General features: G+C 40.0%; 1 long non-coding RNA gene across 1 annotated transcript; it reads right to left on the minus strand.

Annotated features, from left to right (window-relative positions):
- Nucleotides 1–18,001: 18,001 nt before the first annotated feature.
- LOC115303505 lies at nucleotides 18,002–31,202 on the minus strand. The gene is made up of 3 exons (XR_003914088.1): nucleotides 31,081–31,202; nucleotides 18,293–18,468; nucleotides 18,002–18,205 (listed from the first exon to the last, which is right to left on the minus strand). It is a non-coding gene; the product is annotated as an uncharacterized LOC115303505 (long non-coding RNA).
- Between the last annotated feature and the right edge of the window lie 40,887 nt (nucleotides 31,203–72,089).

Consider the following 72,089-nt stretch of genomic DNA (forward strand, 5'->3'; position numbering starts at 1 on the left):
TTATAACAGCTTTGAGATGCTATAAGGAGAGGCTAGATATTGATGGAAATAACTTGATCTTCATCTCTGGAAGAAACCTCCTTGAATGTTGCTTCTCAGAGAGCCTGGTAAATATTTTAAGTTGGCGGGGTTTGTGGTTGGGAAAGTCAAGAAGCCAAGATTCCCTGTTCTGGCCCATTGAAGAATAAGTAAAGTATGAAATAGATGGGCAGTCTTATCACATTTATTTTCCATAATAGAGATTTTGGAGTTGAAATCTGGAGACAATATATCTTGGTGACAACATTATAAAAGTTACTTCAATGAAATGTAAATACACTTCCTTAGTCCATACACATGCGTGGATGCACACAATCACAGAGCTGGAATGAGTCAAAGGCTTTACTGTCAAAACGAAAAGAGTGTGTGGTGCTCAGTGGACCCAAGCAAACCCAATGTAGAGCAAACACCATTCCAAAGAACACTCTGGAAACTGAAGGTGGGAGGAGCAGGGTCTAGGGATGTGGAGTGTGTCCCTCAGAAACAGAAGACAAGCTTCTGAGCTTGCTGTTTGGGGTTTATTGAGCTATTTGCCTGGAGGAAGACTTGCATTCTTGTGGCATGTGTTTTCTTGCAGCTTTCGTCACTTAAGCAGACTCTTCTGCCTAGAGAGATGGATAAGACTTCACAGGAGGAGACTCCTGACAATTCCAAGGGGTCCCACAAGCCGATTTTTTCCATGGGTTTTAAATATACAAACATTGAAATGAGCCAGCATTCCTCATCAAAAGGAGGGGGTTTGTCTGACCCTTTGTCTTCCTTTAGGTAGATATTTAGACCATTTATTACAGATGGCAAGTATTTATGTAGATTTTTCTTTCTTGATATGATATACAGTGATCCTTGTTAGTTCTTCTAGGATTTTATACAATGTTCTTCCCATTGAAGAAATCAATGCCACATATGTAAATGAAAATCTCATATTCTCCCCCCCCCTCTCTCTCTCACACACACACACACACACACACACACACACACACACATACAATGGCACTAGGCTCTGGTTCATTTGGGCCAACTAAAGAAGCTACTGTCTGTTTCTTCTTCGGACATCCTCAAATGAGCTGGAATTGAGTGGATTGTCTGCTAGGCAATATTTTATACAGGTTGATTCAGCCATAAATTGCTCTGTGGTTTCTGACTAATTCCTTTCTTCCCTTTGGTGCAGTGCATCCTTTCAAGGAGAAAGAGGTTTGAGGGTTACTTGGCAGATTCACGACTTCCATTTGCTTAAAAATGTGGAGACACCACTTATTTTGGAAAAAAAAAAAACGAAAGAGAGTTACAAATTCTGTCGCTACAGGGAAGTACAGTCATCCAAGCCCATACATTCCATCCAAGAATGTTCCTGGCTGAGCCAATTCTCCAAGTCAGATACAGGAACAAAGCATTTTACTTAGGCATCCTGATGCTTGACTTAAAAGACCCAAAAGAGAACATATAAGAGAACAAAGGAGATCCACAGAAATGATGATGACCAGTACCTGATGCTGAGTTCTACATTTTCATGTGTTGGGGTCCCTCATGAAAGTGTAAGTTCTTGGGGTGCCTGGGTGGCTCAGTTGGTTAAGTGTTTAACTTTGGATCAGGTCATGATCTCACAGCTTGTGGGTTCAAGCCTCACGTCAGACTCTTTCCTGACAGTTCATAGCTCAAAGCCTACTTCAGATTCTGTGTCTCCCTCTCTCTGACCCTCCCCTGCTCTCTTCCTCTCTTTTGAAAATAAATAAACATTTAAAAAATTTAAAAAAAAGAAAGTGTAACTTCTGAATAAATTCTGAACCAACCCTAGGTTAGTTGAGATTGACAGCAGCCATATATAGCAGTTATTTTCCACCATAGGATGGGATGATTACATCTATGTTTGGTCAGTTAATACCAACCTTAGCTACTGATATCAATGATACCTGACTATGGATTTGCAAATCATTTGGATTAACATGAAAATGATTAAGTACTAATAATATTTTATATATGCAGTGTTACATGACCACATATTTTGCTTGCATTACCTCATTTAGTTCTTCCAACATCTCTGTAAGGTAAGCACTAATATTATTTCCATTTCCCGGTTGAGACTTCAAGAGGTTAAGTAATTTTCCAGGGTCACTCACACAGTTGATTTCAATCTCCACCATAGAACCTGATTTCTAGACTTTAAGGTGTACTAACATTTGTCATTTAGAAACTATTATAGCAACTCTAAGGGTACTTATGCCTACCTCTCCTATAACTTTAATTAGAATTCTAGTTTTAAAAAAAAGAATGCTAGTTTTCCTAAGGGTAGAAGTCAGCTTCTCATTTTCTTTCATTTCCTTCAAAATACTCAACACAAAACTGTGCACAGAATGGGCTAAATAATGTTGACTCACTCATTCACTCAGGGAATTTGGCCAACAATTAACTTATCTCCTGCCATCTTGCTAAGTGTTGGCAATTCTGCTTCATCCTCAATTGCTGCTTAAGTCTGTTAAAATATTAAAGAGAGGTTTGGAACCAGGATCATGTGTTGATACTTATTTTTCCTGGATTCATGATATTACTGAAAGGAAGAAAGGTACAGGTGAGTTTTTCAATGAAAAAAGTAGCAAATAGAAGCTCCCTAGAAATAGAGAAGGAACAGAGAAAGTGGAAAGTAGAAGGTAGGAGAATTGAGGCAAACCATTAATAGAGAAGGATAATTCAGGAAGAATCATCTAACTGTGGTATGTTTATATTGATGACTGAGCATTTGATACACACAGCCGTATGAATTTTTATTTGGATAACTTGAGCTTACAACAACTTGGCTCAGAATCTAGGCAAAGGAATAAAAATGTACCAAACAAATTAAAAAATCTGCAGAGAGAACTCTGAAGTCAGTGAGTGGTTCATATAAGCTTATAGTAGAGGGTAATGAGATGGGTTTTCCATCCAGCCCCTTCTTTCTTTTTCAGAAGGAACTCCTTTTCTCCATGGAGACAGGATAGTTTGGCAAAGGACTTTGCTGCCACTCTGGCCATATTTTCTTGAAGATATTAAATGACAGGGGTCACAGGGGTACCTGGATGGCTCAGTTGGTTAAGTGTCTGACTTCTGCTTAGGTTATGATCTCATAGCTCATGAGTTAGAGGCCCTGTCTTGGGCCTTGTGCTAACAGCCAGAGCCTGGGGTCTGCTTCAGATTCTGTGTCTCCCTCTTTCTCTGCATCTCCTCTCAAATATAAATAAATGTTTAAAATTTTGAAAAAAAATGACAGTGATCATTACATAACATTATGTACATGTTTGTAGGAAGAAGGCTGTGCTTGATATTTGCATAAGTAAAGGAGGGCAGAGGGCATACCCATGACAGGAACATGGATATAGGCACTGTAGTGACAAAGCAGGCACAGTGTTCATAAAAGATAAACAGCAATTGAGAAAAACTCACTCATTCACAACCCTCTGATGGAAGACTTAAGGGTCCAGCCTTGGTGGGTGCTGAAAGGGGAGAGGAGTGACCATCTAGCAAGTATTGCTAAGCACTGTAAACTAAAGAGGAGCAGGAGGAAAAGCTAGTGTCCAGAAAATGTAGTTAGATAGCAAAGCAGAGCTGAGGGCCACCAGCCCAGAGGACTGTTAGAAGTGCCCAAAAGAGATTCTGAACCTCCAAAAATAATATATGGCAAATTACTTCACAGTGCTGAATTTTCAGTACAGAGAAGGGTAAGAGATCATAAGAGAATTAAAATGCCTTGTGATTTTCCATCATGGAGAAGATAAAATAGCTGAGGATAAGGTGAGAGGGATTTACAATTACCTCTTCTAAAGAAGGTGGTCTATAACAGCTGTTTTAATTTCCTGTAAGGGCAGAATAGAAAGAGCTGTCTTGTAGCAAGAGAGATTTAAGAAAGACACAAGAAATACTTTATATAGAGTTGTTGGGGACTGGTTTGGATCAAGAATGATATGATGTCTCTTTTGCTGAATGTCTTCAAGAATGAGAGAAGTACTGATAAATTTGAGCTATATTACATACAGTTCTACCTGGAGGCAGAGAATAAACTAAATAGCCCCTGAAAGCCCATTCCAGGCAGGATGCCAAAGCTGTAAACAATATACAACCCCAAACCAGGTAAGCAAGGCAGAATCTTGGAGAAGCTCATTCCATGCACTATATGATGTCTTGCATTCTGTCCCTCCTGCCTCCCTCTCCTATAACCACACTACTGCACATGTAAGTCAACAAATACAGAATGTAAGCAATTCACAGACATTGGATATTGCCCAAATATCTCTTCCTTGGCTCACTTTGCTAACAACCACTTGTAGGCATTGCCATTCTCTTGTATGAGTCAGGCTGCTTTGCTGGAAATGAAATGAACTAAATGGCAGTGGAATCAATTTGTCCCATTTCAAAAGAGATAGGCGTTGCCATGGAGATCTACATGTTCATAGAATCCACTACATAAATGGTATAGGAGATATAGGTTGAAAGCCTTCAATAACGTTGGGATACTGTCATATCTAACCATTTTAACTAAGATTTTGAACCCTGGTGTTCCCAGCAGAAGATACTATGGAGGACTGTAGTAGCCAGAACTCAAATCCTTAAAATTTAATTTTTATTAAGTGAAATCTAGCAAAAAGTTTAACTTGCTTGTGCCTTTATTATCATTCTTTAAAGTGGAGGTAAGGGCACACATCTATGATGCAAAGTATGGTAGCCTTAATGATCTAAGAGCCAACCAGAGAATTCTCCTACTTCACCTGTAATGGACACAAAAAAAAAAAAAAGCAAAGAATATTAGTAGTTGGGCCACTTAGTATTTGCACACACTGTCAAAGTGTGGAGGGCAGGATAACTTAGCAAATTCAAGGAAGCCACAAAATCCAGGAGCAGGAGAGCCACCAAAAATATAATCATAAGATATTTTAGCATGAAATAATTGTATTCAAAAGGAAGCCAATTCTAAAATTATAGGGAGACTCTCCCATTCTCTAGGAGGACATAGAAAGATACAGGTTTCTATATTTCTCCACAAATTCTGATTGCTTTCTTTTGTTAACAAGGGACATGGAAAGCTATAGACCAAGCTGTACACACACACACACACACACACACACACACACACATATGCATGGATTGTGCAATCAAGTTGATCTGGAAAAATTCCTATACATTCTTTAAAGAAAGGTAAAGAAAAGTCTTGCAATTAGCAGAGGGATACTTTTGATCCTTGAGAAGTAGAAAAGGAAATTTGTTCAAAAGGAATGTAATGAGGAAAGAGGGGATACAAAAATGAAGGAATAAAAAATGTTGATCTTGAAGGTTCAAAAAATCCATAGACAGATAACCAGTGTGTTGTGTTCAAAACTGTATACTGACTTCACTGTGCTCTTCAGTGAATGGGCTAATATGTCATCCCCCAAAGTAAATCTTTATTTTCCATGTTGGGCTGGTAGTTAGGTCAGTATCTTGCCCTCCTAGACTTATTTCTCTTGAGCTGAGAAATGGGATTCTTTCCTCAGTATCCACCACCTGCCCCACCTCCCCACCCTACCTCTGCCCAACCTCCATTATAGAAGCAGCCAAAAGTCCCAAATAGTGTCATCTGTGATTCCCCTTTAACTCATTAGTGTTCAACTTCAAGAGATTCCAGCCATTCTTCTGATAGCTGTACAAAATTTACGGCGGATGTTTCTCTTAGCCTTTTCTTCTGTGGAGGGACTGGGTATGTTCAACTAACACCATTCATCTTGTTGTTGGTATTTGGTCCCAAGAACAAATTTTCTGAGGCCCAGATAGGAATATGCATGGCATCTGGAGCTGCCCTTATCTTCAAGCCCCGTGCAGTGTACATTCTTCTCTTCTGGCCTCCTCTCCTTAAAGGCATGAAGACCTGTGCTGAACATCCACTGTCAATCACTGTGTTTGAAAGTTAGTCTCTGGGACAGTTGCAGCCCTACATTCAAGGGAAAGAGACAGAGCGCCAAGATAGCAGTGAGATAAGAGGACTTCAAGGGTGTTTAACTACCACTCCTGTTTTGTAAGTATATTAGTTTCCTGTAACAAAGTGCCACAAACTCAGTGCTGAAAGCAATAGAACTTTATTCTCTCACAGTTACAGAAGCTAGAAGTCCAAAATCTGGCAGGGATGGGCTCCTTCCAGGTGTCTAGGGAGAATCCTTCCATCTCTTCCAGATTTGGTGGCTGCCCTGGCCTTTCTGGCTTTTGATGGCATCACTTCAATCTCTGCTTTCACCTTTACATCCCCTTCTCCTCTGTGTGCCTGTCTTTTCTGTGTGTCTGTCTGTTAAGTAGACATGTGAATATATTTAGGGCCCACCTGGATGATCCAGGATAAGTTCCTTTTTTTCAAGATCCTTAGCTCAATCACATCTGGAAAAACCTTTTTTCCAAATAAGGTAACATTCACAGGTTCTGGGAATTTGACATGGATATCTTCTGGAGGCCATTTTTCAGCCTACCACAGTAGGGAAGAAAACTAAAATTAATTTTGCAAGGTATACAATATCTCATTTAAATTCTATATCACTATGTCAGCCAGGTATTTTTATTCACATTCTGTAGATGCGGAAATTTAAACTCAGAGAAACCTCCCCAAGATCACCGAGCTAGTAGGCAGAGGACTTGGACTCTGTCTGGCTCCTCATTCACCATTCTATAAGCTGGGATAAGCTGGAGATATAATGCTATCATTAGCTGTGTGCCCAGGGGTGAACTACTTGACCTGACTAGGGCTCAGTTTACTCACTGGATGGTAATATGGCTATCTGAATGTCCCTTATACCTTTATGATTCTAGTATTAAGAAACATCTAATGCCCAAATGAAATTACAATATGGTTTGGATAGAGTTAGTGTTGGGCAGAGGAACTGTTTTGACCTTGTTGTCACCAAGAAATTCTAAGCTTCTTGAGAGTAGGGACTAACTTATCCAGTCCCTACTTTTCTCCTCCTGCAAATACTAGAGTGAGAGTTCACTCATTTGGCCATTCACTGTTTCAGCACATATTTATTAAGCACCTTCAATTTTTTTCCCAGGAACTTTAGGCACAAAGAATGCAGTAAATTTTTGAAAACCCAATATAGTTCCTGATGGAAATTAAAGTGATCAGATTGAAGAAGTCAGTTAACTTTCTCTGTAGAAGAATGGATTAGTTAGTTCTAGGAACCTTTAGAGCAGTGGTTGCCAAGTTTTAGCTTGCATAAAAATTCCTCTGAGAACTTATTAGAACAGTTTCTTTAAAACTTTTTAATGTTTATTCATTTTTTGAGATTCAGAGAGAGACAGAGCATGAGTGGGGGAGGGGTAGAGAGAGAAGGAGACACAGAATCCCAAGCAGGCTCCAGGCTCTGAACTGACAACACAGAGCCCCACGTGGGGCCAAACTCACAGGCCATGAGATCATGACCTAACTGGAAACCAGACACTTAACCAAATGAGTCATCCAGTTTCTTATTCAATAGGTGTTGACTGGTGCCTTAGAATTTCCCTTTCTGACAAGTTCCCAGGTGATGCTGAGGCTGCTAGTCTGAGAACTACACTATGAGAATCGCCGCTATAGAGAAGTAATTCCCAACCAGTGGAGCTAGGACCCCTAGGACTATAGGCTACTATGGCATTTTATGAACAATAAGTAGTCTTTTGGCTAAATAAATAAAAGCAAAACCACATTATGTGGGCTTGTTTAAATATTTTGAAGTTAAAGAGAAATTTTCACTCTTAAAAACTTTAGTAACCATTGAACAAAAGCCAGAAAATCAATCAGGTTTTATCTCTTTTGCAAGCACCAATCTTTTGGCAGAGGTTTCTATAATGTTGTGTTGAGAACAAATTGAATTCTGCATTTTGACTCAGTAGGAAAGAAAGTCATAATTAATTATAAATATTTGTCTAGATGAGGGAGAGGGAATAAAAGAACGTGTACCACATATTCACCTTTTTGATTTAAATACTGGAGTTCTTGCAATTTAGACTTGGATCCTCTTCTCTTCTTACTTTATATTCTGATACTTGGGTCATCCTATGGCTTTAAAGAGCATTTGCATATGCATGCTGACAGTGGCCTTCAGATGTCCTGCCCAGCTCACTTCTCTGACTTCCAGAGCTATATATCCAAATGCCTCCTTGACATCTTTACTTTGATATTGCACATGCATCTGACAGTTAACAACAAATTCCTGATTTTCCTCCCCAAATCATTCTAATCCCATCTTGATAAACTCTATCTTGAGAAAGTTCTTGATTTCTCTCTCTTGCCAATTTGTGATATCTGATCCATCCCTGAGTTCTGTTGATTATACATCCAAAGCATAACTTAAATTTATTCACTTCTTTCTGTATTCAGGCTCACTCACAATTTGCTAACATCTTTCATCTGTACTGTGTCAATGGCTTCATGACTGGTCTCCCCACTGCCATCCTTTCTTCCCTTTAAAGTCTAAGTGCTATTCTTCCCACCTTAGAACCATCAGAGTAAAATTCCAATATTCATTGTTTGCTCCCAAAGGCCCTGCATAATCTGGTCCTTGGCCACCCCTCCAATCTTAGTTCTACCACTTATTTTATTGTCATGCTTTGGTCACATTGGTCTTTCTTCCATTTCTCAAGCACTTCTTCTAAGGGCTTCATTATTCCCTTGTCTGCCTGGAATGTGCTCTTCCCACTCTGCCTAACACACACACACTCTTCTGGTAACAAACTGAAAATATCACTTCCTCAAAGAGGTCTCCCTGGATCCCCTCAATATAACTAAGTCCCCCAATACTCTTTTGTAGTATCCTATGTTTTCATTCCATGTAACCAAATTTGTAAATCTCTTGTTTGATGTCTGTGCTCCCACTACACCATAAGCTTCAAGAGGGCAAGGGATGTGTCTATATGATCTCACCACTGTATGTCAGCATCTAGTTCAGCACCTACAAGGTGCTCAATTACTACTTTTAAGTAAAGGAATTAATTAAACCAGAAAGAGTTAAAACACTTTGCATTTCATTTAGGACTACCTTCTCTTTTGTTTTTCTGTACAGTTTCTCTAGTTTCTTGCTTCCTTCCTTATGGAATCTTCACTTTACCCAGAATAGAAAGTCTGATTCTGAGGCAAAGAGGGCTAATGACAGACAAGGTGGCAAATGTTCTCATTTATGACAATTTTTGGTCTGAGTTCCCAGTCTGGGAAGTCTAAACCATTCCAGCCACTCTCTAGCTCCTGGAGACAGTTCTTATGGCTGAGTTGGTGATCTCTGTGGTATGTCAGGGTGAAATTGCTTTGCCTTTTACTCCCGACCACAGTAGACTACAATACACACTTTGGGAGCAGGAAGCTTGCTTGAGGCAGAAGATTTGGGACTTCTCCACTACATAGATTTGTTTTGGTTTTGCACTTACAAAGTTTTATAACTCTCTAGGCATTACTAACATCATCCATAGTTTTTTCCAGACTCCATAGCCCGGCTTCGAGAGAGTATAAAGTATATTTTATTTTGAAGACTGGCACTAAAGAAAATTCAGGTGAGATATAGTCATTACTAGGATTCATTGGTGGGAGAGAGTGGAGGAAAAGTAACTTATTGACCAAAAGCAACCTCTCCAGAGCTTTACATGTACAAGAACAGAGGGACTGAACAATGGCCAGGTGGTTCCCTGCTGAAGTAAAATTTGGCTCTTCCCTGTGCTGGTCTCTCAGGAGCAAGACCTCTGGACTTCTGTACTTCCAGCAACAGGATTGAGAGTGGTTGCTTCAATCCTGGGAATTCTGTGCATTCAAGGGTATGTGGAAGAGTTAAGGCACTCAGGGAAGAAAATCAGTCATTACACCTAAAATCTTAAATATAACCTATTCCTTTTTTCTAATTCTTTTTTTAAATTTTACTTGAATGTAGTAGACACATTGTTACATTAGTTTCAGGTATACAACCTGGTTATTTCTAATTCTTTACCAGATTTCCAAAGGCATTGGTGGCTGAAGAAGCTAAAGTTCCTAGAACAAAATTACAAACTGAAAAATGTTTACACTCCTACTGCTTCTTCCTTTTCTGTAAACACTTCATCCTCATCATCAAATGCCTACATGTCAGGGGTGTTACGGACTGAATGTTTGTGTCCCCTCCCTAACCCCCATTCCTATGTTGAAGCCCTAACACCCACTATGGCTGTGTTTGGAAAGGAGGACTCTATGGAAGTAATTAAGGTTAAATGAGGTCATGAGGGTGGATCCCTGATACAAAAGAGTTAGTGTCCTCCTGAGACACTAGAGAGCTCGCTCTCTCTCTCTCTCTCTCTCTCTCTCTCTCTCTCTCTCTGTCTTTGTCTCTCTCTCTGCACGTATACACCAAAAGAAGGCCACATGAAGACATACCGTACATATACAAGTCAGAAGAGCCCTTGCCAGGAACTAATGAACAACGCCTTGATCTGGGACTTCTTGTCTCCAGAGTTGGGAGAAATGACACTTATGCCACTCTGTCGAGGGCATTTTGCTGTGGAAGCCTAAGCAGGTAAGTATGAAAGGCCCACAGATCGTCCTTCCAACTTTATTACCACAGAAATGTACATGCCTTGGGTTCTTTCCATTAGCCTGAGTGTGATAAGTCAATCATGCTGATATGATAACAGGAAAAAAAGTTTTAGCCCCCTTTGTCTCCCAGGAAGCCTAGCAGTAAGTGGGACTTTTGACACCCATCAAATAACAATCTAGTGGCCATTTACCTGTCTTTTTCCCTTCCTTCCTTCCTTCCTTCCTTCCTTCCTTCCTTCCTTCCTTCCTTTATACCCTTGGCTCATTTTAGGTCTTTTGCTAACATTAAAAGAAGGAGGGAGAGAAAAGGAGAAGGAACAAAAGAGGAAATGATGGGGAATCTTTTTTAAAGTACTTATTTATGCATCCCTTATGAGCCTAGTACTTTGCTAGATACCAAGGAAGCAAAAATGAATTAAGTTGATTCCTTCACCCCTAAACCTAATGTTTAAAGAATTCAAGGTCTAATGAACAGTGAAAACACACTAATTCTTTATTGTATTTTAAATTTTTCTGGTAACAAATTAAAATTTGTGAAATTTGACTTACAGTGAGTCTGTTTTTTACATTTTCTTCTAAAAAAAACTTCATTAATGTTCAATTTTTTTAATCTTCAGAAGACAAAATGAGGTGAGTCTCTTTAAGAAATGTCACCTGGCAAGGAGCCAGAACTAGCTAATAAGAAATCTTCAGAATTCTGAATAAGGTAGGCTACATATTCTTATGTGTATCAGAGTAGGCTAAGCAAGCAATACAAGAGCTCAAGCACCAAGGAAATGAATTCTGATTGAAAGGATATCATTCCAGGGTTTGACCCTAAGAGTCAGTATATTGTATAGATTTTATCCTCGCTTCCTCCCTCCCTCCCTCCCTCCTTCCCTTCCTTCCTGCTTTCCTTCTTTCCTCCCTTCCTCCTTTCTCTCTCTCTCTCTTTTTCTTTTCCTTCCTTCCCTTTCCTCCGTTTACTTTCCCTTTCTTTTTTGGGGCACTTAAAGCAGGAGATCCTAAAATTGTTTTCTTTTGTTAATGAGGTGAGCCCAGTTCTGCAAAGATGGGAAGGTGAAAGAATTGTAGGTTTTAGGAACAGCTAAGAGAAATAAAATCATAGTGCTAGCCAGATAATCAGAGTAGGGATGCTTGGCACCTAAAGGAGAAAGGGGAAGAGAGGGAAAGCAGCCTTACTCTCTAGGACTAATTTTTACTCCAAGGCACTCCCAGGGCCAGATGTGGGAGCAACACCTGCTCCAGAGCTCCAGGACAGCTAGTTCTTCACTCTGACTCATTGTATCCTGAAGGCTACCTTCTTTCTGATTCCCAACAAGAAGCCAGGAAGTTTAGTCAGAAAGATACTCCACTATCACTAGGTGTTTGTGTTTCCTCACATAGTATTAAAATTTAGTGAAAGTTGATATAAATATATTATGCAACTGTGAATAACAAGAGATGAATTGTTATTTATGTTTTATGTTAACAAAAAGTTACTGTTTGTGGGAAAAGCATGGGGGGCTGGACTATATGGAAGCCTAGGGAAACCTAAAAAGTTAGGGCATTCAGTCATATCCCCAAGCATTACTTTAGAAGTGATACTGCACTTGGTAGAAAATAGCCAACCATAACACAGAAGGCAAGATCTGTCCCCCTGAGCATGGTAAGTGTCCCACCTACATTGTCTACCAGGTAAGGAAGTGCTGATTTCCTGATGCAGAACCTCAGGGCCTGAAAGAGTTAACTGTTTCTTCAAATGCTTCTACCATCCCTGTCACAGGGATATCTTACAAGATATGTCCTGAGTTGTCAGGGAGATCAAGAACTTATGGTTCGGGAACCTGGAGCCCTCACACAGTGTGGGGGAGAAGGGGTGCAGTGGGGGGTGGGGTGGGGAGACATGCAGGAAGCTGGAAACTAAAAAATTATCTGAGGGAGTAAAGAACAAAACAAAACACCAAGCAGGGTTCATACCAGTTCTTTAGACGCCTACGTACAAATTTGTTTGGAGATAAAAGGGATTAGAGGATATGGGGAAATGCAGAAACAGAGTGAAATAAAGCCAGCGGGCTGGGCATGTTGTCACATATGTTTCCATCAGACTTGAGGAGGAGAATGTCTGGGGCCAGGGAGGAGGAAGTGCCCTGAGAGGCAATCTGAGAGGCAATCTCCACCTGATAGTTTAAGATGTTCTGTGTTTGGTGAGATATTTCCTTTGGGGCCCTGAAGAGGTGTTTGCTCAAAACCTGAAGGACAATTTTGAGAAGGGAGGGTAAGGTCGTGAGGTGGCGTAACATGATTGGACTTCGTGTTCAGAAGTGTGTGGTGCCCCTGGGCACAGATGGATCTAGTTTAGCCTCCATGTGGCATGAAACAATGTTTCTCCAGATTGGATTAACTCATGCTATCAGAAGGATTAAGCACTCAGCATGCACTCATTGGTCATTCATTCAATACATGTGAGCCAAGGCTCCAAGCCTATGGCACCTGCTCCATTGTCCCATCAGACTTCACTTACAAAACACAAATTAAAAGATAATGTTAATAATTTCAAGATGGTGGCTACAGAGCATTAAACCTCAAGCCTCTGAACATGAAGCCTGGTGTGGCTGCATTGGTCACATACCTATGGAGCCATTCTTATCTGCAATGTTTTTCTAAAAATGTTATATTAAGTAAACTTCATTGGCTTTTGTTATTTGTAACCAAAATTCTAAATAATACAGAAATTGGTACCAAACAATGATATCCAGGAATCTGAAGTGAAATTGGAGAACTGGGTCCAGTTGAAACAAAGAGCAGTGAAAATCTATGTCATATTGAGTCATAATAACTTGGCAATTTATGGCTTGCAGCGTTGAAATAGCCAATTGAATTATTGTCTATGGTTGCTTAGAATATGGTGTTCATTGAAGTCAAGGCTTCGGGAGATGGAATGGCCACTGCTTTGGAAAAATACAGATGATATGAGAAAATCAAAGAGTATGCAGTAAAGAGGCCACTTCTAGAGAGCACAAAGAGCAAGAATAATAAGATCAAATTGTTAAGTTTTCTGCTCAAGTCTCCTAATGAAGCTCAAGGACTTTCTATGACCTTGTGAAAAGAATCTCTTATGTCTTGCAGGCACAGGGCTCAGATAAAAACAATTTCACAGTTTGATCCTATGGGCTGTCAATTTACAACAGTTGAATTCACAACCTTATGAGGTGCCATATGTGAAAGTTAGGGCACTGATTAGAGATGACTGGGAAGCTGAGAACTGGAATGGGGATATATATGGGAGCATTAAGAGCATTTAGAATAATTCCTGTATACTTGAGCAGAAGCTGACTTTCCTTTTTCCCTGATAAGGCTGTTAAGCTTTGCCTGAAAGCCATGTAACTCTTTTGAAGAGTTGATTCTCCTCATGTTTCATTCTAATAACTCATAATTATCTTCTGACCTATAACTACAAAACACATCCCAATGAGCCAATAACAAAGTCAAAGTATATTAGTGAGAAGAGCTCCAGCATCTTTAATCAAAGCTTTAAATGGTTTTGGAAAGATTGCAGGCCAAGTAGTAGCTCATTATCACCACAAATAAGGAAAATACAGTCATTATAATAGTTCAGCCTACATAGTTATTAGAGTTGTCTCAACTATAGGAATTTTTAGTAATGACTAATTCACCATAAGATCATCAGTCCCAAAAGAGATAGGTGGCCTAAAGTAGGTACAACTTGATTTTGGTAACTTACAAACTCCAGCTCTGGTGTACAAAGACTTTTTCTTAGCCAAAAAATGTCATGTCCATTAAGCAGAGACAAGTATCCTAAGGCAAAGGAAATACTCAGATGTGTGGGTAATTGGTCTCTGCACCAAAGCCAAACTACACTACTGTGACCAAATAATCATAAAGAGGACCTAAAAGGATCAGAATCAACCCCTTAGCATGGTTTATAAAAACAGAAAATAACAGGTGTTAGCAAAGATACGTAGACATTGGAATCCTTGTGCATTGCTGGTGGGCATGTAAAATGGTACAATCACTTTGGAAAATAATATGGTAGTTTCTATAAAAATTGAAAATAATATTACCATATGGTCTAGCAACTCCACTTCTGGACATGTACCCAACAGAACTGAAAGCAAGGACTTAAGCAGATATTTGCGAACCCCTATTCACAGCAACATTATTCATAAAAGCAAAAAGGTAGAAGCAAACCAAGTGTCCATTAACAGATGAATGGATAAATAAAATATAATCTATATATACAATGGCATATTATTCAACCTTATCAATGAAGGAAATTCTGACAATGCTACAAGTATGACTGTTAAGGATGTTATGCTAAGTGAAATAAGCCAATCTCGAACAAATGTTATATGACTCCACATGTATAACTAGAGCAGTCAAATTCACAGACAGAAAGTAGAATAGTTATTGCCAGGACCAGAGGGGAGTGGGAATGGAGATTTATTGTTAAGGAGTTTCAGTGTGGTAAGATGTAAAAAAAAGAGTTCAAGAAAGGGATGGTGGTGATAGTTGTACAATAATGTAAATGTATTTAATGCCCTTGAACTAACCATACAATTGAAAGTAATTAAAATGCTAAAATTTACGAATATTTCTAGGAAGTTCAGGAGATTGGGTTTTGTCAGAATTTTTATTCCAAAATGAAAGAGAAGCTGAAATTTCTATCACTACTATAAAGGAGACTTGAAAATTGTTTTGATTTTAGAGGCCACACTAACAAATTTGATTGTGCTATTTCAGTCCATTTACCAAGTGACCTGAAAGGCTGCCAGCCCAAACTAAGGAACTATCTTCAAATAACCCAGGCCACAGTTCAAGCTCCGCTGCCCTGTGTCCCAAAGTTGCTCAGAATTCTAGGGGAGATGACAAAATGTCTATGGCAAGTGGGGATGCTGGTAGTGTCTTGGGCAAACCCCAAAAGTGAATTACTGAGGACAATCCTAGGGTTTTGAGTAAAGCTAGTAATTGATAGTAATTGATAGCTTGACATTAGATCTTAGTAGAGATGAATAATATGCCATGAATTCCCAGGAAACTGTGGCATTTAGATATAGGTAGATAGATAGATAGATATAGATATCTTAATGTATAAGTGTGTATATATAGTTTAATGTATATGTATACATAGCTATACATATATAATTTATATATTGCTTAATGTGTGTGTGTGTGTGTGTGTGCATGTGTGTGTAAGCACAACCAGGGTCAAAGCAAGTACTGAATTAACATTTTAATAGTACAAGCAAGTTGTTCACACTCCTGAGCACTTACTGTTGTCTTGCCATCCCTCCCTTCTTGACTTTGTGGGAGATTCTCTGTGATCACATGGCCAAGGATGAAAAAAATCAGAGCCTGGTTTGGATATGGCTCTGAAAAATTGCTGAGTCAAGTCAGAAAGGGATAGCTGAAACACCATAACCCTAACCAAGGATGGTTTGATTTGGCAGAAAAGGAAAATTGTTCAAGGAAGAAAACTATCAAATTTTACTTTTTTAAAGTAAGCAAAGATAAAGTCAATCCCTGGGCCTGCTGCTGGAGCTTCTCAGGACTTAAGAGTGGTTGGTCCATGTAGTTTCTTAATGGCATCACCTCCAACTTCTATATGGCCTTAACAGACCTACACAGGTTTACTCTGATGCTTCATCAGTAATGACACCCTATGATACCACAATCCCCATCATAAGACAAGGAAACTAGATAGTCTCCAAAAAGATATAGGCAGAATCTTATCTTTTTTCTCTTTCTCTTTCTGTAATCCCCAATTCTCCAGCAAAGCCTTCAGGGACCTACAGAAAGCAAAGCAAGAGTAGATTTACAGCCCATCACATGTCTCCAAATCTTACTACTGTATCTCTACAGGGCCTTAGATATATCTTCCTTTATATGGCCAAGTTATATTTCATAGCATATTGGCATATGAGCTGATAATCCCAAAAGCCCTTGGAAAATTAGAAAATGTTTAAAGTATGAGATATGGTCATTGTTGATATTCTCAAAGTAGGTTACCTGTCAGTAGACGGGGGCAACTATTAATGGATTATTGATTGGGCCTAGGTTATGTTTCTGAAATAAATGATGACTAAAGAATGAAACAAATATTTAAGAGAAACTTCCTTTATATTAAAACATAGTGGCAGGCAGGGTTCTTGCTGAAGTTATGTAAGCTCATGTATGGATTCCTCATTCATAACTGTAAAACTCCAGCCAAGCAATAATAATCATAATAAACCAAGGAGACCCTGGGTTAAACAAATGATTATAGTTGACAATAGAGGTGTAAACATGACCCTAATTAATGAATCTATAATCTCTCTTCTGAGTGTCTGGCCATTAGCCATGCTTCTAATTAAACCAAGTGCAGGAGCAGCATTCCATCACCCAGGAATGCAGCAGTATTCTGAGTTTCTCAACAGAATGACCACTCCAGTCTTGATTTTTCAGCCTGTCTCTTTCTTTGTTGAAACTCAAACAAGGCTTTAATTATTAATAAGATTCTCCTCCAAAACATCTTTAGTTTTCAGTCACTCTTTATCTTTACTCTGCTAGAATAGAGAGAAACTTGGGTGAAAAGCTAGTGATGAACATTATATATTTACCAGATGGCCCTTCCATGGGTCACAAAGGCCAAGACATGGAACAGGTCCTTATTCTTGACGATCTAAAAAATGAAAGCTAAAAATAAAAATAAAACAATCATGGTACATTAATCTACCTCATATTTTCAAGGGATACAAAGAATTTAGCAGATTAACAAGTCTATCCCCCTGTCTCAAAGTATGAGTCTCTCCTAAGCACTATAGACTAGCACTTTTTGCTGAGATCCACCATGACCTAAGTCCATCTCTGGGCTATCAACCTACATTTAATGTGCTTTCAGGCTCCATGAACTATGTGTGATCAAAATACTCTAAGGAATTGGTGAGTTTCTCACATATACTCCATGACATCTGTTTTTTAGCCTGCCAGCCACATTTGATACTAAGGCAGAAAGAGAGAGCTGTCTCCCAAACAGCATCTTTTGCCATACATCTATCGTGTGGCGTTGACAGTCCTTCATGCAGTGTGGTGCGGGGGCAATGATATCTCAGTAAAAATTCTTGCTAGGATCCAATGATTTATTTAGCTAACAGCTTAGTTAATTATGTCAGTTTGACAATTTCAAGAGGGAAGGAAAAACACACATGGGCTGGATGAGGAGATTGTCTTAGTAGTATTTTATGCCAAGATATGGTTAGGAAACCCACTGATTTCTTGGTAAAATCTCTGAGCTATTATATATTCTACTACAATCAAGACCACCAGTAAATTTTGAAAGAAACATATTTTCTCCCCACACTTGAACAAGGCAAAGTAAGACAAAAATAGTAAAACCACACACATAAAACAAACAAAACAAACAAGCAAACAAGGATGCTTAAAACCAAATAAGCATTTATTTTTTCAAATAGTGGAACAGTTCCTCTGGAAGGAGAAGGGGACTTTTACTAAAAATTGGGAGACCTGGACTATAGTTTCTGATCTGCCTCTGGGTGACTCTCTCTTAGCTTTTGCTTTTTGCCGTATAAGAAAAAACAAGCCATGTAGATGCTCAAAGCCCTCACAGTTCTTGCATGCCAGAATGATGTTAGATCATGGATGCTCAGGTTGCACAGGAGAGTCCTGGAAGACAGAGGGGGGTTGAGTGAATATTGGCATTAAGCAGACATCACAGGTTCTCTGCTTTATAGCCAGAGCTATTTTACCTACCCAGGCTGGAGAGGCTTTCCTTCTATCCTATAGTACTAGTCTCAAAATCTCTACTTCATTCAAATGCTTGACTGCAGCATTTTCTTTACACAAAATTCTTCATGATCTCTTTCTCCCATAGGCCTTGAGGCAGTCATGATTTATTCATCCTTTCCATACATACTTTTGAGTGCCTGCTATAAGAAAAACACTGTTTCCAGTACTGGGGATACAAACAACAACAACAAAACAACAAAACAATCTCTGTTGTCATGGAGATACCTGCTTGAGGTTTAATACGTTCCTGCATAAGAAATAGAGCAGGTGTCATTCTCACATTAGGGATAGGAGAAGGAGGAACCACAGGCAATTTCAGCACTCTAGCTGTGGAAGATAAAAATAAAGTCTGCAAGCAGACTGTAATAAAATAGTCTAGAAGTTTGTAGCATAGTTTTATTCTCTTTCACAACTAGTGATAGTAAGTATAACAGCAGTCACTAACATTTACATGGCCTCCTATGGTTGAGAAATCCCTTTGACAAATATTCCATCATTTTCTCTAATAAAAATCCTTCAAGGGATTATTAGTTTTGCCTCTTAATAAATGAAAGTGATAAATGAAGAGTTTTAAATGACCAGCCTAAGATAACTAGTAAACAGCAGAGCTGAGCCTAACTCTGGTTTTCACTTCAAATCTCATACTCTTTCTATTATGAAGAAACTACTCTGAACATTTCTTATTCCACTTTCTTTTTTTAAAAGACTGTTTTAGTGGGCTGAAGCTTGCCAAAACCTCATTCTAACTACAAATCATAGAGCCTCCCCCATGAACTTACCAACTGCTCCCCGAGTTACTTCTTAAATCTAGTTTTAGCCATTAAATTTTTGGCCTGATAAGTAAAGCAGTCATTTTAACTATATACTGTCGAGGAACTAAAATAGGGGGTAAATGACTAACCCCTCACTATGTTTTGCTTGTCAACTGAAACAAAACAATTCAGGACTGGATTTAGAAGCCTGTCAGTGGTTCTAGAGATGAAGAGCTTTGGGGATTGTCTTCAAGGTTCATAAAAGATGCCTCATTTCACTTCTACCAAGAATGGAGGAAGAAGAGAAATATTGAGTTTGTAGAACTGAAAATTTAAATTAAAAACACAACAGAACTTCAATCAAATAAGAGCCATTATTCACTGGAATGGATAGGTGCCTCAGGAACATGTAGAATCCATTTCTCTTGACATATGGTTCCTTTAAGAGGCTTGGATGGAAGAAAGGAAGTGGTGGGTGATGACTTAAATGATTTCATGAAGCTCCGTTCAGTCTTCATTGTGAAGGTTCAAGGCAACCAGCACAGTAAAAGATGGACAGGTATTCAAGTGGCCTTGGCTCTCTGGGGCTCTGCCACTATCCAGCTGTGTACCCTTTGGAAGGACATTAAACTCCTGAGTCTGAATTTCTTCATCTTAATCATAAATGAGACTAATGTTTCTTAGTCTAACTTCCCTGACTGATCATCATGAGAAGCACTTGAAATAACCTCCTGTATGTGTAAATTCATAAAGACAAACATCTTTTGTTTCTTTTTATTTCTACTGTCGCCCAAGCATATGCCCTGGGATATGTACTGGACCTGGTACACAGTAGACATTCAATAAATGTTTGGTGAATAGATGTATAAATAGCACATGTAAAAATACTTTGAATGTGAGAGAAAATGGAAATGGGAAGTATTACAGCTATGTCAACTATCTGTGGAGATTATTCCCGTGTATATCCCACTACTTCTCCCACCTCTACACTATCCCATGCCCATGTCTGTCAGTATGGGATGACTTCAAGAGGGACAAACCTACAACACTGATCTCTACAAAGTAAAATCAAGTCAGTGGCTGTGGGAAGCACCATGCGGAAAAAGTTGATGTGAAGGATGCTGCTACAGCTGATCTCTTGGATTACTCTCATCCCTATTTTCCATCAGTCTTGTTGAAACAAGTGTGAAGGGGCCTACCTTGCCATTTTGATGAGAATTCAACAGGGACATGGGCATAGGAAGCAGGAGGAAAGAAAGCTTTTTGGTAGGCCACCCTCTAATTCCTAGAGGGCAGCTAGCTTTGGTCCCAGCTGACTGTAGGCCATTATGATCAGATAATTGAATAGGCATATGTCCTATTTAATCAAAATAAGCTGGTACCCATCTCTCAACGTGACATTAAGTTAGTATTTTTCCAGACAACCTCCCTGCCCCATCACAGAGTTGCTTCTCAAATGTAAATGTCAAGTGAGGCAGTAGAAATTAACTTAATATGCTTTATGGGCACTGGGTAATACCCAGAAGGCTAACAATGGCAGAACAGAATTATAAAAGAATTGAGAGTGAGTATGCTTTATAGACCCTGGCATATTGCCCAGGGCAGTAGAGTAAGTGGTAGAAGGAAACACTGGTAATTGGGGTCAGTGGTCAGCTTTCTTTTCAGAATGAGTGGTTTTTAGAACCACCAGAATTTTTTCTTTCAAAGACAGCACACAAGCTTTTTGTTCTAAGGTCTACCTCAAAGATAAGATGCTCAATTTTTCTGATGCACAGGTACCAGGTGGCTGGAGGTGGCAGTAAATTTGGTTCTAGCAATAGTGGAATTCTTTGTGTGAGAATGAGGACAGGAGCAGCACCTAATTGGCATTCTGTCTGCATTGAAATACTTTAGCATATGGTTAAGTGGCTGGCTCTGAAATTAGATCACATAGATTTAAATTCCACTTTTGCCATTTATTGACTATGCAACCTTAGGCAGCTTACTTAACCTCCCTGTGCCTCCATTTTCATATTTATAGACTTGCATTATAACGACACCTGTGTCCACAGGATTTTTTTTTTAAGAATTAAATTAGTTGATACAAGTCCAGCATGTAGAACTGTGACCAGGACATAGTAAGTACTCAGTTGATATTGGTTATAATAATTATCCTGTCAATAGTATGTACTTTGGACTTTTCAACTTTAGATTAGAAATGGCTATCTTTCCCAACTTTCTCATTTCTCCACTGGTGCACAGAGATCATAATGCTTTTGTGATTCCATGATCATTTTGCTACTTTTGGATTTTAATCTCCAGCAACAGGAGTTAGATATGAAAAAGCATTTCAGGCAGTCAAAGTGCTGAGTCTGATAGTCCACTCATCGACTAACTAGCTAGATGACGCTAAGGAAGACTCAATTTCCTAACTTTCTAAATAAGGGAGTTGGACTAGTTGATCTCTAGGGATGCTTCTAGTCCCCAAATTCAAGAAATCTACTGCTCCCATGGAATCTCAGAGACTCTTATATCTAAATTCTTACATAACTTAGCTTGGCTTTTACTTTGTTTTGAATACCAGGGATGCATCAGCAATCCTTTTCCAAGTTAGATTTTCACCATATTTTCTGCCTCACTCTCTTCTCACTTCTCCCGCACTTGGCAACTTGGAGTCCTCATGTCAGTAAGTGAAAGAAACTAAAATTTCCAGATTCCAGCTAGCCTGAAAACTTCCTTTTCTTCTTCCCCACTCCACCCTCACATTTCTTGCAGTTTCTCAAGATACTTAGCCTTTTTACTTCTAGAGAATTCTTTCCACTAAAAACAGACTGTAAGTGGAGAAGAAACATGTGTATGTGTCTGTCTTGTGTAGTCATGGAGCTTTCATTCTTCCCTTAGTTTGTCATCAAGTCTGTCAAAAGTTGAAAACCTAATATCATGTGTAGTCAGCATAAGTAAAACCCCCTGACCTATACATGGTCTTAAAAGTCAGGATTGATATGAATTGTAATATGACATGATTCTTAGCTTAGGACCCGGATGTAGAGAAATGATATATGACCATAAAATGGTCCACCAGCGCTCTCTCCTGTTAGCATTTATATGTCTATTGGATTAACATTTGGTTCCCCTACCAAACTATGTGTTCCATGAAGGTGGGAACTATATTTTTACTATCTAGAGCATCCTTAGTATTGAACAGAGCACTTGATATATAATAGACCCTCAATAAATATTTGTTGAATAAACACATGAATGAGTATAGTATATTAGGTTGGTCATTTAGAACTAAAAGTCACACAAAATCTCTGCCTTAGAAGTGAGATAAGGAACAGAAAATTCTATCAAGAATGAATGGGAATAGTACAGGAGCCATGAAATGGTCAAGATCCTCTGGTCCCTTATTTAGAAGATTCTTATTATGGTACAGGAACTCCTTGGTTTGGCCATGTGCACATCACACTATCCTCTTTCTCTAAAAAGTGATCTTAGGGAAATGTCAGTCCAGTCATCTCAGAAACTGATTTCCAGGAAGACAAGAGATACCTTTAAGAGATACTCTTCTGGGTAGGCCACAGAGCTATATCAGCCAAAATAAGGTCAAAAATGAGCATGAGTATAAAAACAATTTGCTATGAAAAAAACGGGCTGATTCCAAGAATGTAGTATTAAAAATCCATCAATATAATATATCATATTAATGTCTGAAGAAAAAAGTAGTATCAATTGATGCAGAAAGAGCATATGACAAATTCAATGTCTATGGGTAACACAAGATTTCAGCAAGCTCAGAATAGCAGGGAACTTCCCCACATGAGAAAGGCATCTATTAAAAAAAAAGTCTATAGCTAGCATTACCTATGGTTGAAAGACAGAATGCTTCCCATCTGAGATCAGGAATAAGGCAAGGATGTCCATTCTCATCACTCCTATTCAACATTGTGCTAGAATTCTTAACTCAATAAAGTAAGAAATATGAATAAAATCATGTAAATTGGAAACAAAGAAAGTTATCATTATTCACAGATGACACAATTGCCTATGTAGAACCTCCTAAGGAATCTACAAAAAATTCCTGGAACTAATAACACAAAAAGAGAAGTCATAGGATGAGAGGTCAAAGCACAGAAATCAATCATATTGTTGGATAGCAGCAATAATATTAGAAACTGAAATTACATATATATATATAAAATTTAGAATAGATCAAAACCCAAAATACTTAGGTGTAAATCTAATAAAACATGTATAGGATCTGTATGCTACAAAATGCTGATAGCAGAAGTCAAAGAAAACTTCAACAAATAGAAAGACATACTCAAATAGCAGAGATGAAAATCCCAGTCCCAATCTAAATCCCAACAGGGCATTTTTTGGGGGGGTAGAAATTGACAAGATAATTCCAAAATTCATATGGAAAGGTAAAGGGATTAGGATAGAAAAAACAAGTTGGAAAAAGAAGAACCAAGTTGGATGACTTACACCCCTTAGTTTCAAGACTTATTATAAAGCTACAGTAATCAAGAGAATAAGGTATTTATGGTAAGATAGACAAAAAATGAATGAAATAAAATGGAGAACTTGGAAGTAGACCCATCCGTATATGATAGATTTTTTTTTTACCAAGGTGCAAAGGTAATTAAGTGATTAAAGAGTCAACTTAAAGTGGATCATAGACCTAAAATTTTTAAAATTCTAGAAGAAAACTTAGTAGAAAATATTTATGATCTTGAGTTAGATGTGGATTTCTTAGATTTAACCCCAAAAGAAGACCTCTAAAGTAAAACACTGAGAAATTGAACGTGCTCAAAATTAAGTACTTCTGCTCTTTGTTAAAAAAAAGTTTGTTTAAAATGTTTTTAATGTTTTATTTATTTTTGAGAGAGACAGCATGAGCAAGGGAGGGTCGGAGAGAGAGGGAGACACAAAATCTGAAGACAGGCTCCAGGCTCTGAGCTAGCTGTCAGCACAGAGCCCAAGGCGGGGCTCGAACCCACGAACCATGGGATTATTACCTGAGCCAAAGCCGGCCACTCTACCGACTGAGCCACCCAGGCGTTCCAAAAAAAGTTTGTTTAAAAAATTTATTTAAAAAAAATGAAAAAGACAAGAATGCCTGGGTAGCTCAGTCGGTTGGGCATCCAACTTTGGCTCAGATCATGATCTCATGGTTCATGAGTTCAAGTCTCACATAGGGCTCTGTGCTGACTGCTCAGAGCCTGGAGCCTGCTTTGGATTCTGTGTTTCCCACTCTCTCCCATGCTCAAGCTCTCTCTCATTGTCTCAAAAATAAATAAACATAATTAAAAGAAGAAAAAACAGATTAGGAGGAAAACTTGCAAATCCTATGTCTGATAAAGGTTATGTATTCAGAATACAAAGAGAACTCTCAAAATTCAGTAATAAGAAAATAACCAATTTGAAAAATGGGCATAAGGTTTAAGTAAACACTTCACCAAAGGGATATACAAATAGAAAATAAACACATTAAAAGATGTCCAAGAATATCTCATTAAGGGAAATATGAATTAAAAACATAAAGCAATACCACTACTCACCTATTAGAATGGCTCAATAAAAAATACTGACAATATCAAGTGCTAATGAGAATGCAAACTAGAAAAACAGTTTGACAGTTTCCATAAAGTTGAACATATATTCATCATATGATTTGGCGATCTCACTCCTGGGTATTCAGCCAAGGGAAATGAAAAGTTACATTGATATAAAAACCTGTACGTAAATATTTATAGCAGCTCCATTCATAATCATCCAAAACTGAAAATAACCCCACTGCCCTTGAACAGGTGAATGGATAAACAAACAGTGGTAAGTTCGTACAATAGGATGCTACTCAGTAATAAAAATAATAATAAAGAAATAAGTACTGATACACACTCCAACTTGGATGCATCTCAAAGGCATTATGCTGAGTGAAAGAAACTAGTCAGAAGGTGACATCCTGTACAATCCCATTTATATGACACTCTCAAAAAGACAACAGTATAGTGATGGAGAAAAGATCAGGGATTGCCAGGAGTTTGGATCACAGAGAAAAGTGAAAACAAAAGAGTATTGTGAGAGAGTTATTTGGAATTATGGAGCTGTGCTATATTATGATTGTAGAGGTAGTGATAAGATTCTGTATATACGTCAAAACTTGCAGCACTGTAAACCCCTGCAAAAACCGGTTTTGCTATATTTTAATTTTTGAAAAATAAACACAGAGCTATTTCAAAGGAAATGAATATGTAAAAGGGCAGCCCAAGAGGGTCATGTAGAAGAGGAAGAGACAGAAGCAGAATTGTCCTTGGCTCTTGGTTTATGTCTTATCTTGAATTTGAGCCTTAGGTCTTGTTCAGTGCTCATCTGTAGAAACTGTTCCCCTCACATCCCTCTGGTTGCTTCTTTGGGCCCATATCTGCCTCCATGGCATTAAATTAGGGACTCCATCATGGTTGGGGTATCACTGCAAGACTTAAGCATGGGACTTTCCCAATTACTGGTCTTTCACAAAGTGTCACTCTCACGATCAACTAGCAGCAGTAATGTCCCTCTTGCCCAAGCCTCTCCCTCCCCTGCACTCTGGATGCCCTCTAAATGGCATGATCCCAAAACAGAGACAGTCACTTGTCTACTCACTTCCCAAATATTTACAGAGTCCCTATTGGGTACCAGGCACAGCCAGGGACCCTGCTGCCAGGCTGAGGCCCACGGCATATTCTGGAGGGCACGGCTGTCCAAGCAGCTGTCCTCACGAGGCCAGCAGTGGTATGTCCTGTCCTAAAGGTCCTAGGCTGTTATCTCATTTCCCATCTTTGTTGATTTTAAATGCTTTCCAGCACTTCACCCCTTTCTCAGATGAAGATTTAAACATAGGCAGATGTACATCCAATATGGCAATATTTTTCTGTTGACTCACTAACCTCCATTAGCACGTGTTTCCTTAACTCTCTGATCATATTCAGTTTGCACTTAGAATGACTTATCTCAGCTTACTGTCAGAAAAACCCATTCTTTTTCTGTGTCCAGAAATACAATACGAGGCTGGCGAGATCATGTGTTAAAGAACAGCAGTGACTTGTCCAAAGTCACCCAACAGACTGGCAATAGAAATGGAAATAGAACGCATCTCACAAGGGTGCCAAGTTCTTTCCCATGGTCAGACTGGGGAGCTGAAGATCCCACATACAAAACAATTGTTAAAAAATCCCTCTCTAGAAACTGGACAGAAATGGAAGAAGCTCTCTCCCAAATAGCTGCTCAAGCAACATGGGACAGAAATGCTTTCAAAACACAGCCATGTCCTGGGGGCACGAGATGTTTTTGATATAAGTTGCGATGACAGCAGTTTGCAACAGACCCACATTCGGGGAACTGTTCCAGCATGCCAGAGGTTTGGAGGCTTTTAACTCTCATAATTCATCCTCACACACACGCCAACTAAGCTAAAGCAATGTTAAGGGGCTGACAAACCACAAAGACCAGGAAATGCAGAGTGAATGCTGATCGGAAGAGCAATAGGAGGCAAATGTATATCAAAATGCAATCTGGGAGTGCAGGCTGGCCCTGTGAGGCTTGAAAGCAATTGTGATGATTTCCCAGCACATGCAGAGGTCTCCAGCCAGAAGGTGCCCAGAAAGAGAAGGGGAGGAGATGTCTGCCATTGCCCATCATGCTGCCCAGAGTAGTGTGCAGGAAGGCTGGCCTAATGCTGAACTTAGGTCAAGGCTTTACTGAGTGAGAACACTTAATGTAATGCTTTCTTAAATTAGTCCTCATTTCCCTGGGAGCAAGAACAGAGTTTCAGAATCTGGGTTATGTCGGGAAGGCATCACTGAGTGGGACCATTTGGTCAGGGGGACAATTCCAACCACCCAATCCTCCATTTTCTCCCCCTACCCCCAACACCCCATGCAGGTCTCATGAAGGTAATTTTCCTCACTTTCTCTCTTCCTACGCCTTCCAATGCCTCCAATTTCAGTTTCTTTGCTAAGAACAACAGAGCACAAACATGGCAGAGAACTCTATCCACCTGCTTTTTTGTTTCCAGAAAACATGTCATTCTGAAGATTAAAGATGGTCAGAACAGAAGAGTTAGAGTAAAAATACAGAGGTCAGAAACACAGCACCAGGAACCCACTGCAGGTATCCATCCAATGCCTGTCCACCTTCCTGCCTCAATGACCCATTTGCTACCTGATAGGGAGCTTCAGGCAACTGTATACCAGCACCAATTTCTATCCATCATGTTGCCCCTATCTCCCCTCTTGTTTAACTGAAAGATGAGAACAAACCAATAGCCTGAGACCCTACATGATCTTTAATTTTGAGAACTGGAACATATTGTGGGGCTGAGTGTTGGTGGAATAAATCTGGATACTACCTTTGACCTTAGCAGTCCCACATGGTGGGGAGCACTTGACAGCCATTAGCAGGTCTCCTTGCTGGTCTAAGCTCTGACTAGCTAAGTGATTGACAGCATGTCATCTGCCCTCCCAGGTCCTGCCTCAGATGCTACTGTGTGCTTTCTCATTGCCCCAACAGATGAGGGGAAGAGCACAGTAGAACCTTCCACCCAGACAGCCCTTTCTGGACTCTTGTCTAGTGCCTGTCAGTCTTCAGGACACAACAGCTCTGCTGAAGTCCCAAACACCAAGGACCTGAGCCCTCTGGATGCCTTCTGACTGGACCAGGTTCTGAGAAACTTTCCTTTGCAGCATGCGAGCTTCCTTTTCCCCCAAACTCCTCTCCCCATGAATCCAAAAGGCAGAGACTAAAGACAATTCTCTGTCTACCACTGAAGCTACCATGAGGATTCCTTTCAAGATTGATGGAAAGGGCAGCATCGCCTGATGAAAGAAATCTTAGGGAGGTGCTGCCCTCTTCTGGGAGACACACAAAAGAGAGACCCTCAAAGAGCTGGGATCTCCTCCTGGGCTGTAATTCTGCTCACAGTGGAGGAAAGGCACTGCCCTGTGCTCTGGAGAGAGCTGGAAAAGAGCATCATATATGGAAACAGAGAAACTATGGATGAAATTCATAATTTAAGAATCAAGGCAACCATCCCTGAAAGATGGGCAAAGTCCCGAGAGGGCAAGACAGGATGTAGAAGGTCATTGTTGTCTTCCACCTGTCCCTGAGGAAGCCCTCAGGCATGGCCCAGTCTCCTAGAACCCTTGGCATTAAAAATAATAACAATAATTTAGGGGCATCTAGGAGGTTCAGTCAGTTAAGTGTCCAACTTCAGGTCTGGTCATGATCTCACGATCCATGAGTTTGAGTCCCATGTCAGCTGTTAGCTCAGAGCCTGGCGCCTGCTGCGGATTCTGTGTCTCCCTCTTTCTCCATTCCTCTCCCACTCATCCTCTGTCTCTATCTCAGAAATAAATAAAAATATTAAGAAGGCTTTAAAACCTCTCTGTCTAACAATTTCTTACTTCCTCTGGGTCAGTGATCAATTGAATGAACAAACCAAATTTGAGTGCCAACCCTGTGCTTAGCACACAAACATGGATAAGTCCCAGCCTTGGCCACAGTGAGCTCACAGAATAGTCAGAGGCAGAAGACTGGCCAAAAAAAAAAAAAAAAAAAAGTAACCGTGTGAATGTGCTCAATGTAAAAAGAGCAGATGGGAGTGACCAGAAGCCCAAGCAGGGTAGTGGGCATCTGGGTCCTGAAGATGTCCTAAAGCAGAAAACATCTGACTGAGGCTGACAGAAAGATAGGAGTTAGGGAGTGATGGGCAAGAAGAAAAGGAACAGAGGTGCGAGAATGTATATAGACAAGCATGCATATGGAAGCGGAAAAACAGTACTTATTCTTTCTCCAGTGTTTTCTTCCCAGTGGGGATGAGAAAACAATAGGCCACTTGAGCTTGAGATGAACAGCCCATCATTGCAAGCTGCGTGGATGGCCAGAGTTTACATACAACCTTCTGTCTATAAATAGCACTCTGCTTGTGCTTACACACCCCCCTCTGAAAATAGCAGTGGCTGTTCTCACAGTGACTTTGAACGGAGAGTTTATATTTAGTTTACTCTCTCCCATCTATTTATATTTCTTTTGTTTACATAAATATTCTTCTTCATTTATTGCTGTCATGTCTGGGCACCTGATGTCGTTAGAAGAACACATAGCAACTTCATTCCAAAAGAATAGGGCGGCTAAATGTATTCCCCCTTATCCCCTGTCTGTTCTTTAATGTGCTTCTTAGAATTCCACAATTCCAGGCTTAAGGCTTGCAAAGAGACTTAAAAAGCCTTTTTCCACCCCACCTCCCCCCACTCTGCCTCCAGCTAGATTCCCTAAAACTAGGTTGTTTAAATTTCCCAGGCCTCCCAGGAAGGGAGCGGCAGCCCGCCACCTTTGTCCTAAATTGGTACTTTATAACCCTTGGCTCACTGCTGCTGAAGCAACCACGACCCTGTTCACTCTGCTCAGAGGGCCCTGCAAATGCTCTCACGCTCCATATCTGCGGCCAGTCCCTTTTCCCAACCAACATTCCCACCCTGCTTCCCTTTGGCTCTCAGTTATCATTTGTATCAATCTTTTCCTGGTTTTCATTAATTCTCCTTAGAACTCCCCTTCAGATTTGGAGCATTCCACAAGGTTGAGGGTTCAGAATCCTAGTGAGACCCTGAATTTGGCTGAAGACAATTGGAAAAGTTCTTCTGAGTCCCTGGGATGACACCAAGCCCCATCATGAATGTCCTGGTGTCTCCTTATGGTATCATAAACAGCCTGGGGATGACTGTGAACTCTGGATCTTTTTTACTTTTCTCCCAGGAGAGTAGCAAAGACATAAGCTTTGGAGGCAGATAGTCCTAGAAGCTGAACTCTCACATACAGCTGTGTAGTTCTTGAGCAAGTCCATAAACCTCCCTGAGCCTCAGTTCCCTCATCTGTGAAATGGAGATAATGACACTGACCTTTCAAAACTGTGAGAAAATATAAAGTGTAGACAGAGTAGGTGTCCAATAGTTACCAAAGATCTAATCTTCCCCTACCTCTTTTTTCTTACATATCCCTCTGCATTTTTTGGAACCTTATTCCAATGAAGAGGCTTTTATAGGTTCTAAGGAAGTCCAACCTGGCCCTCGGAGGTGAGAGCCAGTGCTCCTGGCCAGGTGCAAGCCATTCTGAATATACAGCACAAACTTTGAGTCGTTTTCTGGATCCCTGGAAAGAGACTGTTGCATATCTTTGGTACCTTCAGTGGAACCCCTGGGAAGAACAATGAACAGAATCCTGTTCTATGGTGCATAGCATGTACACCCTCCATCTCTGTTGAGGACTGAGCAGGAAAAGTAGGAGTAGAGAGGGGAGCAAACACCTAAGTGAGATACCTAAGTGGGAGAGCCCAGGGGCGGGAAGGCTCAGACCACTGTGGAGAGGTGAGACCCACAGACATCTCACTCTCTGACCTGAGCTTTTATTTTGGCTCTTCTTCACCCTTTTCTGACTGTCACTGAGTGTACAGCCAGTCTGGTGTTTATTCCAAGTAATCTTGAGTTTTATTGGAACCTCTAGCCAAAGGAGGAAAGAACAGAATAAAAAACATACAAAAATTAAGTTCTAAATTGAATCCAGTTTTTTTTCAAGCCCTTGTTTTATTTTTTTTTACTTCTTTTTTTAATAGTTTATTGTCAAATTGGTTTCCATATGACACCCAGTGCTCTTCCCCACAAGGGCAATTGAATCCAATTTTAAGGCTCTTCTTTAATATACCTGCTGAGTAACATGAGCCACCTGATTAAACTAAGTTTCTAAGTTCCTGCTCATCACAATCCCCCTTCTGATCAGGGTCAGCACTACCGCTTCTGGAAGGTGGGTGAGGATTAGACCCCAGGGCTTCCTAGAGAGCCAGTGGCTGGAGCAGATAGTTACCAAGGAAAGCAACAGATTCCTTGTTGGACTGAGGCCACTCACCTAGACCGACAGTCCCTCAAGAATCCATTTCTTTCTGAAATAAAGAGTAAAAGGGGCTACCACACTTACCTCCCCCGCCCCCCTCACCTGGATAACTTTCATCTTCTTTCAGCCATATCAGGCACCTCTGCTCCCTCCTCCCCTGAAAAACCTGCAGGGTATGTTTTGGGGAGCTGGTATGTCCACATTCTTCCGCAGCCCTCCACTGATCTCACCATCAGTCTGGTGCTGTCTGCTATTTCTTATCTAAATGCCTGCCTCATGACTCCTCATAACCTCATTCTGTTTCCAATGGGGAGTGGCTGGTCACACTGACTCCTCAGTTTTAGTCAGGACTGAAAGTCACTGGAGCCACTCTTTGTCTCTCAGTCAATAACTATTTGTAGAATCTACTTGGTGAGCCTGGCATTGTTTTGAGCATTTAGCATCCATTAATGAACAGACCAGGGCAAAATCCTTTATGATCATGACGCTAACCTTGGCTTTCCTGATCCAGGGCTAATTCTAACACCTGACATTAACCTAGCCTTTCATTCCTGACCCATATCTTTGCGTTCATTCACACATTTGAACCCCACCACAGGCTTTGAACTTGCCTTGGCAGATCCCACAGGCACCACTGGCTAGTAAGAAAAGAGGGACGTGCAGAGCTGACATCACATGTTTGTCAAAAAGTGATTCAGTGTTAGGGGCAGAACTGGAATCCAGGGCTTCCAATATTTCATGGAGGCTCTGTAGTTCTTTTCCTCCTGCCTTGATGTGACCTAAATCCAAGCCTGACATTGTTGAACTGGCACCACCCCTGGAGGAAGCCTCTCAGCCCCCTTCACCACACTGTTGTTGCCCAGCCCTGAGTTACTGCAGTCCTCCATACTAGCAGCAGAGCGGCACTTATGTAGTGTGTGCTAAGCTGTTCAATACCATTTTGAGTGTCACACATCCCCAGAGATACTGCAAACTCCCGGATGGCTTGGGGAGACATAGCGAACCTCTGGACATTAGTATACCCTCCTGGCTGGTGTGTTGCAATGGATTTGGAGAGGTCCCAAGATGACCCTTGGGGCTGCTGAGGAGGGTATAGAGCTTCAGAATAGGACCTCTGGCTGCAGGTGGTCTCATCTGTTTATCCTGGTGAGCTACACAAATCACTTTATATGTAAGCCATTCTATAAAAATTGTTGCAAAGTTCTGTTATATTCCCTAGCAGAGAACTGGACACATGGCTGGTGGTTAATAGGTATCTGGCAATGTGTTAAAAGCTGAAAAGACAAACTTTACATTATTGCAAAGCTGGGAGGGGTAGGAACATATCTGGTTATTGCAAATGAGGACTGAGACCTGGATAAACTAATGACTTATTGAAGGTCACACAGCTAATAAGTATCAGAGCTGGGGAATGTTTCCAGGGAAAATAGCTTTAGGTTTGCCTGGAAATGCTGCAGACCACAGAGAATTTGGAGCAAGGAGAGAGAGCACACAGGAGACTGGGTGAAGTCAGAGACCAGACCTTTTTCATTAGCCCCAGATGCCTGGCATCTCAGAGGACAGCTGGGGCCATTTGACAGAGGTCTCCACTCCCATGCAAGGCACCATCTCAGAGGGCATGAGGGACACCTGCAAGCCAGATGTGGTGGTTGAAGGTTGGAGGTTGGATTTTGTTGGTACTGCAATGCACCCCCTCAGCTCCCACCCCTGCCAGTAGGATTAATAAGTAGAAATTTGTAACAAGGGGAAAAGGCTGAGCAGAAACACACCTGGCCTGCAATGTACCATGCAAGATGCCAAGACAATATATGGCTATCAATGACTCAGTCCCTGTGGCACTCCATCCAGGTTATTGGTTAGATAAAGCAGGAACACTTATGGAAAGACATTATAAGATACCCAAAAGCCATAGTTGTGAATCTTGGCTCAGTCCTGGCCACACTGGCTGTGCAGCATTGTGATGTCTCTCAGCATCTCCTGGCTCAGTTTTCTCAACTGCAAGGACATGAAAAGTTCTGACAAGACAGTGCTGAAGATTTTTTGTGTTTCTGACATTCTGGTTAATTCTTCTCTCTTGATGTCTTCAGATGTTAGCAGAAAGAGCTGCTAGTGGTTTCCACAGGCACACTAACCGTGTCTGTCTCTAGCAGAAAATAACAGATAGTACTAGGGTTAGAATAGAATGAAATCAAAGCATGTACTACAGTACCTAGCATAATGTCTGGTCTGTAGTGGACATACCATAAATGTTTATTGAGAGAGAGAGGGAAAAAAAAAACGAAGAAAGGAAGGAAGGGAAAGACAGAGGACAAATTAAGGCACACTGTTTTTTCCCATATATACAAGTTGTGATTTCCACCTAAATAATGAAAGCTAACATTACTTTAAAACTTTTAAGTATTATTCTAAATACTTAAATCTATTGATTCTTTAATCTTTACACCCCAACTGTGACTCCATTTTACAGATGAAGTGATGGAGGCACAGATAATTTACTAATGTGCTTTGAGTCACTCAGCTGCTAGGTCGTAGAGTCAAGATTCGACTTTCTATCTTTTTCTCCCATTTGTGTCTCCCACGTAGTGCATACTGTTGTATTAGGGAAGTAAAAGAACAAGATGACTGGTTATGACTGAGAAACCAAAAGACAATGAGAGCAGAAAATGGTTCAGCCTCAGGAGACCAAGGCAGGTCCTGCCTGTTCCATCTGGATCAGGAAAATACTTAGACTCCAGGAAGACTATGATGGCCAAGGTAATTGACTGGTCACTGTCCAATGTAAATAGTTTATACTCTTCAATATCACCACCTCCTGCAGCAGTTATCTCCACAGAAATATGGTCAATGGAGAAGAGTGTTGGAGCCAAAACATGTCTAGGTATGGATATCAGCCCTGACATTTGGTATGTGACCTTGGGTCAGTCATACTGTTGTGCCTCACTTTCCTCATTTATGATCATAAAACCTTGAGATAGTCTTTAAAGCACCTAGCCCAAGATCTGACAAATAGTCAGCTTTTAATAATATAACTTCCCTTTGCTTCTCTTTGTCTCTCCAATTCTAGAAACCTAACCTCAGATTATATTGGTTATTCTAAGATGGGATGGAGACCCCCAAACTGTGTTATATTTCTAAACTCTAGTCCCAAGAAAGATCCACAACCTGTCAGGTGGTGGTAGGTATGCAGGAAACCAGGGTGCTCATGTACTAAGCCAGAACTTGTCATCTTAGGCTTGAGCTAAGGCCCTTCCTCTACTCTTGGGCAAGGGTCCAATCAAGCCACAGATAGTTCATCCTCATCAAAGATTTCCTTAGGTGTAGTGCTCTACAAGCTTTCTTGGCAATAAGTTCTTTCTTTTGTCTAACTGACATCCTTTCTATTAGAATTTGATCTCACTTCCTTTGCTCTGACTCTAAGGGGAAAGAAGAACAGCTGGTCACCACCACCCACACACTAGCCCTTCCGATAAAGGATGCAAGAGCCAAAACATGGGGTTCCAAAAGCCTGTGCTTTATCCTGTCATAAAACTCGATCCAACTGAGTTAGGAGCTTTGTGGTTTAGATATCAGTTGAGTCAACCTCAGTGGGTACCAGGCAGTCTGTGGGCAGCAGAATATATTTCCTATGACACAGGAGTGGCCTTGTGGTCTTACTCTGGTGACAGGGGGAGCACAGTCCACCTGTCATTCCATTAGCCTTCTATCCAAGGTGTGAATGAAGGGCAAGAGTTTCTGGGCACGTCTGCCAGGCAGACAGGAAGTGAAGGGAAGGAAGATTTGTGGTGTCCCATAGAGTAGTGTGAGTGATCCAAAGAGGAACTGTAAATAGCCTGCATGTGTGTAAAAAGTTATCAAACTCTCTAGTTATCAGATGATATAGCTTAATTTCAAAAGATGTCATTTTCTGCATATTGGTAAATTTTGGATTTTGTTTAGTTTTTATGGCAAGACAGTTTTATGAAAATGCAGGGACTAAACTCTCATGCATGGCTGATAGGAACATAAACAAGATTACACATTTTGGAGAGCAATTGTCAATATCAACCACAGCCCTCAAAGCAGTCCTTAAAAAACTGTGTACATATTCTATAAAAATTAAAAATATTGATTAATATGCACAGAATTAATTAAGCTGCACTCACTATAGTATTCCTTAACAACTGCAAAAAATATTTGGAACAAATTGCATGCCCAATGATAAGGATTAATTAAAATAAATAAAAGCTGATTGTGATTGTGTATGAGTGTACAGTCATTAAATATAAAAATATAAACAAAGAAAAATAGGATATATAAGGTAAAAAATTGGATATCAAAATAACATGTATAATATATCTACATTGCCATTAGTATATCTAGCTAGCTAGCTATCATCTATCTAACTATGGAAGGATATATTCCAGAATGTTAATTGTGATTGTGACATTTTAGATCATTTTACTTTTCTTAGTTTTTCTTTAAATTTATATCGTGGAACCCAATATTTATCCAATAAACATATATTCCATTTGTGTTAAGAAAAAATAATAATGTGATTTTAAGAATGGAGCAGTCTGGGAAAACTTTCCCACACCCTGACTCCCTGTAAAAAACAAATAAGCCAAGATCAGCATTGGAAATAAGCATTTACTGAAGGATGGTGTGCAGGTTAAAGGGAAGTATGGAAAAAGGGAGGCACAGCTCAGACTTTGCTCTACTAAGTGGCCTGGGAGAGTTACACTTGTGTATTTGCTCCTGAACCTCAGGTTTTAGATCCACCTCCTGCCATATATGGCTGTTTATGCCTTTGCTCAAAAAAAGGTGAAGGGGAGTGAGAGATACAGGTTTCCAGTTATGAAATGAATAAGTCACAGGAATAAAAGGCAGAGCATAGAGAATATAGTCAGTGATATTGTAGTAGTGTTTATGATAACAGATGATGGCTACGCTCATGGTGGGCAGAGCATAATGTATAGTCTTGTCCAATCACCACTTTGTACACCTGGAATGAGTACTACATTGTATGTCAACTATAGGTCAGTAAAAAATAAAATAAGGTAAAATAAAATAAACAAAATAAAATAAGGAAAGATATCTTTGCTCCAAAAGTATCCTTATTTCACTTAGTAATTCCAGTTCTTTCCAAGAGAAATAAAAACATTTGCCCACACAAAGACTGTACGTGAATGTTTACAGTAGCTTTATCAGAATAGCCAAAATGTGGAAACAAATCAAGTGCTTATCATCTGATTTAAAAAAGTGGTATAATGTACACAATGGACTATCACTCTGCAATTAAAAGGAATAAAGTAAATACTTTACAAAACTTTATACAAACATGGGATGAATGTCATAGCATTATGCTCACTGAAAAATGCCAGACACAGATCCACTACACATTGTGTCGCTCCATTGATATAAAACATCTAGAATAGGCAAATCAGTAGAGACAGAAAGATAGTGATTGGCTAGACTGGGTCAGGGGAGACTTAGGAAATTGGAAGTGAGCACAAGTGGACTTGAGGTTTCTTTTGGGACTGATGAAAATGTTCTAAAATCACATTGGGGTAATGGCTACACAACTCTGTAAACATACTAAAAACTTGAATAGTATACTAAAGACAAGTAAATTTTATAACATGTAAATTAAATCTCAAAATAAAACTTTAAAAAAAGTATCCTTAGGTGAGTTAATGTTTGACTTGAAGGACACAACCCTTTGAATGCACTTATTCATTCAAGTATTCATTCATCAAATATTTTCAAGTGCTCACAGTTAGCAAGGTATTACTCTAAGAATATGTAAATGAAAAAAACCTCAGAAATTACCAACTGTATTTACTGATTTGCAAATCAGTTTACAGTCTATCAATATCTATCAATAACTACATAGGCAGGGGCATTTCTTATACATCTTTTCACCCCTCAGATGTTACCTAGTACCTGGCATACAGTAGACCCTATCTGACATATTGGATAAATTAGTTATGTAGGTATAAGCAAACTGGAAAGTTGAGGAAGAGGAATAGAGAGAGCTATGGTTTCCCTGAGTTGGGGCTTCTAAGTCTCATGCCGCTTTCTCCCAGCTTACCCTTTCTTGGAGGATGGAATGGGCATCTTCTCTGCTTCCATCTTCCCAAAGAACTCAAAGTGCCTCTTTGGTGCTGGCCACCTGCTACAAAATGATTGTCAACACCTGGGCCACTCCACCCCCAGCCTCTGCCTGGAGTGTTCCAGAGCTGTCTTCATTCACTGCCTCTCTACTCCAAGAGAGCCTTTTGGAACTTTGCAATGTGTATGCAAAGATATTAAGATGTTTATTCTCTTTGACTCAAAGATTTTGCTTGTAGGAACAAATCGGAAGAAAGCAATCAGAGATATTTACAGTGATATGTTTATACGGTTCTTCTCTGTGGTAACATTGGTAACCTTGGTGACATTGCAACATTGGAAGCTGCCTACATGACTGATGGGGAAATGGTTATAGTACAACTATGTGATGAAACACTATGAAGTCATAATCATCCTGTTGCGAGTAAATTTAATTATAACAGGAGGGATTTGACATTGACATATTATTAAGTAAAAGATGTAAATTATAATATGCTGCCTATAATATCTTCTCAATTTTGTAGGTTATATTTATGCTATCTATCTGCAGGAAGGAACAGCAAAAAAACAACTTATACACAGCAGGGAAATTAAGGTTTGGGGCATCGGTGTCTAGGAAGCTGGTGAGTTCATGCATACAAGCATGTATAGAGAAGGGTGCTAGAATATGCATGAATGCAAAAATATTTATAGTCATAGATTGATGGTATTATGGTGAATGTTTATGAATATTTGTGCTTTTCAGAATTTTCCAGTTTCTACAATAAAAAAAAGACAATTAAAAAAATTATTCACAGCAAAAATAAGCAGTTTCAAAAGAAAAAGTCACTTTAAGATGCCAGGTAGAAATTTGTTCTGCATATTACCCAGTTGTCCCAGTTGCCCTGAGTCTGACTTGATCTGAGTGCCCTAAACCATAAACTGCCAGCGCAACCACATGGCCTGAGAACTTCATTCCTTGGTAACTAACCACAGACAGACCTCAGTAAAAGGCAGAGGAAGATGAGGGCTGCCTCTCTTGCAAGAAACAATAATAATTTCAAACGAAGAAGTTTCTCCATCTAAAATTTGGAACCTAAGTTTTGTATCCCAATAAGTGTGTTTGGAAGCGCCCTGGTAACAGTCCAAAGTGCAGGGGGGCTGTAGTGCTTGCCTCTCACGCCCCAAGCCCCCAGCTCAGCCTAAGGAGGCAGAGGGAGGCTCAGAAGGTAGACAAGGTATGCTTCTTCCTGCATTTTAGTCCGAGAGGGCTTCTATGAGGAGGAAGGATTTTAGAATTAATTAAAAGGTAGTAGAGACGATGAGATGATCTGGGAGAAAGCAGGTATGAGAGCAATCATCTGTCCATAACGAATAATACAAGTCCTGCTTAAAAGATGAGCTGGGGGGCGCCTGGGTGGCTCAGTCGGTTAAGCCTCCGACTTCGGCTCAGGTCAGATCTCACGTTCGTGGGTTCGAGCCCCGCGTCGGCTCTGTGCTGATACCTAGCTCAGATCCTGGAGCCTACTTCCGGTTCTGTGTCTCCTTCTCTCTCTCTCTGCCTCTCCCCCTCTCATGCTCTGTCTCTCTCTCTGTATCAAAAATAAATAAAACATTAAAAATTTTTTTTTAAAAAGATGAGCTGGGTCTCACCTTTTCTGATCTGATGACTCTATAAAAGGCCCACATATGTCAGACTCCAGGAGCAGGATGAGTTTGACATGTATGTAGCTCTGGATGGTTGCCCATTCTGGGAAAGGAATCTTGGCCAAATGTCCTGGGATTTTCTTCATTTACTCCATGTAGGGTGGGAAGTTAAGGAGTGTGGCCAAGATAGTGGAAAGGTAGCCCATCATGACCTCCCCGAGGCAGCAAGGTGGTGATTGGAAGGACTTTGTACTAACAGAGTTTCTGGGGGACAAAAGTGTCTTGCACCTGTGGTCCAATCCACAAACAGTGAAACAGGGATCCCTAGGAGTACAGAGGACAAGATCTTTTCTAGGTTGTTTTCTGCTCTCCCCAGAGCCAATCCAGTACCTGACACTAAACAAGGACCCAAGAAGTATTCCATGAATTAATGTCTGAATGCAGGTGAGCTGACGGTGGTAGAATGATCCTGCCTTGTTTGACTGAAAGAACATGGATTTGAAGGCTCCCCTGGTAGATTGTGGGGAGAGGCTCAGCCAAAACCCTGGGTGTTTCTGTGGGCAGAATACTCTGGCTCAGGAAAAGCTGGGGAAGGAAGACTAGAGCATCACTAACCCAAAATGGAGACACACTTTCCAGTTTTTTTCTTTTCTGAAGGGAGACTGTCAGAATCCAGAAACATCTGGGGAAGGGGAGGAGCAGCAGTTCACATTGTACATTATGGCCCCTTCTCTGGAGCTGGACTCATACTCCCAGGGGGTACCTTCTGGGCAGCAGCAAATATGTGTTGCTGGGCATGTGGGCTCAAGGTTGTCTTAGAAACTTAACATTGAAGTGCTTCTCCAAATTATCATGGGCATCTAGGAGGGGATTTGAGTTTGAGATGGGACCACAGGAAGAGAGGCTCGGAGGCCTACATAAGTATCCAGCTTTCCTTTATCTTGGCATCTCAAACTCCAGTTATCCTTCCTTTCATAGAGTTTCACTCATGAGAACAAGGGTATCCCTGCCTTTCACCCTATTTCCAAATCCCTCAGAGTGTATAGGGAGAGAAGCATCTCCTCTCAGAGTAATGCATCCTATCAAATCCTGATGGAAGCCTTGTCTCCCCTCTCCAGCCTCTGCACTTGTCAAAGGGGCTAAGGAATTGAAGCAAAGAGGACACTGAAGGCTTCTCACCAAGATTTCAGTGATGTGCGGGCAGAGCTAAGCCAGGTGTGAGCACTCAAGGCAACGTGTCTGCTTGCAATGCCCACAGATGAGCGCCCCCACACTACACACACACACACACACACACACACACACACACACACACACACACAGCTTAACCTTTACTCCACAGGGCTCGTTCATGTTTGTGACTGGCTGAGTGGGGGGATGAGAGAAGCTACGTGAGCTTTTTAAAAAATTATACATTAAATAATTCTGTTTATTTTCCTGTTATTACAACAGTAACATAATCAGGGCCACCTGGGGTGTGTCTGACTCTTAATTTTGGCTCAGGTCATGATTTCATGAGATCTCACTGTTCATGATTTCGAGTCCCATGTCAGGTTCTGTGCTGACAGTGGGGAGCATGCATGGGATCCTCTTTATCCATCTCTCTGCCCACCCCACTCATACACTTGCTCATGCTCTCTCGCTCTCTTTCAAAAATAGACATAAAAAAACAAGAGTATCATAGTTATTACAGAAAATGAAATAATAGACAAGAAAAAACTTCACTACCATCTTTCTTTCTTTTTTTTTTGTTAAGGGATATATTTTATTTTACCATCTTTCTAGAGAAACAGCTTTTACTAATACCAAGCTTTATAACCTTCCAGACATTTTTCTATGCTTCACTTTTTCCTATGATGAAAATGCTTAGATAACAGACATGTGGAGGTGGATATACACATATAGGATATAGATGTAGATAAATAATATATAAACATATGTTTTTAACATTTAAAAAGTGAGATATTCTTATAATATGTTCTTTATTTATTTAACATATAAAGAAAATATTTTCAGACCAGCAATCTATGCCCACAAAAATTATACTAAGTGATTAAAGAATATACTTCTGGAACATTGGCATAGTTAACCAATTCCCTATTGTTGGACAATTAGGATATATTCAACTTCATAATATTAATTTAATTAAGGCCAAATTTTAAATCATCTGCTAATGATACCCTGAATTATAATGATTCAATTATATTATGATGATACATTGAATTTGCATTCAATAATGCAGAATGTACAATTATAAGTCGATTGTACCTTTTTCCTTTTTGATGGGGTTCAGACAAAGATGAAATGTTTTGGAACTCCTCTATTTGTTAGTCCCAAACTTGTAACAGTACTACAAACAGCAAGTCCTTTCATTCTGTGTTTGTGCATCTTAAACCTGGCTGTTAAAAAAACAGATTTCCATCAACTCTGCTGGAGGGAAAGCTGCATGTTCTTTTCTTTCCCTCTGTAGAAAATGGTTTCATCAAGTTTTTGCTATATGAGGAAGTGATTGAAAAGAATGTAGGGCAGAAAAACCATTTTGTCAAGAAACTAATTAATGAAAATATTATTAGTTTCCAGATTTTAGGATATCTGTTGCAGATGTCAGCTTTGTAAAAACATTTATTGTGTTGTGAAGTATTTGACATTTTAAATAAATGCATTTTTGTACTTAATTCTATATTTTTATTTTGGCATTTCCCCCACAATTGTGCAAGTTTATGCTTGTCAAAACTTGGAGGCGTACCTGATAACTCCTGTATTTCCCAAATACGGTGACATCAGACTTGGATAGAACACACAAAGTCCCACCAACGGCGCAGAGATAAAAGAGACAGTCTTATGTGTGTGTTCTCTGGATGCTTAAGGTGCTATTGTTCCTCAACAAACATGTCTGCCTGCTCTTTTCTGGAGTTTCCACTTCTCCTGTCTTCCCAATAACACTACCAGTTTGCTTCACTGTTGTTTTCCTTACCTATCCTCTCTCTCTTCGCCTCTGTCTTCTCTCTTTCCCCTCTCCTATTTGGCTCATTCTCTCATTTTCCTTCCAAATCTGGAAAGGGATCTTCATAAAAGCCTGTTGAATATGACAGATGAAAAAACGAAGGCTCAGTGACCAAGCTGGCACCCCCTTCTGACTCCCTGCCAGAGTGCTCGTCCAGGGAGCCTGTGCCAGCCTGTGTCAGCTGATGTCCTCCTTCTGGCCTGAGGAGTATTGTAAAAGCAGATCAAATGTGTGCTCAGAAAACTTCTGAGGTGGCCCTATGAATCCCCACAAGTTGTATGTGATGACCCCTCTCCTGCCTTCCCAAGCCCTCTCCTCCTTCACTAGTCATCAGGAATTGCTGTGCAGGGCCACAAGGAGGAGAGTGGACTACAAGGAGAATTTGGCAACTGGTAAATCTGTCTTCGAGGATCTCACAGGCAATGGCATGGGCGCTGTCCACCTGGCCAGCCTCCCACCAGCACAGGCTTCCGGGATGCTTGTTCAGCCCACATCTAGGGGCAAGAGCCAATGCCTCACCCTCTGCCAGTGCAAACTTTTCACCCATTCTGGAAGAGGGCAAGAAGGGGGAGGAGGAAGACCAGAGAAAAATAGAGAGAATGGGGTCCTGCAAAAACCCTACCTCCTCCACAAAGCTTCCCGTGACCCCTCAAGCCCATGGCTTCATTCCCTCCTTAAGGCTTCCAGAACATTCTCAGACCACCCATCTTCATTACCTAGCATGTACATCCTTGTTACCCTTTGATATGAATGAAATTTGTCTCAACTACACAGAACTGTTCTACATGCAGACCTAATGCATTTTTTATTTCTGTGACCCTACACCTCACACAGTGACAGGTGGTTAAGTACCACTTTTCAGCGGGGTCATTACTTGTGACAATCCTAAGATTACACCTCCAGGCTATGCTTGACACAGACCCAATTTCACCTAGAATTCTGAGTCTCTGATAACATACGAAGTGTTTGATATTCTCAAAGGGAAGGGAATCCAGTTTTTTCCTGTCATCACCGACCAAGGGAAGTGATGTGGGTGATATGTGGACTTATGGGGACAGAAAAAAAGAGGAAATGAAGGAGATGGAGTGTACAGAAAATCATCTCACCATCTCTCAGATCCAAGAACTTCCCTAATCAACTCCCATGACCTTGCTTCCCTCTCCAGGATGTTCCTAGCCAGAAAGTTGTGAGAAGCTCCACCAGCTGACAATGAAACTGACATCAAAGAAGCCATTCTTGTCCAGGAATCACTGCCCACACTTTTTGAAATGTGTGAGGAATACTGCATATGTCTTCTGCATCTGTGGAGTCCTATTCCTCAGAAGGGAAAACACTCCTTCTGGAAGCAGAGCCATCTAGTGCAGCAAATCTTCCACAGATGTTGGGAGAAAACTTCGCTGGTGACTGGAGAGGCATTCATGGTTTTCAGGAAGGTTACTCCCTTTCAATTCTCCTTCCCTACAAGGAGAATGGCTCAGTCAGGTGCTAGGATTTCCTTAACTCTTCTCAAAACCTTAGCTCCCATTTTAACCCCAAATAAATAGGTCTTGGAGTGACAGCCTTCAATAAATCAAATATCCAGCTAGTTTTCATTAATACTCTTTTCCATTAATTACATTTGCCCTTTAGTCCCCAGTCTTTAGAGCAAATAGTATTGCCTTTTTATTGGCATTAGTGATATAGTTTCCTCTTAAAGAAACTACACTTAAGTAGAACATGGGTCTGGCTAAAGAAAAAGGATTAATTAATAGCACAGGTATTTGCAGATATGCCAAAATGATGAAACCTGTTCACTCACAACCAAGGGCTGGGGACCACTGGAACTGAGAACAAAAGAAAGAAGTTAGAAGTGCCCCATTCCCATCCTTGTACTGGCACTTTCCAGTGTGTGACTTTGGACAAGCCACTGTTCCTCTTTCTCTGACTGTTTTCTCATATGTAACATGAGAAGAGTTGGTAGGCCAAAGGCTTTTAAAGTATATTCCAATTCTCAAATTCTATGATGCTTAATCATTTTGTATGTGAAGGGGGGGGGGGAAGAAAGCATAGAAAGAAAAGAACAGTAAAAGGAGGTGGGATTCCTCTGCTTGTTGTCTTTGAAGCTAGTATAGGTAAGTTCTCTTTGATTTCATTATGGCTTGAGACCTAAGAGCAATGCCAATCTGTTAGCAATTCTGTCAGTTACCCTCCCTCACCCACCCACTGGCCCTTGGAACCAGGGCATGTGGCAGCTCCCAGCTTCCTCAGAGATGGCAGCTTCTTAGTTCTGAAGACGAAAAGCCAGAAGAGAAAAATGAAGAATCCATACCCGGTCTGCCTGGTTGGAAGGCCCCTCGCTAATCTCCTCATCTTGAAATCTGAAGCCCTGGGAATGGTCTCTTCATGAATAGCCTAATAGACAGAGATGTCCTTGGGGGATTCCTATCAGCTTTTGCTTTTCTCATTGTGACAGGTGAAATGAGAAGCTTGGGGATAAAGCAGTTAGTCCCTTTTCCAGAAGCCTGGTTGGAGCTATGGATGGGACAGGGAAGCAAGGGCAAGCCCCCATTCCAGGGCCTGGGGAAGGGAGAAGCTTGGCTCTGTGCCCCCATTAGCATTAGAAACCTTTTTGAAAAGAGACAGAAGAGATTTGATCTTAGATGGATTTTTATAATAGTCCTTGAAACAAATTGAGAAAATGTCTGAATCTGAGCAGCTCAGAAGTGAAATAAGCTGTAACATGGCTCCAGGCAAATGGAAAAAGGGAAGACAAGACAGTGCTTCAAAGGGAAACAGCCGCTAAACTGAGAAGAGTCTGGGAGAACATTGCTGGCATGCAAGTTCCAAGCTGTGGCTTAGAACCTGAGGACCATTCCTTGGACAATACTAGATATGTTTACACGTATGTTGTATTTGAACAGAGAAGCTCTGGAATAAAGAGGCTAAATGACTTAGCTCGGAAAGGAATGTCCCAATTCACCTCCAAGTGAGCTTTGGCTAGAGAGCCTCTCTCTTCAGTCAATCATTATTCATTCTTCTGGCATCATCTCAGAATTTTTACCTGTAGATTTTAAATTGGAGTTTTTAATTGTTTTTGTCTATCCTCTGTATCAGGGCAGCCAGCTGAAGTGCTCATGGGAGAGCACTGTGTCCGTGTCTGTAGATAGGAGCAGTGGGAACTGCACTGAGATGGGAAGTCTAGGCCCAGTCCCAAGATGGCAGCCAAGGCTTGCTCCCCCTGCTGGCTGTAGGGGAGCCAGTTCAGAGTCCCTAATTGTTTGGATTCTACTCCCAATTGGAACACGTTGTGGGTGTGATGGGTTTCCCAACAAGCGGCTCTTTAACACCAGCTAGATGTCCTACAATTCACCTTGATTCTGACCATATCTACCCTAAGATAATACCAGATTCCATAGGTTGAGGGCTTAGGCCCACCAGATTGCCCCTGCCCCTCCATTTCAGTACCAATCAGTAGTCCAGGTTGTCACTTTGCCCTCTAACCCACTGGCTATAAATCAGTAGTTTTCACGACCCACTCTTTGGGTTTGATCAATTTGCTAGAGCTCACAGAAGCTCAGAGAAACATTTTACTTGCTAGTTGACTGGTTTATTATAAGAAGATGTAACTCACAAACAGCTAGATGGATGAGATGCACAGGACAAGGTATGAGGGAAAGAGCCCAGAGCTCCTATGCCCTTTCTCTAAATCTCCATATGTTCACCAACTGTGAGGCTCTCCAAAATTGTCTTTTGGGGGTTTATGAAGGCTTCATTACATAGGCATGATGGATTAAATCATTGGTCACCAGTGATTGAACTCAATCTCCAGCCTCTCTCCCCTCCTCAAAGGTCAGGGAGAAAAACTAAAAATTCCTACATTCTAACCACATGGTTGGTTCCTCTAGCAACCAGCCCCCACTCTTAGGTAATTATAAAAGTCATCTTATTCACACATATCAAATGACATCTTCATCACTCTCCTTATTTAGGAAATCCCAAGAGTTTTAGGAGGATATGCTAGAAACAGGAACTAAAACCAAATATATATTTCTCATTACAAGTCACAGTATTACAGTAATCAGTCTGGATTTTTCAAGGGAATCAGAAATTCCAGAATTTTTTTTTAAATTATCAAATTTTAAAGCATAAAATAAAGTTAGTTAACATACAGTGTAGTCTTTGTTTCAGGAGTAGAACCTAGTGATTAATCTATTACATATGACACCCAGTGCCCTCTTAATGCCATCACCCAGTTAGCCCAACCCCTACCTACCTTCCCTCCATCAACGCTCAGTTTGCTTTCTATATTTAAGAGTCCTTTGGGGCACCTGGGTGGCTCAGTCGGTTAAGCGTCTGGCTTTGGCTCAGGTCATGATCTCACGGTTCATGGGTTCGAGCCCCATGTCGGGCTCCGTACTGACAGCTAGCTCAGAGCCTGGAGCCTGTCTTCGATTCTGTGTCTCCCTAGCTCTTTGACCCTCCCCTGCTTGCACTGTCTTTCTGTGTCTCTCAAAAATAAATAAAAAACATAAAAAAAAATAAGAGTCTTTTATGGTTTGCCTCCCTCTATTTTTTTCTTCAATTTAAATTTTAGCTAGTTAACATGAAGTGCAATATTAGTTTCAGGAGTAGAATTCAGTGATTCATCACTTATATACAACACCCAGCACTCATCACAAGTGTCCTCCTTAGTACCCATCACCCATCTAACCCATTTCCCATCATCGACCCAGTTGGTTTTCTATCGTTAAGAGTCTCCTGTGGCTTATTTTCCTCTTTTCTCTTCCCCTACTTCCCATATGTTAATCTGTTTTGTTTCTTACCTTCTAAATATGAGTCAAATCATATGGTATTTGTCTTTCTATAATTGACTTATTTTGTTTGAATTAGTATGTTATACCTTCAACCCCATCATTGCAAATGGCAAAATTTTATTCTTTTCTGATGGCTGACTAATATTCCATTGTATATTTGGGTTCTTTCCATCATTTGGCTATTATTGGTAATGCTCCTATAAACATCGGGGTTGCATATACTTCTTCAAATATGTATTTTTGTACCTTTTGGGTATATACCTAATAGTGCAACTGGTGTATCATAGGGTAGTTCTTTTCTTCGTTTCATCTCCATATTGTTCTCCAGAGCGGCTGCACCAGTTTGCATTCCCTCCAATAATATAAGAGGTTTCCCCTTTCTTCACATCCTGTTGTGGCCTGAGTTGTTAATTTTAGCCATTCTGACAGGTATGAGGTGGTGTCTCATTTTGGCTTTGATTTGTATTTCTCTGATGATGAGTGATGTTGAGCATCTTTTCGTGTGTCTGTTAGTCGTCATCTGGCTGCTGTTGGAAAAATGTCTATTCATGTCTTCTGCTCATTTCTTAACTGGGTTATTTATTTTTGGGATGTTGAGTTTGAGAGGTTCTTTATTTTTTTAAAGAAATGTTTAATATTTGTTTATATTTAGGAGAGAGAGCGAGTGCTACTGAGCAGGGGAGCAGTAGAGAGAGAGGGAAACACAGAATCTGAAACAACCTCCAGGCTCTGAGCTGTCAGCACAGAGCCCTATGTGGGGCTTGAACTCATGAACCACTAGATCATGACCTGAGCCGAAGTTGGACACTTAACCAACTGAGCCACCCAATGCCCCAAGAAGTTTTTTTATAGATTTTGGATGCTAACCCTTTATCAGATATGTCATTTGCAAATATCTTCTCCCATTCCATAGGCTGCCTTTTAGTTCTTTTAGTTTTTTTTCATTGTTTCCTTCTTTATGCAGAAGGTTTTTATCTTGATGAAGAGGTCCCAATAGTTCATGTCTGCTTTGTTTCCCCTTGCCTTCAGTGACGTATTTACTAAGAAGTTGCTGTAGCTGAGGTCAAAGAGGCTGCAGCCTGTGTTCTCTGCTAGGATTTCGATGTCTTCCTATCTCACATTTATGTCTTTCATCCATCTTTATCTTATTTGGTGTAAGAAAATGGTCCAGTTTTATTCTTCTGCAGGTCACCATTCTGCACTTTCCTGACACCATTTGTTAAAAAGACTTTTTTTTCAATATATATTCTTTTACTGCTTTGTCAAAGATTAATTAACCATATAGTTGTAGGTCCATTTCTGGGTTTTCTACTCTATTCCATTGATCTATGTGTCTTTTTGTGTGCCAGTAACATACTGTCTTGGATGGCAGATTGGCTTTTTAAAGGTCACATTCCAACTCTCTTTCCCCTTTCCCCTCCTCTGAGAGTTGGAGAGAGAGAGGGACACGAATCATGAGAGACTATTGAATACTGAGAACAAACTGAGGGCTGAAGAGAGTGGGGGAGTGGGGAAGGGGATGATGGAGGGGGGCATTTGTGGGGAGAAACACTGAGAGTTATATGGAAACCAATCTGACAATAAACTATTATTAAAAAAAAAAGGTCACATTCCTGGGATAGCTTGAAACTAAAATTAAGGCTTGGTTTGTTGCTGTGGGGACACAAATGACTCCAGTTAGGGCTTTTTTCTTTTTTTAACACTACCCATATGATCCATCTTTCTTCCCATTTTTGCATCATCAGCCCTATCTAGATAAGCTTGTGCCCATCCTGTGAATATTGCCCTCACCCCAACCTTTGCCACCCCACTCTGGAAATAGGGCTTGGGACTTACTGAAGTTAAGACAATAGTAAGTCATAGAAAAGTTCTTTGGAATCTTCACTTAGCACTGTCTTGTCTTATTTCCTGCTTTCTAAGAAGAGAGAGATGTTCCACTCCTTTCTGCACACCTCAAGGTGTCAGTAACCTTTCTACCAACAACCTCTCAATGACTATTCCTTGACAACACAGTGCCATGACCAGGGCTGAGTCATATAGGGAATATGTTTATAATGGAATGAAAAATGGATATGGAAACTTAAAGACATTCTGGTTGTACACACAAATGCCTAGAGTGGGAATGGGCTGAAGAATGAGGGCTTGTCCTATTTCTCTAGAGAGCAAGGTATGGTGGGGGGGGTGGGGAGGTGTAGTAGTGAGCAACAGATTGGACTGGCATTTGGGAATGGGATGTGATGGGCTTTGACTGATCTCTTGAGGCACTGGGCCATTCTGCTCTAGGCTTCTCAAACTTTGACTCATGTTCACTAATGGCAGAGACAATAAGTATATTTCTTGGGGGCTTAGAGATCTGATTCAAAGCAGTATACTTCAAGTTTGAAATTTCCCTGAAGCAGCATGTTTTATTGTTAGAATGTTTGGTACTTTTGTGTTCTACTCCATAGGTGTTTAAAACATAAAATAATAACATTTTCCTTGATTTTTGAGTGCTGTTAGGAAGATATTCCATTGGTCTGGTGACTTTGCTTTGCCCCTGGAACTTAATCATGTGTCCCTTTAACCTGTATGCACCCTGTTTAAGAAGGGTCACTGTGGGCCATGAACAGAAGAATGTTGTGGTCAGAGCAAGGGCAGCATGAGGAACTTGTGAGTGTCAGGCAGAAAGGAAGCCACTGGATTATATAGGTAACAAATGACAGTGGTCTGGACCAGAGTGGAAACAGTGAAAATGAAAAGCAGCAACAGACTCCAGGTAATACTGCCAGGTGGAGCTTATACATTCACGGTCCAGACTTACTGATTGAGAGGGCATCAGTTGATGCCCTTAAAAACAGATCTCAGTGTAATTTTGCCAACCAGGGAATGTGCTGGAATGCAACATTAAACAATCTAATGAATAAATGACAAAAATGCAGCTTCTCAGGCCTGCTTTGATTTAAGGCTGGCAACTTCTCAGTTCAAAAAAAGGAAAGAGAGACTCCTCAATTACCATAGGCTTATGCCAGACTTCCAGCATCAGCTTGTAAAAGTCTGCTTGGAAGGGGAGTTGCTTTAACTAAACAATATTTTGATGAGTTAGATGCACATGAATCAGAACCGTGTGTGGCAGCTCTTCCCACATGGAGATGGCACCCTGGGGGTTAGGTGGGGGTGGGATGGAGGTACTGGGAGTGAAGAAAGATGCTGATGGAAAGCATTTGAGGTTCTGCCTAAAAAAGCAAAGATGTGTGCAAAAGTAGAAACAGTTGCTCCAGACCTGCTTTCCCCAATCCCAAAGTTGCCCTGAGCTTTGCTTGGCCCTAATCTGATAGATGTAATGAAGCCAAACTTCCCAAGTGTTCTGTTTGGCATTCCATGCCAAGCTAGAGACACTCTCAGCTTAAGCATCTAACCCTTTGCCCCTGTGTTTGCAGGTTTCTGCACAGGCACCAAACAAGGCTTGGGGCTATCCGTGAATGGAGGCAAGGAAGGGTTTGGATAACCCAAAATTCCCACGTCATCTCACATCATCTATATTTGAAAAAGCATTAAGAAATTATTTCAAAAGCTGTTTACTCTCTTAACAAAGAGTTACTTTGCATTCATGGGTGTGTATTTGTACCCTGGGGGTGCATGGGGCACCTGGGCAAGTGGGCACAAGGAACTGTTGCCGTCTGGAGAGGGAACAATTACAGAAGGGAGGTAGGGAAGAAATGATATCATTACTAGCTTTTTGTGTGTGTGCTTTTGACGTTTAGGAGGAGGAGAGCTGAAAAGTTGAATGGACGCCTGAGTTGAGGCCTGGACGGCTCATCACCAGAGAAGGATTGCACACTCATAATGAAAGAATCCACTTAATTAAACAGCAATGTCTGAGGATTCCCTATCAGCACACGTCTCTTTTAAGTACCTGCACTACATCTTATGCACCATCTCAGTTTTTCAAGGAGCTACTTAGAGGATAGCCGGAGTGTGGTAAGCACTGTGTGTGTGGTTGTCATCATGATTATTATTGACAGTTTTTAGAATGTCAACATATCTGTATTGACCAGCCTGCTCTGCACCAGGCCTCATGAAAAGCACTGAAGGTACAGAGAGAAATGACACAGTCTGGGTCCTCAAGGAGTTTATGTTCCTAGGTCTCAATAACATATCTTCCTCATCATATTTTGTGGTTCCATTTTCTCCATGCCACACTCCAAGCCCCAGCTCTGCTCACATCCACAAGTGAAGGCTCAGGGAGTCTATAAGGAAGTACAGTGGCAAAGTTTAAGTGGGGCAATGAGACAGAACTCCCCACTGATCTGGCGTCACCACATGAAACATGGGCCACTCTGTTAAATTTGAATTTCAGACAAATGTAACTGAGTATCCTGGTGTTTCTTCCTGTTTGTCTTGCCAAATCTGGTAGTCCTAACAAGCACAGTGTGAGGCTGGCCACCAAGAACCATGGAATCTGCCTTCTAGATCCCCATCTCCTTTTTCTGTGCATTTTCCTCCTTCATTGGACTCTTAAAATTGTTCTCTCCTCCAATACTACTCTTAAAATCATTTAGAGTTTACCTTAATGTAAATGTAATGCTCCCAGGGATATTTAATTATAAACCATCGCTTTTATTGAGGAAAGTCTATGCCCCAGTTTAAAAGAATACTGAGTTCTAGTTGAGGGGTGGAAGTGTGATTTCAGGCAGGAAGTCTTCCTTAGGCCATTGGAATCACACAGCATTAACTATAGACTCCTGAGCCCACATGTGAGGCCAGTGCTGCACCCACCTGCCTTATCCCTCTGTTTTGGCCACTTGCTTCCCTTTGGGAAGGGAATCCATTTCTGAATTCTCACTGCAAATTCTCTCACTCACTTAGACTGTACCTTGGATACCTTTTTCCAGCTGCTGTGATTTTTCAGAGCTCCATATCAATAGGAGTCTGATGCCACCCCCTAACTCCTCTGCACCCCCAACCAGGAAGTGCTTCAGTGGTCCAGGAGAAGAGCATATAGTATCTTTTCCTTCCCTGGCTCAGACCAGAGGCTATCCTTTTTGCTCTCCATTCTTATTCTTGTAATGTACCTTGGCTTGTCAATAGCTTTTAAAGAGCTCCTTCATTTGGCAGACACCTCATCTGTCTGCCTTTTGTGAAGTGCTTGTTAATGATGTGTGCAAAACCTACATTCATCACAGAAGACAGGTAATCTCATATTGATTCATTCCCTTTCTCTGGGACATGCCTGGACTCCCCCTGCCTCGGTGACCCCACAGTAGGAAAGGTAATACCAACTGAACTTTTATCCGGCACCTTTTATCCTTGAAGCTCGAATTCACTTTTACCCATTCTCCTATACATACACTTCCCAGTTAAGAGGTAAAGATAATTTTTCACTGGTTTACTCCCCTTTCTTTCTTTCTTATTCTTTTCTGACAAATGTTCACTGACCCAAAGTGACTCCTTTGGGGGTTTGGCTTCTGCTTTCTGGCATCTGGTCCTGTCTGCATGTTTTATCCCTTCCCAGTGCTTGTCTTTGTAAACCAAATCCCACTATTCTTGAACTAAAATGTCTGAGTTGACTCAGAAAACACTTTATTTCCTCCTAGTGATTGCCCAGTATTTTCTGTGGGGGAAAAAAAATGAAGCTCTGGGTTCTGAAACTTGCATGATATCTGTCCTTAGATTTTTTCGGTGGCCCTGGGACCTAAAAGTACAGAATATATTAGACTTGAAATATCTTGGTAATAGAAAGTATGTCTTCTCCATTTCTTTATCCCCATAGCACTAGCTAAGTGCTTGACACATAGCAGGTGTTCAAAAGTGATTGAAGCATGAATAAATAATGCTCCAACTTCAGATACTACGCTCTCAGTGTTAGTGTGGTCTACCAAGAATGAACATCAGTAAGGACCATTAAAGTCTTATCATTTTGTAGAGTAGCTGAAACGTGGTTAATGGTCCTCAAGAACTGGTCAGAATCCTATCATATTGTGTTAAGATTTGGGAGTGGCATGTTGGATTTGTGAAGCTTTAAGAGTGAAATTGAGAAGAATTAGTAAAATGAATGGCTCTTATTATCCTTAGACTAAACAAATCAAGGGACAATCTAGAAATATAGTAATAGAGATTTAGGAAAATCCAAGATCATCAGAATGATTTAAGATAATCTCAGAGAGGCAGTCTGGAAAGCCATTGCAACTAGGAAACTGAAGTGTAATTAAGGAAGATTGTATTGACTAAAGAAAAGCTGTGGACAGCTTTCAGAGAGAGAAGGAATCTGGAACTGGTAATTCAATACTAGCCAAGGGAGGAACTGGTCAGCATGCAGATTCCAGGTTGATATACAGACAGCTGATTTTTAACAAAGGTGCTGATTAAGTGCCGAAAGGATAGTGTGGTATTTTTTGTTTTAGCAAATGGTGCTAGGACAATTGGATATCCATTGCAAAAAAAAAAAATGTTTCAATCAATACTTTACATCATCTACAAAAATTTACTGAAAATATATAGAGACATAAGATAAAACTTAAAGGCATGAGACTTCCAGAAAAAGATTTAAGAGAAAACCTTTCTGAATTAGGCAAAAATTTCTTATATGTGACATCAAAAGCATGATTCATAAAAATAACAAATTGATAAATTGAACTTCATCAGTGTTAAGAACCTTGCTCCTCCAAAGACTGTTAAGAAAATGAGGAGACAATCTACAGAGTGGGGGAAGACAGCTGTAAATCATATTATCTTATAAAGAATTTGAGTTCCAATTATTTTAAAGTACTCTCCGAGCTCAAAATCAGAAAATAAACAATCTGAATAACAAAATGGGAGAAATATTTAAATACATACTCCACTTGAGAAGATATATAGATGGAATGTAAGCACATGAAAAGATGTCCAATGTCATTTATCATCAGGAAAATGTAAATCAAATTGAAACCACAATGATATTTTCTATACATCTACTAGAATGCCAGATTAAAAAAGAGTGACGACACCAAATATTAACAAACACGTGGAAAAAGTAGAACTCTCATGTACATGGCAAATGGGAATGTAAAATAGCATAGCCATTTTGAAAAACCTTTTAGGAGTTTCCTAAAAGTTAAATGTTAACTACCATATGGTCCAGCCATTCCACATTCATTTACTCAAGAGAAAAGGAAAGCATATATCCAAGTAGCAGCTTTATTTATAATTGCCCCCAAACTGGAAACCAACTGAATGCCAATCAACAGGTGAACTAATAAATTAAACTATGATATATCTATACAGTGGAACTCTATGCTTCAATAAAAAGGAAAGAACTAGTACAATGAACAACATAAATGAATTTTCAAATAATTTTGCTGAGTAAAATAAGCAAGACATAAAAGAGCATACAGTGTGATTACACATTCAGTACAATACAAACAAAACTTTAGTGATAAAAAAAAAGATCAGTGATTGTCTGGGAATGGGGTGAGAGTGATTATAAAGAAGCAGGGAAAAGATTTGGGGGGTAATAGATATGCTTATTATCTTGATTGTGTTGATTGTTTCATGGGTATAACACATGTCAAAATGTATAAAATTGTTTTCTTTAAATAGGAAATTTACTGTATGCCAATTATGCCTCAATAAAACTGGTAAGAGTACATATGTCCAAATTCTAGCAATTTCTATCCCTATGTTTTTACTACAGAGGTCAAAGAGAGCATTGAAACTCCCAGGAATGCACACTGCTTCACAGCCTGCTTTGAAATGCCTCTCTTTTATTTTCCCCACAAATACAAGAAATTCCTACAAATTACACACACACACCAACGCACAAACACTCACACATGCACAACTCATAATCACAAAAGACCGTCCAGTAGGACAAAAACAATGAGCAAGAGATCTGGACAAGTGATCCAAAGAAGCAGTAACATGCATTGGTGCTAACAAGCATGAATTTAAAATACTTTGATATAACCATTTCACACCCATTACATTGAAGATAAAAGCTTCATTCAGGTAGCACCAAGTAGTGGTTAAGATGTAGGACAATTAGAAGTTGGATACTTCCTGGGTGCATATTGAGACAACCAACTTAGGAAACAGTTTGGCAAAGCTGAAGATTCTCATACCCTCCACATAGAATGCCTACTTCTTGGTGCAAAGCCTAAGGAGATGCTGGTACATGTGCATAAAAAAACATTTACAGTATCATAATAGTGAAAAATGGAACAATCTAAATGCCTTTTACCTGTTACTATGCATAAATAAATTATGGTATATTTGTGTAACAAAATTCTACAGAAAAAAAATGAATGAGCAGAAGTCATAGATTTGAAAGATTCTTAGGGGTATCTGGGTGGCTCGGTTGAGTGTCTGACTTTGGCTCAGGTCATGATCTCACAGTTTGTGGGTTTGAGCCCCATATTGGGCTCACTGCTGTCAGCACAGAGCCCACTTCAGATCCTCTGTCTCTCTCTCTCTCTCTTTCTCTCTGCCCCTACCCCATTTGTGCTCTCTCTCTCAAAATAAACAAATATTTAAAAAATTAAAGATTCTTAAAAAATTAAGGTTCAGGGAAAAACAAATTATAGCATAATTCACAGAATGGGCAGTTATTTATTTATTTATTTATTTGTTTGTTTATTTATTTAATAAAACTTATCTTTATTTGGAATGTGAACATAGTACAAAAATAGGCAAATACTTGTTGATTTTTACTTATTTATGGTTTATTATTCATGGAATATTTAATTTTTTATAACAGTTTATTTTCAAATTGGTTTCCATATAACACCCAGTGCTTCTCCCCACAAGTGACCATGACCATCACCCCTTTCCCTCCCTTTCCCTCCCCGTTCAGTCCATGGTTTGTTTTCAGTATCCAATAGTCTCTCATGATTTGTGTCCCTCCCTCTCCCCAGCTCTCTTTCCCCCTTCCTCTCCCTATCCTCTGTTAGGTTTCTCCAGTTAGACCTATGAGTGCAAATATATGGTATCTGTCCTTCTCTGCCTGACTTATTTCGCTTAGCATGACACCCTCGAGGTCCACCCACTTTGCTACAAATGGCCAGATTTCATTCTTCCTCATTGCCATGTAGTACTCCATTGTATATATATACCACATCTTCTTGATCCATTCATCAGGTGATGGACATTTAGGCTCTTTCCATGATTTGGCTATTGTAGAAAGTGCTGCTATGAACATTGGGGTACATGTGCTCCTATGCATCAGCACTTCTGTATCCTTTGGGTATATCCCTAGCAGTGCTATTGCTGGGTCATAGGGGAGTTCTATCGATAATTTTTTGAGGAGCCTCCACACCGTTTTGCAGAGTGGCTGCACCAGTTTACATTCCCACCAACAGTGTAGGAGGCTGCCCGTTTCTCCACATCCTCGGCAGCATCTATATTCTCTTGATTTGTTCATTTTAGTGACTCTGACTGTGTGAGGTGGTATCTTAGTGTGGTTTTGATTTGTATTTACCTTCTGATGAGTGACACTGAGCATCATTTCATGTGCCTGTTGGCCATCCGGATGTCCTCTTTGGAGAAGTGTCTGTTCAGGTCAGTCATTTAAACATGTTCTATATGTTTTATACTTTCTAGTAAAGTCAGAATACCAGGCTTGGGGACTACAAACTCTGAATTCAACATAAGGGCATCATGGGTGGTTTAAACCACACCAATGATGTTTTATTTATTAACTTCAATTATGGATACTTGTATTATGCTTTACAGTTCTTGTACATTAAAAATATTTCACAATCATTTTTTCAAGATAATTACTCTAGGCTGTTTGCTTTTTATTGCTTCCTTTGTCATCCCATAAAATGAGTCTCTGTCCATTTTGCCAAACACAGAGCCACTCAGGTTTGATTGTTAGTCATGCCTATGATTATATCGTCACATCTGCAGCTGTTCTGCTCCCAGCCTTTCATTCAACCACGGTCCATGGCTGGGAGGAGAGGCCAGTAGAGGATTCGTTTAACCCTAACCCTTGACACACAGTATTGCTTCCTCTATTCTTCTATGACCTGAAACTTCTGTCATAGATGACCAGTGCTCTCTCCTCTAAGATTTGTTTACACCCTGGCTTCTGTCTGATTTCAAGAATTTTCAATGCAAGCTGAGGACCTGGAAAGATGCTTATGGCACAGTGAAGCCATGATGCAGGAAAGCTGGGATGTGTGTATGCTTTGTGTACTTGTTTTATAAATTTGTGTTGTTCCTCCAATTTTCAACATGCTTTCCTTTAGAGAATTGCACTTGAAAGCTCAAGTCTCTGTGTAAGAATGTCTCCAAATAGTTATGATTCAAAGTTATTCTTTTAACACCTGGTAATCTCAAGTGCTGGCAAAGGTGGAGATTTATATAATTTTATAAATTGTGTTGGGCATATAAATTGTTTCAACACCTTTGGAGGGTAATGTCTTGATATCTGGTAAAGGTATACATGTAAATACCTTTCAACTTATCAAGTCTACTTCCAGGAGAATTCTAGCAAATATGAACAATGAGATATATACAAGAACATTGCTGCATTACTAGTGATAGTGACAAATTGAAAACAGCCCAAGTACTTAGTCAACACTTGAATCCATAAGGAAATCATGGCATATTCTCATAATGGAAAATAATAAAACGATGAAATAGACAACCACAACTATATATTTGAGATAAATAAATTACCAAATGGTAACATTATATAAAAAATAAGGTGTGGAAAGATGTGTGCTATGGAGCACCACTTGTGGAAGGCTCCAAGTTATAAAAACAAATATTATATGTCACTTATGGACACCCACACATGGAGAAATAAAAACAAACATGGGTGGAAACGCCAAATTCAGATGCTTTTTGTGAGGTAAGAAGATCAGGGAAGAGCTCACCCAGGGACCTCAAATTTATGTCATGTTTGTTGTTGTTGTTATTGTTTTAAAGCAAATGCCTTAATTCGCTAATCATCTCTAAAACTGGATATTTTCCAAATTCAGAGCCAACTTTTTTTTGGTAAGAGAACTTCCTAGGCTATGCCAAATATTTCCACTGTACCGTATCTGGAGACACAGCATGTGTTAGTGATGTTAAAGGTGATGGAAATAACACAGATGGAGCAGGACCATCCTTCTGTGGCAAAGCTTCCCACCAGCTTTTCACTGGGAAGCTCCGTCCACTGATGCTCATTGTCTGCATGGGTGATTTAATCTGAGGTTACACAATGGTGCTTTTCTAATTCTATCATTTTTTTTCACTTTATTAGTCTAAATTATTCTGTAAAAAAAGAAAAGAAAGGGGTCTTTCTTCATCTGCAAGGGCTATTTAGCTATACTGAAATGTAGTTCATCCAAGAACCACATTTAATTACTTTCTTTTCACTACCAATTTTTAGAATTAAGAGTTGTTTTTCTTTGTTTAAAAATATTCTGAAAATTGGGGTGTCTGGGTGGCTGTCTGTTACACATCCAACTTTGGCTCTGGTCATGGTCTCACGGTCCATGAGTTGAGCTCCACACTGGCTCACACTGACAGTGCAGAGCCTGCTTAGGATTCTCTCTCTCCCTTTCTGTCTGCCCTTCCCCTACTTGCGTGCTCTTTCTTTCTCTCCTTCTCTCAAAATAAATAAATAAACTTAAAAAAAAATCTTAAAAGAAGGATAAATGTTAAGATTTCAAAAAGCTGAGTGTTTATGTTATTCTCTAAACCTTTCTAAACTTTGAAATATTTTATGTTGAAATGTTTAATTGAAGAGGGGAAAAAAAGCCTATTTTTGTTAAGTTCAAACTATACTTGAAGTATTCTTATGACATTAAGAAGCTTGACCTAAACTCTCGAGAGTAGATGTTATATAAAATTTTAGAGACATAATAACATTTGTTTAAAAGGTAGGGAGGAGAGGAAAAAGAAGAAATAAGCTAACAATTTAAACCAATGGAGTGAGGAACAAAACAGCCACTCAAGAACCCAGTGGGAAAGTGAAAGGCATGCACAGCCCAGGCAGTTTTGCTGAGGTCTGACTGCCTTTTTCAAATGAGAAAATATGAGTAAGTCAAGCAAACAAAGAAACAAACAAACAAAAATACTAAAACATTCTCTATAGAGGCCAGACTTAGGAGGGAGAAGCTGCCAGAGCAGACAGCACACAGAGGGGCCAGGGGAGGCAACAGGGAACTGGAAGTCCCCAGAAGCTGTGCCAAGGGGATGGTAGAAGGAAAGTGGTATTTTGACACATGCCTGGAAGGAGCATTGGCAGAAGACTTAAGACCCTAGGAATGCATCCAGGCACTTCTATTTGGGGACCTGAGAAGAAAATGCACACATAAACTTAGCTAAGCAGGACTGTGTTTGATGGAACTGGAGCCCAGGCAAGGGACCTAGAAAAGAGCTAAAGAACTGGTTTCTGGAATCAGGAAAACCAGTGTGTGGATCTGGAATTCACACTTGCCAGTTGGGTAACCCAACAGCCAATTACTTGAGCACTCTGGGCTCTTGTTCCTTCATTCACAAAATGGGAAAATATAATACCTCTTCCTAGTCTGTTGCAACAGGAGGTTGAAAGCATAGTAGCTTTTGAACAAACAGAATTTCTATTCTTACCATTATTATTTTTATTCTTGTTTATTTAGATGTGCAAATCAGTAGATACAAGTGCTGTGCTCTGTTCTAAAAGCCGCTCGGGTGGGACTGGCCATCGTTTGGGTTATTATCATATAATATATATAATATATGTAATTTTCACCAAAAGACCATTTGTAAGAATAAGAAAGAGAGTCTGTGTGTATATCTATGTATCTTTTTGTACACACCTAGTTTCACAGGGTGGCTCAGGATTGATTCAGAGAGCTTTCTGCTGAAAGAGGAAGGGAGGGAGGGAGGGAGGTTGGAGAGAAGACCTGTGGGCACCTCTCTGGGCCTCAATTGCCTCACCTATAGAAATCCATAGACATGAGGTCCATGGTAAACAAACATTATTTCCACAGCACTTTCCCCTATATATCTTTGTCCATCACAGTTGACTGCACCACCCACTGAATATGCCACTTAATGATCTGGCAAAAATTGAGAGAATTTGGCAATGAGTCTGTATTTATGCCTCTGTACATCACAAACACCTTCTGATATGTTGGCTGGGCCTAGATCAAATGGAAGGTGATATTTCAAAGAGACCGTAAAACTATCTGAAAGCTCTGAAAGCAATTATGAGTGAAAGTTAGCAACTCTCCCAAAGGACCTGGACCTCCATCCCGGGCGGTATCCCCAGGAAGGGTTCCTGCCCTCCATAGCCTCTGTTTATAACTCTTTTCATTGGCCTCTTCTTTTTCACTTCCTCTGAATTTTTCCATCTCCACCCTTTGTAGCTTTGTGGAATCTGCTGTAAGGAAGAGGCTGTCACCCTGAAGTTTACACTCCATGTAAACTTGACTTTTTGGTTATTGAGACCAGAGCCCATCTCTCGACAGCTCACTATCAGAGGGCCATCCTGCTTCCCTCTTCCTCTTTACTTCCCCCCTGCAGAGGTGCAGGTAGGTGGATGCTAGAAATGCCCATCTAAAACTAGGACACTCTCTCTCTCTGCTAGCCTCAGCAAGTGAGAGAAAAGATCTGGCACTCTACTCACGGGGCGCTGTTGCCAAGGTCAAACCACCCTCATTCTTTTATTTTCCCTTCCTGAATGAAGAACTTCAGAGAAATGCCAAAGAGCCACGCTTTTGTGTGATTAAGCAAAGGCTAACCTTCAAGAGTCTGACACACAAGAATGCATCAGGCTTCATACATGGATTCTCTGTGGTCTGCATGGAGAAGAAGGGGCTCTAAACTTTACCCTGTGGGGACAGGACACACACAACAACACAGCCAGCAACACTCATATGGAAATGTATAATCCAGAGCAGATTCATCTGGCAGAGACCTGATATAGAAGCGCTGTGAGAATGTGGATTTTAGGTTGGGGGGAAAAAGAACTTTTTTGACACAGCAGTTGAAAAAAACCTTCCGAAGATTTGCTTGTTGATGGGTCAGATCCAAGCACTGAGTGCATAGCATTTAGCAGTCAGGTGGCATGTTTGCACGGTCCTAGGCAATTGCTTCTTCGGAATGAGGCCATAAAAGGAAAAGCTGACACAAAGTGGTTGAATCTGGTGGATTTGAGCCACAGACAGAAGCCCCAATAGCAAAATAAGAACTCTATTTCTAAGGGGGGGGGGGGAAGGAACCAATTTTTGAAGAGATTTCCTCACAATTTTGGCTAAGGTAAGGGAAGAGTGTAGGACAAAAGCTTATGAAAGACAAGGGCCATAAAATATGTACTCAACTCTTCTGGCCTTAAGGCAGGATCTTAGGCACAAAGGAGACATAAAGATGGAGAAGCATAGGGCATAGGGCCACCTGGGTGGCTCAGTCTGTCGAGCCTCTGACTTCTGCTCGGGTCATGTTCTTACAGTTTTTGAGTTCGACCCCACATTGGGCTCTGTGCTGACAGCTCAGAGCCTGCAGCCTACTTCAGATTCTGTGTCTCCCTCTCTCTCTGCCCCTCCCTCACTCATTCTTTCTCTCTTTCTGTTTCTCTGTGTCTATCTCTCTTTGTCTTAAAAATAAATAAAGATTTAAAAAAAGAATAGGACGGCCTGTTCTTAAGTTATGACATAGATATCAATTACTCAAAATGCAGTAGGAAAAAATGAAAATCATGTCAAAGAATATATTGGCTTCTATGGGAATCCTCAGAAGGGATTCAGTTATTCAGTTCATAAACATTTAGTGCTTGCCTATGACAAACACTGTCCCAGGTCCTGGTGATACAAAGACAGATTTCTGCTCTTAGATGGCTTCAGTCTTATAAGTAGACAGTGTCATAGGCAAAGAAACCCAAGAAGTTCTGGGAAGGATAGTTTGGTTTCATTAGAAGCAGATAGGAAGAGAGAGACAAATGTCTTGAAGGCTGAGCCAGCACTTGGAGACATTTAGGGAATTACTTCTAGTCAAGAGGATTGAATGCAACTTTATAAATGGGATTAACTCTCCTTATTGAGGATGTTAGGGATCAGAATAGCCTCTAACGTGTGAGTTTGGTGGATGCATTTGCTTCATTTCAACCTGTCTGAAAAGCACAGAGGACATACCATCACACCTGTGATTATAGAAAACAAGATGGATTGTGACAACAGCATCCAAAAAGTCAAAGATATCTCTAAAAGGTGTCCAAAAGTTCACTTCACAGAGCTGTAAAATAAAAATTCTTACCATTATGCATAAGAAGAAGAGTTTAAGAAATATCCAAAAATTCTGGAGCACCTGGACAGCTTAGTCGGTTGAACGTCCAACTTCGACTCAGGTCATGATCTCATGGTTTGTGAGTTCAAGACCCATGTCAGGCTCTGTGCTGACAACTCAGAGCCTGGAGCCTGCTTCAAATTCTGTGTCTCCCTCTCTCCCTGCCCATACCCTGCTTGTGCTCTGTCTCTCGCTCTCTTAAAACAAACATTTCAAAAATGGAAATTTCTAAAATTTCCATGTGGAATCTAAGGTAATTTCCATAACATCTGAACACTGAGAAATTTTTAAAGTTTAGAGAGAGGGTCATATTACTGTGTCCCCACAAGAAATACACATAAGCACATGTGCATGCATATCCACAAATGCAACATTTTAGATGAAGTACATAAGTTTCAGCCATAGTACAAGGAAATGACTAAGGGCTTTTGAGCCAGGTACATTTGAACTCAATTCTGACTCAACAATATAATAATTCTGTAACTTGGGCAAGCTATATGACTTTTCTGAATTTCACTGTCCTTATCAGTCTAGGGAATAATAATACCTATTGCATGGTTTTGTCATGAATTTTAAAGCCCATTGTTACACAATTAGGAAATGTTGGAGGTAAGATCCAAAACCTATCTTTGTAAAAACTGCGCTATGATTCCCAGCAAGGAGCCCAAGACAGAATGTGAAGAATGGAAGTCATTCAAGGAATGGGGCTTTCTCCGTCCCACACACCTCCTTCCCCTGATTCCCCAGCATGTTAATACCTCTTCAGCTCTCTCAGTATGTGTGTCTCTAAAATGTGTGTGCTTCTAATTCATTTATTGGGGTCTTTGTACACCTTGGGCATATGCTGATTTCATTATTTCTCTCTGTGTGTGTGTGTGTGTGTGTTCTATGTGGAAGGGTTTATGTCCAAGTCTCTACCTGACTATACCTGTAGTTGCTGCTCTATATCTTCGATTGTAACTGGATCAAAGGCCCGATTGTTGTCTTTTTATTCCATCCCTGCCCCACCAGCCTCTTTTCCATTCCTCCCTCCCTCTTTTGTCCCAATAGCCTTCTCTCCAAACTGGACATAATACAAGACAGATGGAATTCAACTTTTTGTTAGATTATACAAATTATAATTCAAAAAGGAGCTGGAAAGAGCGTTCTCCTTTTTCTCCATTTTGCTGTATTCATTCATGTGCTCTTAGTTGTTCCCCTGCTCCTTGGGAATCATCGGCTACAGTTTTTAAAAATTGAAAGCTCTCCCGCCTCTGGTGAAGTGTGAGCCAACGGATGGATTAATTAAACTGTTGTTTATGGTTTCAAAACAATTTCCCAGTAAGCTCTGTTCCAGGTCCCCTCCTGGTCACAGGGACACAATGTAGTAAGAAATAATTCATTTGTGGTTTTTTATTAGAACACTAGCATACACATGCCCATTCTTGGAAGAAGAGAATCCTTCATTTTTCTTGTTTTTGAGGAAGAAAAAACAGTCCCCAGTCCTGCTAGTTTATGTAACCTTTAGAAGGAAGGTGGAGATCTGCTCAATTCCACAGAAAAACAAAAAATAACAATTATTTCTCCCATAAAGCTTAAAACCCCATATTTATAAACACAAGAAACCTAATACAGTCTGCCATTGGAGGGGGGAAGTCCTCTCAGTCTACTGTGAGAATATGTGGCATGTGGCCAGTGAAAGAAGTCTGGACAACAGAGAACATTCCAGTGTCCAAAGGGGAAAGGGTCAACAGGAGAAAAGTCATCCAACCTTGCCAAGTACGTTTCTGGCAAGAGAAGCCTGGATGATGATAAGAAAGGAAAACTTTTCATTCTTCCTCAACAACTGGAAAACTGACTACAAAAGAAAGCTTTTTCATGGTCAGACAGAGGAAAGACAGGGTGAGAATAGATGTGAAGGTTTATGTATTTGATTCATGTGAAAAAAAAGGTGGATACATGGATAGAAGACATCAGTGCTCAAAATGTATTTTGTTTGTGAAATTTTCTGTATTCTGCCATAATACAGTATGTCATCTGTACATTGTACAGTACTTTGTATATCAATGTTTTCTAGAAGCCCCTAATCTGAGAATCACCATCTAGTATAAACACAGAAAACCACAGATTTCAGATCTTATCAGACAGCAAACTTTAATCTTCTATACAAAGCTCTAATATGTCCTACAACATCCACACCAGTAAGAACTCTAACTCTGACAAATAAATTGCTGAAATCCAGACATTTCATCTATATTGCATTTGCCTGCCTTCCCAGCAAGTAATGTTCTTTGCTGAACACATTTTGTGATTTGTCCTTAGTGTACTCCAGGTGGTTCCTAAGTGATCAGATCACTTCTGTTCCAAAATATACACACTATCTTCCAACAGTCCCTTCTGGAATATGCCCTGGCTCCCAGGCCCTCACACTCTTCTGCTTTTGACAACTAGGTCAGTGTTTACCTGAAGGTTGGTGTCCACCACACCTCACATCTTCTCTGGTTCCCCATAGTCTGCCAAATCTGCTTGACAAGCTCACTCACAAGTCTCCCACACTGGAATCCCTTTAGACCAGGAAAGTGAGCCACATAAAAAGCATCAAAGAGCTCTGACACCTCTTCAGCCAGGGCAGTTTCATTTCCTCCTGGCCCGTTCATTCCAATTAGAGGTCATTCTCTTAGGAATACCAGACCTGGAAAGGGCAAGAGAGCTCCATGTTCTCTCTGTTCTCTTAATCTAACTAGAAACCTGAAGCACTGAGCCTTACACTTGTCTCAGCTCCAAATGTACCTTGAAAGCCCTTTGGGTTGTTTTTCGTTTGTTATAATCCTTAATTTCTTAAAGTTTGACATGAGTTCATTTTGGAATAAATTACAGAGATGAAAGAGGAGAAACTCTTTTTCTGTTCTTCAAAATGGTGGATTTACCCTGTTCTGAAGACTGGGAAAAATTGAAGGGTCAGAGTAAACAGGAAGCTCATCTTAATGAGCTTAAGGTCCTCCCAGATCCTTGCTAAGGAAATTCTTCTTGCACTTCTAGCCATTGTCAAGAATTTCCTTGTTCCTTTTTCTCCCAACTCAGATTCCATCTGTTGCAATGACGCTGTGCCACTATTAGACTGTAAGACACCCAGGACCAGAGGCCCCATTTATTCTTCACAATCCTGAGTACAAAGCCCCATGCAGAATAGACACTGTCGCAATGACAACAGTACAAGACAACAGTGGTCTGGGCTACTCTGAACCACTAAGTAGTTGTTAAGAACATGAGCTTTGAGAATAAGTTCAAATCCTAACTATATGACCTTAGGAACATCTCTTAACACTCCTATGATTTAATTTTTACTTATGCAACTAGCCTGATAGGATTGTTGTAATGAATACATCAGATAATATATGAGTGGGCAATAAATGATACCAATGATCTACATGATTTGTCATCACAAACAGTAGACAAAGAGCCAGAAAATAAAGTAAATCATAGGATGAACAGAAGCCATATGTGCGGTCCAAGAGGCAAAATATTGTTTGAGGGTTATTATTGCCTACTGGGCCCCAACAGGTTATTTTGAACATCAAATGAAAAAAAAAAGTAGGTTAAAAAGACTGTCACATTGCGGGCATTTAATAAATGTTAGCTTCTTATCTTCCTTCAGAAAATTAATACTGTTATAAATTATGCTGGTAACAATGTTATAGATCAATTGACTAATGTGATTGAAAGAGAGTTAACCTACAAAACCACACTAAATATCAATTTTCAAATTATTGGCATAGTCAAATAAAATATCCTTAACTCTAAAATTGTCTCCAACTTAATTGAATTGACTTTGATTTTTCAAGAGGCACTTTCAAGTATAAAAGAGGACATGTTGTTTTGTGGTATGATAATATAGAGGAAAGAACAAGAAATATTTATTAGAAGACCTGAGTTTCTATTCCTGTGATGTCAGACAAAACACTGACCCCCTTAGTTCCTTAGTGAGAGTCATAATTCTTGTTCAGATTAATTATATAAAGTCTGGAATACATATCAAATGGCTGAAAACATTTTGTAAGCTGCAAAGCGTTATGTAGAAGTTAGATGGGGTGGCTGGGTGGCTCAGTCAGTTGAGCGTCCGACTTTGGCTCAGGTCATGATCTCATGGTTCGTGGATTCGAGCCCTGTGTTGGGCTTTGTGCGGACAGCTAGCTCAGAGCCTGGAGCCTGTCTTCAATTCTGTGTCTCCCTCTCTCTGTGACCCTCCCCTGCCCACGCTCTCTGTCTTTCTCTCAAAAACAAATGAAAAGCATTAAATATTTTAAAAGAAAAAGAAGTTAGCTATTGTTGAGGAATGTGGCTATAAATGCAATCAAAATTATTCACAGGAGGTTTAGGGAATAAGGTTAAGGCTATACATGAATCTTTAATATTGTTTCGTTGACCTACCAGGGTCCTCACCTAGCCCATTTGATGGAAAGAAGCTATTTTAGGGCATGGATCAACTACCAAGTTTTTGAAATATATTTTTTAAAAGAGAAAATAATCATGATTTTCGTGCAAACATAAAATAAAATACCATTAAATATTTTTATTTAACTCATTAATCAGTGAGGGAGCCAGTAAGATGTCACACCAGGTCAAAAAATAATTAAAAGAAACATATGTTTATATAAAGTAAAGGAAGGCTGAGATTAGTTTACAAATAGATGCAAAACCTGGTGTGTCCACAGGGCAAGAGCCAATTGGGTTCTAATAAACACAACCAATTTTAAATATGGAAAAAGGACCCTTTGCATTAATATCAGTTTTATACAACTCAAAGAATTGTAAAACAGCTCAGAGACAATGAGAAGAAAAGATGGTCTGGATAGGTGAGCTAGTAAAGACACCCAAAAATAATGATATATATTTACAAGTCATTTAAAAGGATTTTACCATTTTTCCTAATAGCTGTAAGAAACAAGACAAGAGGTCCAAACTGGAGTCTTTTATTAAGCCCCATGTCACTAAACCAAGACTTATCTTAGTTATAGTTTCAGATCTCCCAGAAATGGCATCTTAAACCAGGCAGTCAATCAGGAATCATGTAATCAGCTCTAGATAGGCAATCTGCCTGATAAACCCTTTCATCCCCCAAAACAAAGTGACCTTGCTGTAACCAACTTGCTTTTTCACCTGGTATAACATCCTCTTTCCTGCTCCCTTCTGCCTATGAATGTCTTTCATTTTGTATAGCTCTCCAGAGCTTCTTTCTATCTGCTAGATTGAATCATGCCCCATTCATGAATCATTGAATAAATCCAATAAGATCTTTAAAATTTACTCAATCAAATTTTGTTTGTAAATAGAACTAGAAAGTAGGTTAAGCCAATACCTAATTAGTTATTAGATCAATGGTACGTACTTTCTGTGTTTTTAGGGAACAGATTGGAATGGGGAAGAGGGAGTGTTAACCCTTATGTGTCGTAAACATTAAGGCACTTAAATTTTGGTTAGGAACTATGAAAAATGAAATACCATGTTCTCTTTCCTCTACTTTCAATCTGTTCCGCCCCCCCCCCCCCCCCCCGCTCCCTAAGACTGCTCTGGTTCACTGACACAGAGCTACCTAATGCCTTTACCTAAGGAAGCTGTTAGTAACAATCAAAGATAGCAGGCAGGTTGGATCCTGGCAATTTCCAGAGTGTGTTTTTTGAAGCACCTCTTAAAGAATCTCTGTGAATGGCTTTGTAGTTGTTTGTAAGGCATTTCAAAGCCATGGGAAGTCACAACAGCAGACCAGGAGCACACAGTCCCTTTGAGTAGTTCAAAGATATAGGTTTTACATGAATAAGGGAGTTAGGAGAGTGGCAGGGAGGGAAGTGGGTAGCCCTTAGTTTTTAAAGTTATTTTTCAGTGATAAAAAATATCCTTATCAGCACTACCATAATCCTCACTACCAGCAGCTTCAGTAGTAGCAAATTCACACACTGAAAACCCTTTTCAAAGTTTGAAGCAGCTATACAAATGGGATAATTTTGAATGCATCTTATTTCATACAAAATTATATAGGAAGTAAAAGGCATCAGTCAAAACACTTTAAGTGTATTTTGTTTGATGATTTCCAATTATCTTCAAACAAATTTTCTGTTATAATAAGGTAAATAAAATGACTATATACTTTATAAAAATATAAATCTCTGAAGCATATTTCTATAATTGAAAACATACTCTTGCTGTTTCCACTGATTTTACTCACTTGTTATAGGATGTCTTATAATGGTCAATCATTAGCTCTGATCTAGATCCGAATATTTGGTTAGGAATGCAATCTTCTAAATTATAATATTGTTCAGAAGTTAAAATAAGAACTTACTTTACATTAGCACATTTTATTATAATATTTCCTTGCCAAAATGCCTTGTATAGAAAGTGCAGAGTCCTTAAAATGAAAGAGATCCTGGATTCTTAGACTGGGAAGTAGTTAAGTGATCTTGGAAGCTGAAAAATGACCTTTTCAAGATTATAGAGCACTCACCAGATTTTCTGTCCACAGTGAGTTTTATACAGATTGTTGACTGATTGATCAATTCAGTCATATTCATTCATTCATTCATTCATTCATTCATTCAAGAAAACAGTTTTTTGAGCACTGTCTTCCAAACCCTTCTAAGAGGTGGAGATATAAAGCTGAATGATACTGCCATTGCTTTCAAGAAGATAAAATCTGTTTAGAGAAACAGACCAATCATGGCATACAGGCAAGGGGAGTCTACATAGACTTTCAGCCTGAAAAAAAAAAAAAAAAGCTGAGACATAGACCTAGAAGAAATCAGGAGACAAACCAGAGAAACATGCAGGAGCATATGGACTATGTCCAAGGATTAATCTAAAATTTCCAAGCTTTCAATATTATCAGTATAGCAGCACTTGAACATAGTTTGGGAAGTCACAGCAGTAGACAAAACAATGCACCCTTGAGGGACTCAAAACAGCAGTTTATCATTAATAGGGGAGGTAAGAGAGAGTGGCCAGGAGGGAATTAATCAATTAGCAAGGAAAAAAGGAGACTTCTGTGCATTGTGTGCTTTTTATTTTAAAAAGATAATAACTTTTACTCCAAAATTGAAGTTCTTCTTAGGTCAGACATTTTTTCCTCATTTCTCATCATCACATCTACTTCCTGCTCACATATGCACTTGAAGATTATCCTCACTGCTTTAAGTGAGCAATGAAGTAGTGGATTATGGGGACCATGGGCTGACTGGTTGGATATTTAAGTCACTAAGTTTTCTGTGCCAGTAGTATTTGCAATTTAACCCTCAAACTTGTAGTAGAGATATCCTGTCCCCTAAATAATGGGTTCTTTATTATTTCCTTTTTCTCCTTCTTTCCAGGATTCTAGAAGAATATGATTGGTCTGTCTAGGCCAGCAGTTCTCCCTACTTTTGGTGTTCATCAGACTCACCTGGGAAGCTTGGTAATTGCTATTTCCTCTACCCAAGAGATTATGATTTAATTGCTCTGGGCTATGCCTTAGACATTGGTCATGTTTTCAAATATTCGTGGATGATTGTTATATGTATTCAAATTTCGAAATGACTAGTCTAAATCAATTTGCATGGAATATTTCCCAGTGCATATGGTGCTGATGACTGCTATCAGCTAACTTGTGTCCACAGAGAATCAGGCTTCAAAGAAAATGACCCTATAATCAGTTTCTAGAGTAGTCATTCCTGCTACTCCACCAGAAATAGAAAAACTTCTAGATCCTAGAAGTCATTATTGATGCCACTTCTGGACCCAGGTTTTTTTTTTTTTAATGGGTTTGTTTTTGAAAATGGTTGAAGTATTTTGTTATTTGTAACCAAGAGCATCTAAGTTGATCAGTATAGGATAGGCTATGCCATAGTAACAAATTTCAACATTTCAGAGGTTAAATATACTTAAAGGTTTTTTTTTTTCACCCGAAATCTAATGCAGGCTAAATAATCTACCTCCATATTGTAGCTGTGTCAAATGACACATCCCCCCCAAGGTAGAGTGTGATAGAAAGAAGTACATGATTTTATGTGTCAACTTGATTAAGCTGTAATGCTCAGTTGTTTGGTCAAACACTAGATATTGCCCCAAAAGTATTTTATAGATGTGATTAACGTTTACAGTTGGTTGACTCTAAGTAAAGAAGATGAAGTAAAGGGAAATCCAGCTTGCTGGTCTGCCTTACAGGTTTTCTCTATACCTGCCTTAGAAACATAAGACCATATACTCTGGTGAAACAAACTTGGTTTTGCAATTTACTAGATTATGGACTTGATAGAACAATTTACTTTCTTTTAAGCTTCAATCTACATTCTGATAAAATGAAGATAGTGATGCCTACTGCACTACGTGCTTAAGAGGACTACATGAAGTAATTTGTATGACATTAGTACTTTAAACTGGTAGTTATTAATAAAGTTTTAATCTAGAATTCCTGATTATAAATGAAGAAAAAGTTAGCTAAAATTTGATGTGCAAAAGGACTAGTCAAATGGGAGATCAGGTGTCCTGGGGATGTACTTTTTGGTCATCTATGCCATCTCCATGGGGTCACTAGCATCTTGGGCTAGACAGAGTCTCCCAGAATTTTCTCGTTTTATTCTCTGTTTTCAACAAAAGTGCATCCCCACCAAACACACAATATATTCTAGCACGTAATCTGCTCATGAAATTGGACCCAGACTTCTCATAGATGTCTATTTCACATGAGAACTATTTTCTTGGGGCCCTGACTTGACTACAAAGAGGATAACAAGGGATGTGGCAATGGGGGGATGAGGAAGTGAATGGAGCCTGGATTGCGATTGCCCTAGACCTAGGCTTTGGTGATCTTTGGATCCAGGAACACAGTACCAGAAAAAACAGTACCAGAAGAAATAGTACCAGAAGACAGCTAGATGTGGAAATATTGAAGAAGGACAGAAATTAGTAAGAGAAGCAGGAAGGTAGAGCTGTCTTTGAATTCTTGGCCCATGTTGACATTCTTTTAAATCCTTTATAAAAATTAAAAGAGAAAGGATAAAATGTAATTTTACTGGACAAAGGCTACTGCTTTCAATTCTCCCATGGCAAGAAACACACAAGCAAGAGATTCATTCCTGGATTTTGCCAAATCACAGAAAGGCATATAAGAGGGATAGTCTAATTCCCAAGCAGCATTATAGAAAATATCAGAATGAATGAAATTTAAGCCTGAATGCAAACATCTGTGGAATTTTTACATAGGGGAGGGGAATAAAAAGAATGTGAGATTAAGACCTACAGCATCTGAAAGAGTAGGTTAATAGAAATAATAAGTATTTACCACAGTTTTGTAACTCACATGGCACTCCCACATGTCAAAGATTTTTCTGGAACATCAACATCCTTGAGAAACCACAATGTTTACCCCATGTTTAACATGCACATAATGTACCCGTGAGTGCTGTTTTTGCCTTCCCAGATTTCTTTCATCCTTCTTCTGCTACAGGAACATTCTTTCTTCTGAGAATCAATTCCAAGTGGTTTAGGTAGGGCTGCCCTGACACCAATCTGCCCTTCCTAGACCCTGCCAAAGGGATGCTTCTGTGACCCAAACCTGGCCTCCTGCAGCATTTCAAGCCCCAGGCCAGAGACAACTGTTCAAAACGGCCACATAACCCAAACAGGGCTAATCAGAGCCTTCTCTGTGGATTGATATATAGACTTTGAGAAAGAGGAAGAAGCTTTATTCTCCTCTGGGATCATGAAGGCTGAGAATAGAAAATCTTAGAGAGGCATGAACCAGCTTTGTAATTGCATTGGGTGCCTGCTGAGAACAAGGACAGTGAAGGGGAAAGGAAGCAGGTTCAAGAGATGAAGAGAGACTCTACTCTGATGACAGCCTTCCAACAGGGACTTGTGCTTTCTTACTCAATAAGGAAATCCTGGACTGACTAGTACCAATAAGAAAGGGGCTACTCAAGTGGTGCAGGCCCATGAAGGAAGAAGGTTTTTGCCATTAACATCCTGAGATGGGTCCATGAAGAATAAGGGCGATGGACCTTCCTGTCCCCAAGAGTAGATGGCCAGTGTGCCTCTCAAAGGAACTCACTGCTCTGACACATGGGCACTTTTTTGTCTCTGTCATGAATCAGATGGAGCCTTCACTATAAACTTGTTCTCCTTTTTCCCTTTGAATAAGATATTTAATTTTTTAAATTTAAGTATAGTTGATTTTTTAGTGAAAAGTCTTTTCAGATAAAATCTTACCTAATTGAGGTCATGCAAAACTACCCCCCAGTAACTTATTAGGTTCTCATTCGTGAATCAGTACAATTTCTAAAAGAACTACCATGGGCACGGTTAGAAGAAATGAAGGGAGTCCCAAGTGTGTGCTTAACCTTAAAATAAGGCCTTCCTAGGAGGGGCTCATCATGATTGTC

Source organism: Suricata suricatta, chromosome 10 (genome assembly GCF_006229205.1).
Source record: "Suricata suricatta isolate VVHF042 chromosome 10, meerkat_22Aug2017_6uvM2_HiC, whole genome shotgun sequence".
Lineage (NCBI taxonomy): Eukaryota > Metazoa > Chordata > Mammalia > Carnivora > Herpestidae > Suricata > Suricata suricatta.